Here is a 72,089-nt window from a genome sequence, read left to right as displayed (position 1 = left end):
CTAGCTAAAAAGATGAAAAGCACTATCAGTTGCTCTATTTCTCTTAAAAAAAAAAAAAAAAAAAGTTTTTATTTGTGGCATTTTAGCTCTGTTCTACTATAAATACAGTTAATTCCTGTCTCCTCTGAGATCCTTACAGTAAGGTTGGACAAATACACTCTAACACTTCTCTTCCACTGGTGTAGTTTCTGCTGATCCCATCACATCTTCATTACTATGCAAAGGACAGTATTTATTCAGGTGTGTAGGATTTTTGTTTTCAATCACATTTTCATTGCCTCTTGTTTCATCTCTTATTTAAAGAGAAAAATGATTCATGCCTACATATAAATACGGTATAACAGCATACAAAATTCACAGAGGACTCCATCTAATTTAAAGCAAGCTATTTGGAGGTCTTAACCGGTTTTTGAAACCACACAGAGGATAGACCTTGCTCCCCAGGTCCGTCTTAGCCCAACTTCCACAGCTGTGGGGTAGACACACGTGCCCTCAGTGCGCAAGGAGTTGTGCGTTAGCTACACCAAAGACACCTGCTGGACAAGACAGAATGGGTGATTTTCGACTGAACATTCAGCGTGACTTGAGGTTTGCTTTTCTTCTGACACTGCGGATCGCTCTGGAGTTCATTGGAACAGAAAATAACAAAAAAGATCCCCTAGGAAACTACATTTACTTCTGGAAAGGAGACAAATAGTGGCGAGAACAGAGGCAAGCATCAGTAAGTCCCAGCCACAGAAATCAGTATAAAATGGAACGTGTACAGCCTACTGGAAAAATCCTATTTCCCAGGCACTCACCTTTAACCGTCTTGCTGGGGGACAGCATTTTTTAAACAAACCAGCCCACACATACAGTAGAGATTACTGGTGCCTGGTCTACTCTTTAAGGGACCTCCTTGGCACCGCATAGAGAGGGATGATATTTAGCAGTGTCTGACCAGTCCCCAAATCTCAGTCCTTCTACAGGTTTCTCATGTACTCAAGCACTTTAAGGTGCTTGAAGGCCACTTCAAGCACCTTAAATCACTGTCACTTCGAACTATATACGCCTGTTCCTTTTCCCTTGTGGCTTATTACTTATAGCAGAGTTAACCCATTTCATCTTCACACTAACACCAGCAATCCCTGCAAATGCTGTCTGCAATTCCAACATCATCAGGGGTTAGAGATCACCAATTAAACAGCACAATATCGCTGTATAGGAGATGAGGGAAGAACAGAGATCAAAGAGCACAGCCATGCTGCGTTATTTGGGTGATATAGTGGACTAATCGAACTGCATTCATTTATGCCCAGGCTCTTCCTTTTCTTGGGTTCAATTTTAGATAAAATTTGGGTTAGAGAGATGTGGTTTCACTAACAGGTGAACCTTTAAAGGGACGCAGCTAGAGTGCATCAGCTCTTTGAGGAATGCACTGTATTGCCATGCTTATTTCCTTCTCGCCTGCCTTCCTCATCCCATCTTCACTCTTACCTGACCACCATCTGTAGATTCAGAGATCAGACTTCGATTCCTACATATGCCAGATTTCGGCATCTATAACTACAAGACAGACACTCCTACACTCTGCAGGTTGCTGCTTTTCCTGGTAATTACTGTTCCATCAGTGTCCCTAAGGGGGAAAAAAAATCTGCTGTTGCCCCATTACCAGCTGTCTTCTGATATTACTGTAACTCGTGTCTCCCTCAAGGTATTCTTGCTACTGTTGACCCTGTATTTTCTGATATAATTTGTGATCTTTTTCATATCAAAAACTTCACAGACATCTATTTGTACATACAGCTCACTCATCTCTAACCCAGGTCTCTAACTTGTGTTCAGGCTGCCAGAGTCTGAAGCGTGCTTCTAATCTCCAGGCTACTTTATATTCTGCATTTCTTCCACAAATCTTTGCTAAAATAATTTTTACTGCAACTTTAACCTTATTGTCACAGCTTAAATCTTGAATGCGATGAGCCTTATATGGCTCAGAGCATGCAACATCTTCCCTGGAGCACAGGGGAACTCAGATTCTCTTAATTCTGTTTCTTCCCTCAGCTCTATTCCCGATTCTCCACCCTTGGAGAAAAACGTTTGCTACCTTTGATCTGAGGTAAGAAATACAATCCATTTCTTTTTTCATTTAAAACTGCTGTTTCCTTACTTCCAGTTTTCTGTTATCCTTCTGAGAAGACTGCCCTGATGCTAGGGCTGCTGGAGTCTGAAGCCTGAAAACGGGCCTGCCTTGGTAGCCCTGCAAGACAGCAAACATCGGTCTGGGAGTGCCAGTCATGCAGGATATTTTATGTAGGTTCTTCCAATGGTGGAACACGTCAGACAGGTGTATTTAATAAAATGAATCTAATTGAAATCAACCCTCGGCTAAGGCCCAACAGTCTTTTAACAATCTCATCTCTATACTGAGATCTATGCACAGCCATCAAGTCCAAGCTAAACCTTCTCCCTGAATGAACTTCAGCAGTGTGCAGACCCTTGGCACAGAGGCAGGCTTTTATCATTATCAAAGCTAGAACATTGCATTAATTATTTCAAGAGATCATTTTTCTTTGGATTATCCCGATGAGCAAACTGTAATGATCCTTGCTTGTACTAATTATCTTTAAAGTTGTTTCCTATCACATGCTTCATCTGGATAGTAGCCATCTACTTTCCCAACAGCAAACAGTCTTTCAGACCATGTCTGCTGAGATAGAAGTGAAGAAAAGGGGAAGGGAATGAAATTAGGTTGTTTCACCAAGCATGTTGCACCAGGCTCTTCATCTCTTCACCTTGTCATTTCTTCCTTCATATTGCACTCTTATTTGTGGTGTATTGTATTATACATTTTATACATGCAGACAGGAAGGGGCCTCTACCTAGCGTAATCCAGCAGGAGGTCTGCTGACTGCCTGAAGGGCACTGTTTATTTTATTGTAGCTTCTACTGATGGTCTCTAAACGAAAAATGTCAATTAACCTTGCATTTAGGTCAGTAGATACTATAGCACATTAGATGTGTAATGAAATATATTATGTATCACTACAAAGAGTTGGGGGTATAGCTATAGAGAAGAGGAAGGGAAAGCAGTTGTTCGTTTTCAAGCTAATTTACCCTATTTTTCCACAAAGCAATTTATTCTTTGTGATTATCAAATTCCCAGTCTCTGAAAATGAAGCATTTCTATCAATCGTGCTGTTAACAAGGATGTGATTTGGTCACCTACGCTGCACAGAATTGTGTAACTTGGTCAAAATAAGATACGGGAACATTTTAAGCAGACTATTACACAACCATTTAAGACCAGGTTTTCAAATGGGTTTGAAGGGAGTAAAGAGGCAGATATCAAGTGACGTCCAGCAAAAAGCAGTGCTGTTTTTCTTGTCCCTTTGGGAAAGGGCCGTGCTAGGCTAATGGGCTAACATCCATGAAACCCCGCTGTTTGCAAGCACTTACTGAGCAGCTTTGCTGTACTATTCACAACAAACATAGGATTCCCCAAACTTATCAGGCACTTACGACAATGTTTATATTCACGTTTATACTTCTGTAAGGATTAGTGGCTGCCTCATGGTTCCTACAGTACAGAGAGAACATAGCTTCCAATTCTAAGCTATGCAGCCTTACTTCCTACAAATGCTTTACATACTACTACTGCAAAAGCTAGAAATATTTCCCAACTAAAAGCTTTACTTTCTAAGAGCTAATTAAACTGCTTCAGAACTGCAGAATGTGCAATGCCAGAAAACAGGGAAATGTTAACAGTGGTGGTAAGAGGATCACGCCGAATGCTGATGTAGTAAGATTCATACATAAGTCTACCCAATTTTTGAGCTGCAATATGCATTTGCTGCATATAAATTCTTCACTCAATGCAGGCAATATGCATTTAGCCCTGTTCTTTGAGAAGTCAGCTCCTTATCTGTATGCAGACTGCTTTTGTTCTGAGCCTTTCTTCATGTTCTCCCTCTCTTCTTAATTAACAGAAAACAGTTATGAATATTAAAGATGAAATTAACAACAGTGTAAATAATTTCTGGGTGTTTGTAGATTCCATATTTAGTTTTTAATTAACCCCCACTGGTTTCAAAAAGCTGTTTAAGAGAAAGATACACTTTCAGAATTTCCCTTGTGTTTAAATAAATAAAAAGAAGTAAGGTAAAACTGTAAAGTGGCGGTTTGGCACTGCAGACACCAGCATCATACAAGGATGTTGTTCTGACATTATTTCTCCTCCACTTAGCTCAGCTTAGGACCCAGTTTCACCAGAACAATTCACATATTGCCGCCTCCACTTCACAAGCTAACTGCAGGGCATCTGGCAAAAGGCTGCAGAACCATGATAACACAAGCCATCTTCTATTGAGTTAACTTTTAACTCGAACACTGGAACTAGTCAACTTCAAGGGTCAGTTAACTCCATGTTTTTACCACTGACCACAGCTAATACCAGATATTAGAGAGGAAGATGCTAAAAGCCCTGGCGCAGCTATCACAGACTCTACCAGTTCAGGGGTAGGCCCCTCTGTCACCTCAGTCCTATGGGAGGAATCGTGTAACTTCTCACAGCAACCCCATGCATCCTTGCTAGCCATTTAAACGCCTAGCTTTACACTTAATCTAATCGATCTCTCCTCCTTCAACTCCTGTCAGCAATCAAGGTCACAGAAGAGGATCTTCTGGACTGAAGGAAAGTTCCTCACCGGTTTTTAATGAGCTTATTTTTACAGTATTTTGGCGTTTGTGTAACCTAAAAGCACACGCCTTGAAGTGAGCCACTTCCATATACACAGGCAAGCATACGCATATCGTACCAATAAGAGCAATTTACATTTATTTCATACCTCCTGAAAAGATACAACAAAAGGAGACCCCCCCACACCATCGACCTGTGTGTAACAAGCCCTGTTGAGTCAGTGGGAGCTCTGCATGCGAGGCAACTCAAAGACAGGCGGCCCCAGAAATCTAATTTAAAGAAGCCTCAGGAAAGCTTTAAATTGCATTCCCAGTGCAAGCAACAGGGTAGATCATCGTCTCCCTTGTGCATAACACCCATTAGTGTTAATTTGAGTTATCCGTGTTCACTGGTAGGAGAACATGGCCTGGTGCTGCTAGAGGAATTCCTCGGTTTCTCACCTACACCACTTATCCCCTCCGCTTCCTTGCATGGCCATCGTGCACACATGTACTAGAGAAGTGGTCTGCACTCAACCCAAAGGCTGCACAACAGGCAGACATTTCTAACATACAGCAGCCAAAAAGGTACCTTCAGACCAACTGACAGGTACTGAGGGGTCTTGTTGTCTCTTCAACATCCAAGTGACAGTATGCTTGCGTAAAGACACATAGGAAAGGAGGTGTTACCTTTAAAATAGTATGTCTAGGAACAACTATTGAGGTGTTATTGGGAAAAATGCTCATTGAGAAAAAATACTGCTGTGTGGGTACAAGTACTTTGTCAAGATGAATCAATCTGCATTCTTTGACCCACAATTAGCAAATTTTATAAAAAGAAGGGGGAGACATTTGTTTTCTTCCCTCTCTCTTGCTTTTATTTTTTTTTTTTTTTTGAGATTTCATTTTATCTAAAGAGGAAAATTATGTAGCAATATTAGTATTAAAGCTGTATGCACCTTAATAAGAAAGTGGATTAACTGCACAACTGCCAACAGACAGATACAAATCAACAGAACCTATTGCTACGGAAGGGGGTGGAAGCTGCCATTCATATGGCTGGGATACGTACAGGTGCTCTGCTCTGTCTCCATGGCAGGAAAAGGGAAATGTATGAGAAAGCGGCCAGGAAATGGAGAGGAAGGGCCCTACACACAGTTTAGCATGCTGGAGTGGTTTTCCAGAGTGAGAGCCTAGGAGCACATTTAGGGAAGAATTACAAGTAAGAGCTCCAGAAGAGTGGAGCAATCAGGAAGGCGGTCACTGATTTGGCCCCATGGCCAAACTGCACCTCCAGCAGCACAAGTCTGCCCTGCCTTGCATCACGCCAGCCCCATGACCTGCTCCCACCCACTCAGGAGCCAAAGGAGCAAGGAGAATTCAGCAGCAGGCCCTCAGCATAAGTAACCTAATAATGGAAGGCGAGCCACCCTCCTACACAAGCTGGTTTTCATGCTAGCAAGGCCATTAGCAAACTTCAGTCCCTACACATTAGAAGTTAATCCTGCCTCAGGCAGCATCAACTTACACATTAGCTCTTTAATGTAACATCCATAGCACTGGAAATGAGTCAGCTGGTGCAAGTACCTTCCCACGTGATTCCACTCACTTCCCCAAATCCTGCACTCCCTATTCTCTTTTGCAGGGACCTTTTATATGTAGTTTTCCCTTGTGAGGTTGGACTTAATCAGGGCAATATTCCATACAAGTATTGCTTTATCCCACATACAGTAACTTTTTTTTTTTTTGGTGATACCTGTAATAACACTGAGTGGTGCATGGTGAGAGAACAATGTGTGACCAAACAGCAAAGACTTGAAATATTCCTAAGAAAAACCCTTCACGCAGTTTGCTATTAGCAGTCGGGTCATAACAAAGGTGCTGTGTATTTGTGGAAGCATGCACAGATCAAAGCATACTGAATTTTTGGACAAGTGATGATTTATTAAAAAATGCATACTAAATGCCTAATTTATAAACTTTTTATAACCCAGCAAGGGAGCAAAAGCTATAGTGTTTTACTTGCAGAGACTCCATGCAAAAACTGCAAAACAAGTATTTCAAGAACAAGCTGGATTGATTTCCAACCTGTGCAAAATCAAGCTAACTTCACTGCATCTAGTTTTATATATACACATTCATCTGTGTTTAAGAATAATAAATACCTTTTTTTCAGATAATCAGAATAAGATTACATATGTTTTACTATCCTAAATAAAATAAAATAAATAAGGATGCTGTCTTAAAATAGTTTAAAAACCAGCCCTTTAAGTTGTAAGTTTAGATAACACTTACAGAAATGTCACAAAAAGAAAAAGGCATTTCTAGAGATTAATGCAAGCATGTCACCAAGATAAGAACACCAAAATTGTTGTAAAAAGGCTTCTAAAACTGTTTCACAGGCAAGACACTAATAAAATCCTTGGAGAGACAAGGCAATCTTCAGTTCAACAACTCAGCTTCAGGTCGCCCCCCATCCTCCAGAGTATTTTCTGATGTTCCCTTAGGTGCCTGTGCTGAGAACATACCCTTACAGTAAGACAAGTTCAAACAACTTAAAAGAAAATGTATTTTATGTCATTTTGATAGGGTGAGGTTATCACCTTCTTGTTCAGCAACATCCCTGGCACATCAACTGCTAAAGAAGCAAGCGGGTGTTAACCTGAAACACAGCTATCTAAGGCAAGGTGATAAAACCTCGGTTGGTTAAAGCACCCTACCTTTCAGTAAATGCCTTCTGGCACAGCCCTCCAGCTGCCAGACATTTGTAGAACACTTTTTCCACACAACCTTATCCCCACCTAAACAGGGTAGCCCGGTCTAAGCCTCATTCCTTTAAATAACTTTGCTCCCCTTTCTTTAAAGCGCAAGAAACCAGACCTGGAGATAGCAGAAGATAACGTGGCCAGTAGATCACAGTGCCAGGGCAAGATCATTACCACCATTATGTGTTTGATTGCTGTATCAGCATGGGTTTAAATGACTTCATCAGCAAGACTGCCACCACTCCCCTTGGCAGGTCATTACACATTCTGATCGACCTAAAGGACATAATTTCCCCTGTGTCTCTAATTTCTTTTTTTATTTCTTAAGTCTCATTATGAGCAGATAGGTTGATAATTCAACAGAGAATAACAGAATTAAGCACCTAGTATAACTCTTAACTGTGATCTATGCACTGCTGAAAGGTACCAGCGTACTATGTAAGACAAGTACAGTCCATCCATCCTGCAAAGTGCTCGCACCCGCCATTATCACTGGGAAAAATCTACCCAGCTTTTAGTTAAAGAGTAACGGCACGTGTTGATGTCTTGCAATTTGATGGGATTTCCGTTCATTAGCAGTAATAAAAGAACCACTTTTTATTCATAAAATTATTCTAAGTGACAGAAAAAAGAAAAAAAAAAAAACTTCTCAAAAAAGCATATACACAGCTGCTTTTTCCTTGTGCAGTTGGGATCACCCATCTCAGCACATTAATATTGTATTAGAGGATGTAGATCGCTTTTTCATTCTTAATTGGTACTTAAAATTTTCTCTCTAGTGAAAATACTGATTGATTTGGTGTTTAAATGAACTTGTTCATCGCAACTGCAAATATCCTGAATACTAAGTAGTTTAAAATAACTTATCATAACAAAAAGATTGATTGACCGTACCTAGAAAAAAGTGCTATTAAAAATAAAATTTTAAATTCATAGCTATTTTGTAGTATCCCTGAATAAATAACATTAGGAAGGAAACCCGGAATACATTCACCCTAATTGTGCTGCATTTTTCTGTATCACCAGCTTTGAGGGGTCAAAAATTATGATACCAACAGAGAAAATGATCAGACTATTAATGACAGTATGTCACAATATGTTTTTGCTTTTTCATTCCTGAGTCATTTCAGATTACATATTTTCAGGATTTTCTCTGCAACCACAAGAACTAGTTGGTTTTCTTTTTAAATGGGAAAAAGTGCAACCAACTCTGACCTCATTGCATGACCTAGGCTAACAGACAAACAAGTTTGCATTTCTATTTTATTTTCACATTGCTCAGCTGACAGCACTTGCTCATCAGCCCTTACGAACGCAGGTGGGTGCTCCCAGCTTTCTAAGTGAGCACCCAAAACTAAGCATGGTCTACAGTTGCCAGTACCTTTGAAAGTGTAGGTTATATGTCAGCACTTCATTTTTATCTTCATTTTGCAGAAATTAATTTGTTCTTAATATGGTTCATTGCTTTGCGGTGTATGTTTTTTTGTTGTTGTTGTTTTTTGTTTTTTTGTTTGTTTTGTTTTCATTTCCTATTCTGCTCAACTCTGTTGTTGATTGTTTCCTCAGGAGCGGTCACAACTCAGGAGAAGAAGGTTTTGGCAAGTCAATTAACATTGCTGTAGAGCAGAGCCCAGGAGAGGAATGGACATATGGTATGTGATGATGTGCAATTTGCTATTTTTTAATTTCTTAGTAAATAGAGTGAGCTAGAGGACATTCTTGGTCACATTAAGATGAAAGACCAACTATAGAGCTTTACTAATCTGGCCTCACTTAAAATTCATAGATGTTTTACATGTCAAGTAACCTAACCTCTTGAAAATATACAGGAATGAGATTTAAAAACCAGGATTCTTTTGCTATACCAAATATTTGCTTTCATTATACATTCATTAGACTAGGAGAAGTGCTGGAGGGCAGAATTTGGGCTGTTTAATGTTTATTAAAAAACCTTTTGTTAGACATGAAGAAGTCCTAAAAGGTCATCAAATTCATAGCATTGCACCACTACAGTCTGACCCACGTTTATTTCCTCATATGCATCTAATCAATTTTTATAGCTGCTCTAGAGTAGTCAATTAACAGTTCTATTAATAGTAATGAATGCATAGCTCCAGTAGGAAGGAAATATCTGCCAGGATTTCCTTGTTGAACATTTTTCACCGAGAGAAAGAAGTGCATTCAAAAAGGAGTGCACTCACAAACACCAGCTTTAGGGGGCACTGGCACAGGTCTGCGTCTGGCTTTGTGAGCTTGCCTTTCTGAACATTCCTGGCCATGTGTAACAGAGGTCTCCCAAGGCTCCTTCTTGCCATGAGGGGACAAAATGAGGCACATAGCCAGTTAGCAATCCCCCCTATTACCTAGACAGAGAAAACGGGATAAACTGTAGGAGCAGCCAACCTCTGAACATTTCAGTTACCTTTAAAACCAGAATCCAGGAAACCTCCCATGTGCAGGTTTGGCTCAGAGCAGTCCAAGGACCTCCCTCCTTTTAACAAGATGCAACAAAAAGGTTTCTGCAGCTCCCTTAATGGGGACAGCCAGTGAATGCCAGGTACAGTAGAGAGCAAGCAGGGCTTACGCACTGTAGCTGTACTACTACAGGTACCTGTAGCGATGAAGTATGGAACCTTTCTTTTCCATATTTCCATGGACATAGACTCCCTCTAACATGTATTAAATTAATTCCATGCAGTGCCTGTTTAATCCATACAGGCAGTGTTGTGTCAATACATTCTTCCAATGAAGCCATTTTAACCAGCTAGCCGATCTCACCACTTACATATGCACTCTCTTCTTCATCATTCTAACAAAGATGAAGAAAGAAAAAGGAGAAAGGAAAAAAAAAAAAAAAAAAAAAACACTACCAGTTTTTGACCTTTCTGGGTTTACTATGCTCTCCTTCTTATGAAATTGCTCCCTCTCCGGAGCTGGCAAGGAAAGGCACCCACTGATCAGCAAGCTGCACCAGAACAGCAAGACAGGATATAACAATGGTTCTGGCAGCTGGAATGAGAAATGAATCTGTCTGTCTCTAGCTGGCCCATTCAAAACCAGGTTAACAGTACCTGAAATTCATCACTATCTAATGTCTTTGTGAGATGAGACTGATGTCAGTTTAATTTAATAGGCCAGGCTGAAAAATGTGACAGCTCAATAATTGATTCATGAGTGGATTAGACATTGCTGCCTCAGGGGTGGCAACATCCACCGAAGGGTGGGGACGATGGCTGGGGTAGTAACAGCATTATCTGTCTCACTCAGTCCAGCCCATGCCCACATCACTTCGGTCAGCAAGCACAGTGGGCAGACAGGCCTGTGGCTGAACACCTCTTGGAAATAAAAGCCAAGCCTTCATCCCTTCGTTAACTGGTAGGAGCGTAAGCTGGGGAAACTGGTGCTGTAGATATCTGTGCTGTATACCCTGCTGGGAATAAACCAAGGACTATGAAGTACAGAGCTGTCAACCAGGTGCTTTCTGCAAGCTCTGAAATTCACTAAATAAATAAAGGGAGAAAAGGGAGATGAGAGTCCTTTTAGCTCTTTCGAAGATGTTCTTACTGACTTTCCTCATTCCAGACTGGTGCAGTCTTCTTTCCATATCAGATACCAGTAACAGTTACCCTTGGGCTACTGTTTCTCCCTCCAACTCTTGAAGCCTTCAGTTCCCTTTTCTTTCATAGTATGTAGTGATGCACTTTTTTTTTTTTTCCCCAAAATGTTTCCTAGTTAATGCTAAGAAGCCTCCAGCAACTCCATAGTGTATTCTTCAACAGTCACACTTCAATTGTGACTGCCCTGTCCATGTATCTTTATAGATAATTAGCAAACTGGTTGCTTATGGGAAGAAAATAACTGTTGTTTCAATCACCATCTTTTATTTGCACGCTCTGAATTGGATAATATTTGTGCAATGCTTTTCACCCAAATTACGAACACAGACATAAGCTATGCTGCATGATTTCACAATATCAACATGAAATATACATTCACTTTTAGAACATTTGATTAAACCTCACTTCTACACTAAGTTTACCAGAATGCAATATACTTATTCAGATATGCTTTGCATCACTTATGGTGTTTCTTAATACATTTAACAGGGGCAGAAAACCACATTCCACTACTGGAAACTCCACACTGGACATAGAAAAGTAAACTGTGCTGCATGTTGCAGAGCTCTCAGCAATACAGGAGTTACCACGACAAACTTCCACCTTTGGAAAGCAGGTATTTCCGAGGGGAAAAGGGCAGAAGCTTCAGGACTTAGTATTAGTTATTTCTAAAAGGTAACTTCTAAGGCCACAGTTGGATCAAATGGGACAAGCATGGGAAGAGGGTGCCACCTTGAAATCCTTTCCACTAGAGCCATATTTCTTATACTACGAAGAATCTGAACCTAATACAAGTAGATAAGAGACAGAGAGAAGAAACCAAAGAAATTCATGATCTTATTCTGCTCTTTATTAAAGTAAGAGAACAAAGGCAATCGAAGTTGGAGACTCCTGAATCATACAGGTCCCATGTATTCAAGATAACCCAAGTGTAAAAATGATGCATAACCATTATAAAAAAAAACAAACAACTATTCTTTTAAATATGCCTGGGCATTATCTCAGCTGCTTTCTCCCTGGAAACAAAGCTTGGGTTAGACTCAAATATGGATTAAGCTTTAATATCCAGACAACATATAAACCACAGCCATTCATTGACCCCTTTGAATCTAATGAACCAGAGCATAGCACAGACAGACTACTAAACACAGATGCTAAATATAGAGGCCCAGAATCCATACTGGAAACAACATAGGAAGAGCACGTAGGAGTAGCTGCAAAAACTAGTTTTCTCCACGAGGCAGGAGTTAAACGGTGTTGTCCTTTTAATTTCCATCAAAGTACTACAGACAATTAGGACATACCTCCATGCCCACAAATGAAGAGCTGCTGCATCTAGATGTTTTTTTTGCTGCTGTAATTGAGCCGAAGCATTTTAGAGCCGTTGCTGGCCACTACAACTGTGATTTTATTGTCTTCAGCACTGATATTAACACCAGTGCCTTAGGCTCAGTCCAGCTCAGGTTGCAACAAGTGCTGTATAAACCTTTAGAAAATGTCTGTTCCTGCTCCCCAGAGCTCCCAGTATTAAGGCTAGCTAGGCAACACCATCAGTTTTTACAGCTTTTAGGCTCTGTTGACTATTGCTCCTTTTAAATTTGCTGGCTAATGTTTGGTCCCCTTAATTATTATTATTAATATTTATTTATTTTTTAAATGAAGAATCAAGACTTTTGGAGCATTTCTTTCCAGGAACATGTTCAGTTCTTTTTGCCAAACGCACTGCTGAAAGAAAACCAGCCTGTACCCTAAAAAGGGCAAAAGCAAACCCAGCAGCTCTGTGCCTGAAATGAATGCAGAAATTCACTAAGTGGTGATGCAACCAAGAGACTGACACTGTCCTCTCTTTGAACAGCTATGGACAGATCCTCACCCCACATAATCTGTCATAATTTCACTGGAGTCCTTGGTGTAAACTGTCAGCACAGCCAAGTCAGGATCTGCCTCAAGATTAAAATATAAAACTGAACACAAATCAGATAAAGGCATTTTTGTACCTGTAATGGTGAATAAAAGTATTCATGCTTGATGATACTCTGTCAGGAGGAGTAAGAGATTAGCCTGCAGTCTTAGGTGAAACCCACTCATCTTTTGAGCAAAGTAATGATCCAGTAATGGTTGGTGGCTACAGATCTCCATTTTTAATAGTGCCACATAGAAAGTGCAAAGTTTAAGGGTGCTTCTTCCTTCATGGGTACACATATACCACTTAGCGCTGCTCAGGACAAAGAGAATCAAACACTCGGGGAGACTCTTAACTGTGAGCCCCCTTTTTTCTCACAGCAACTGAGTACTCTGTTCACGTGTAGCACAATTTCTATTACATGCCCAGAGGTTTACTTGGGCAACAAGGACTTCATTTGGTGCAGCTGATGCCACGCATCACCACTTTCTCTCATATGAATTTATACATTGAAATTAATTCCAGTAAGATGTTTGCTGGCAATGACAAAACATTGTCAGACAAGAAGAAAACCAAAAAAAGAAAGTAAAAATGAAAAACTGACAACATTTTTTATATAATTATTTTTACAAAGCCAAAGTAAATTATGGTCAGTAAAATCATGCATCTATTCTGTAAAGGAAACATTTCCTACTGTCTTGGCCCCGTTTCAATGGCCCCATCTTGTGTCCCAGTTATTTTTAAAGCAGGCTTTGCATAGTAAATAAGGATGGAGGTGGGGAAGGGATGGAAAAAAAAAAAACAGGAGTCAGTCTCCTCTTAGGAAAATAAGACTTAATTAAAAAGTCTGCCATTGCTCTGCACTTAATTAGGGCTAACACAGCTGTTAATAAGTTTCTGATTGATAGTAAACCTGATGTCTGCACAGAAAACTACTTACTTGGTTCAAACATGCAGATACTTTCATACAGAAAAAAAGATTCTGTTTTGTAATTGTGCATAATGTTAATATTTGAAACATCCTTAAGGGTGATTGTACCTATTAAAATTTCATATGTGAAATGAGAAATAAATGAATTGGTGTTGCATTTTTAAAGGATCAGATTACTGTTGATTAAAGCTTTGTCTACACTTGAAATTTCCCAGTAGAACAGCTCTACTGGTGGTTGTAATAATAGCAGGACAAGCAGAGATAGGCTGCCAGCAACTACCACCATTTAAATTACAATGTCACACAGACCTGATGGGTAATGAGTTATACAAGACTGTGCTTATAATGTGGCTGTTACAGTTAATACCACCAACATAGTCACTGCTCCTGAGCATGCAACAGAAAAAAAAAAAATGAAGCCAATATAGATGCAGTCAGAAAGTTTGTGTTCATCAGTAAAACTGAGACACATTGGAGTATTTATCCACAACATGGAACCTGAATGCTACCACAAATTCTCACTCTACCAAAGACGTTAAATATCAAGCTGTAAGTGAAGGGGAAGACAAGGTGGAAGGACAGAGCAAGAGAGGGAAAGATGAGTAAAATGGTTTGGAAGTAGAGGACGAAAGCATTTGAGGATGGTAAACTTCACAGAAATGGGAGGGAAGAGAAATGGGCTTCTAGAGGAAAAGGAGAAATATGAAATTCCCATGCAATCTACTTTTCATTTTTCAATAGCACTCCTCCATGTAGCAAATACAGTGAAGAGACTAAAGTAAGCTCTGAGGGTTGAAAGAGAAACACAGAGAAAAGCCACATCAAAAGAAGAAACAAGAAAGAGATTTGTGGAAGAAGAAAAGAAATCTTCTGACAAATGAAAAAAAATCAACAGAGAAAATGTAGGTATTGAAAAGGAGTGAGAAAAGGCATAAAGAGAAAAGAGGATAAGGAAGAAAAAGGAAAAACGCATGGAGCTTATTGTAAGACCTCTGTTTTGTTTAACAAGAGGTTTAACGCCAGAAGTCACTGATATAATGAAAGTTTCTTCTCCAGTCTTTGGGAAGATGATCTTCCACTCTTCTGCAACTCCAACACAAGCTCGACCGCTCAGTCCCTCCCAGCCCCTCACCGAAGCCCAACCGAAGAAGTGCAACGCAAACAGCCTGATGACTGCCTTCTGGATACACACAGCCCATGGCCTGCTCCTCGCCCCCTTCTTTCCCTGAAACAACTCAGTGCTGGGCAGGGGGCAGGCTACCAGCTGCAGATCTGACGGACTGCTGCCTCTTTCATGTGAGCCCCATGACGCCCCTCTGTACATGATCAAAATACATTGGTACCTTGGGACAACACTGGACATGAATGGGATAACACAGGACATACATCTGTCTGTGGCAAAAAAAAAAGCGAGAGGAGTTGTGGAAATGGAAATGTACCTAGGCAAAAAAGAACAAGTGAAACAAATCCAGGAGTGCAGAGGAAAGGAGAATGAAGTCAGAACTGGTAAGATCAAAGTCAAATCTGTCGAGAAGCCAGCCACAAAAGGTGCACGCTAGCCAAAATATCTTAAGATTGACAGAGCTGGGAAATGATTCAATACCTCGGGATAGAAGAATGAACCCATGACAGGTAAATAGCTCACTCTTTAAAGGTAAATTATACTTACTGTGTTCTGTTAGTGCTGTAGAAATGACAAAACCCTTTGATGTGAAGTAGTACGTTTTCAAGCTTCCTTGGTTCAAAGGAGCAGTGGTGGTAGAAAATGTCAGCACATCTGCTGGGTTTCTGAAAATTTTATCTGTTTCAGAAAAAAGTGCATCTGAAAACAGAATATCAGCACCCTCAACACCGTGCCCCATCAAGGAAAGAAGTTCACCACTATGCAGCTACTGTGATCAGGTAGGACTGCCCCGAGGTTGCTAATGATGCAGCCACTGTTTTAATAGAGGGAGTCGAGGCGTGCCCTTGAAGTGACTCTTACTAAATGAAAAGAACGAGCAGTGTCAGTTAATAGCCAAGGAGACAGTTAGTTAGGCCACAATCTGACCTAACATTTTGGTGTCAAGAGAACCAGAAAGCAGTCTGGACTTTGTAAAAGATTTGAGCCACATCAAATAAAAACAGTGCGACTATTAGAACTCTTACGTGAAGTAGACTTCACTGCTGTTTGAGTGCATAACAAAAAGAGAAAAAAAGGACAAGTTCCTACTTAAAGTGAAATTCTTACTAAATTCTGTAAAAAAAAAAAAAAAAAAGGAAGAACAGAAATCTGTGACTTTCTTCCACTCGCTGCATTTTGCAGAACATGCCTTTTGTGTCCAACTACTCAACAGACTCAATCTCCTCTGAAAAACCAAAACTAAAACATGAATACTCCCCAAAAGGTGCCTCATTATACACACACACACACATTATTTAGTGAGTATGAGAGTGATATATGAACTTTTTAATATTTTAAGATGACAAAAAGTTTTTACTTACTTTACTGTAAATAAGGTCTCTCCAAGTATTCAGGTACCTACAAGGAAGCATGCTGGCCCTGTAACAGCATTGTTTGGCACCTAATAAATAAAATCGAGGCTGTTAACAACTGTAAGAGGAACTTCACAATTAATGTAGAGAACAGAAGAGATGATGTCTCCTCAGACTGATGTTCACAGCAGAATTACTTGAATGAGCCAAAACACAGAATTTAAGGAAATGTTTTTAACCAATAAAGAGCGTGTGTATTTTACTCACATAAGGTACCACAGTGCCAGTCTACTAGTGAGACCTGTTTTTAGAGAATGGTTTCGTCTGTGGAACAGTAAATCACTTCGCAATTTACACAAACATATAATAAACTTAAGCTTAATGGTAGCTCATCCCCTTGAAAATGAAGATTAATTAACTTGTAAAGGCCATTACTCTAACACCTGTTTTATTTAAAGAATTTAATCAAAACACCAGAAATTCAGCAGTGAGAACCATAGCAATTCTGTTGTACTTAAAAGTACATTTTGTATTTGTCAAGCTTAAAATAAGTTCTGCTTAAAAATAAGCAATTGACAGTAACCTAAAATAGCAGTTACAAATTCCATAGACTGAAGCACTTGTGTTATAATGCCTCAAGCAAATTTATAAGCAATTTCCTAGAATATTCTCACAGTGCAAAGCCCACAGTTATCTGGAATCCCTATTACAGATTCCAGCATCATTTTTCCCCCTAAACGTTTGTGACAAAAGTAAAGAAAGTAAAGGCAAGTAAAACACAGCAAAATGGATTTGTGAAAGCAAACTGCCTACCTGGCATGGTGCCTGCTAGTACAGAACAAATAAATTACATACATTTTTAGGCAATTCTATAATTTGTTCTCTGACAAAAATACTATCAGTGGATGTCCTCTTACAGGTTAGGAGTTCACACTGCTGTTAGATTTTTTCCAGTGTTAAAGGAAAGCTAAAGCTTTCTGATTAAAGGGTTCAGGAGAGTAAAGAGACAAACACTTCAGGATATATTTGTCCATCTTTATATAGTCTACTCGTTTTGGCACATGTAATAGTTGTTTACACTTAAGTTGTTCAGAGTTGATGGATGTCCTATGATTTCTTTTTGGTTCTAAGTGAGACAGCATACTCCAGGATGTTTTTATTTCCCAGTTCCCGGGCTGAACATGCTGAGGACTTGTTCAGTTCTCCCTTTTTTTCTTGGCACTCATGCTTTGAATTTGATACTGGAGATACAGACCTTCCTGCAGGAGGCTATAATTTAAAACAAACAAAAAACAAACAAACAAACAAACAAAAAACACAGTAAAGTAAAGACTACATCTTTATAAACACACTCAAAAGGTGGAAACAATGCAGATATGAACAAAGTGACACAACAATTAGAAAATACTGTTCTACTGTAACTCTACTGTACTATAATTCATAAAAAGTGTAAACATAAGAACATACAGTAACAGAAGAGCTGCATTATAATAGATAATTTTTAATTTCTCCTGTGGTACATAAAGACAAGTTTCTTGCCTTTAAATTTTAAATCCAGTATTTCAAAGAGCTTTCATGCTTTAATAACCATAGATGAGTATTTTCCTGATTCTAATCGTCACTAACTAGGCTTCTAAATCAATTGCAGTTACCAACTCAACCCAATATTCAAATACAATTTTAAACAGCATCTTCATTTCTCGCAAACAGGATGCTTTGTGATTTCTTTCTTTGGTCTGCTTCATGGTCAAAATTCAGGTAACCTATCAATAGTCTTCATTGGACAAGGTCTCATTTTCTGGTATAAGATTTCTCTCTTCAGAAAACAAAAAGATAGTGAAACAACTGAATATTCCTTGGTACAGTTCTTCAATTGATAAGAATCCATGATTTTAGTAATGATGTAATGATAATAACAATGGCTTATACCTAATGAAGAGTTAAAATTTTTCTTCAGTAAAAAAGAAGACAACCATTTCTTTACTTTCAAACATATTCTGTAATTGATCCTGCTAACACAGATAATACTTGGCACTAGGAGATGAAATTTTGTCACATTTTTAAAGCCTAAAGTCATGCTCCTAAATCTCTAGGTAGAAGCCCAAGTAGCTAAACCACACTCATCTCAAAGAGAAATACTGGGTCCTCAGTATTGTGTTTCCTACCTGAATGCAGAATAGTGTTTTACTAGGAAAATATGAAGCAACCAGTCCTTAATTACACATTTCTTTATCCCTTAAGTTAAACAGTCTCCCAGTAAAATGTTAGCAAGGGCAATTGAGAAGGTACTCACCACTCTGGTGTCTGGAGGGTCATATTCTTTCTGAGTGTTCCATTTGGTAAAGCAGGTGTGCCACTTTTTTCCTTGCTGGTCTGTGAAAGAAGACTGAAGGGGCTGAAGTAATGAACTGATATGCTTTGGGGGCTTTAAATGGCCCTAGAGACCTTGCATCAGTGAATTAATTCTGAACATTGCTCTATTTGGGGGAAAAGAACAGTACAGGTAAGTGTCAACATCTGTATGTTTATCACCAGCAAAAATCTTAGAGACTTAAGCTCCTGGAAATGTGCTAAGCACACTTTCACCCTTAGGTGGAATCAAGTTTCTCTTCCCTTGCAAAACACAGAGAAACAGACTTCAGAAAAGAAAAAACAGAGATTGTAAGGTAATTCATTTAGGAAAAATAATCCAAAGCAGGCCTACACGATGCTTAACTCAGAATTGGCAGCTGCAGTCAGAAAACAGGAGAGAGATCTTGGATGCTTCACAGAGGGCTCTCCAGCATCACCAGCTGGACAACAAGTGGTAGCCAGAAAGCCACAATATATTTGATATTGATGAAACAACAAGACAATACATACCCTTCTCCTAATACATAACACCTTGGTGTCTCCGTATCTTTAGCGCTGTATGCAGTTCTGGTCTCCACATCCCAAGAAGGACATAGTGGATTTAGAAAAGTTACAGAGAATGGCAATTAAAATAATCAATTGGGAAAGCATCCATATGTGAGAAGAGATAAAATAGTCTGGGGCTTCATTTTGGAGAGAAGTTGACTGAGAAGGGATATGACCAAAATTTTACTTAATGATGACTGTGAACTGTTCACCACATCCTTTACCTCTAGAAATAGTGTCCATCTCATGAATTGAGTAGGTCAGTTTAAAATGGGGAAAAAATTATTGCTTTACTCTCAAAAAGTACTTTTCTGGATCTGGCAGCCATGGGCAGCTGTAGAGGCAGATGGTATCAGCATATTCAAAAAGGAATCAGACGTTCATTGACTACAGGTCTGCAATGAATACTAAAAGGATTAGGTTTGGGTTTACCTTCAAACAACCCAAAGGACAATTCTGGATGCCAGTACACTTCCATAGGAAAAAACAGCCAGGCTCACATATTCTGCCTAAATACCATTTCCTGTTGTCACTGCTAGAGAAGAAGTACTGAGGTAGGTGAACTGACCCTGTAAGGCTTTTCTTAAGTTCTTGTTTTTTGTCTATTTTGCTATGGCTTCCTGTTTACTTGATTTAGAAGGAAATGGGCCTCTTGAGGAGAGCATGTCTTACGCATGTCTGCTAGGAACTGTGAACAACTGACAGCTTAGTAGCTGGAGCAATTATGTCCATACAGAACTGCTACACTTTGGGTATGGAAAGACTTTTTTTTTCCCCCAGTATCCTATTTTAAAATCTTTGTGAAAAGTCCTGACTTTTATCTTGCATGGGAAAGGAAGAGGAAAAGGGAAATAGAAGCCAGTTCCCACAAGTGACTGCCTTAAAACACAGGCACCATCACAAGTAGTTTGTACGTACATAGGCCATACAGTGGAATCCAAAATGCAGCATTTGGCCTCTATCTGTGGAAGGAGCAGTAGGGTTTCCTGAGCAATAGTGATGAGTGAAGCAAAAGATATGAAATGGTAAGAAATGGAAAAAAAAAAAAGTCCTTCCTGAGAAAGGAACTGCCTGCAGGCATCATGCTCAGTAAGATGAAGAAACGGACATCTCCTGCAGCTCATACTCCATGTCCAGGCTAGCATAAAAAAGAGCAGTAGCTTTAGCACCACCACCTCTACCTCCTCAGAGCCCATCTCTGAGAAAAAGCAATTTTCAATGTTTTATGTAAATCCTACCATATTACACCCCAGAAACGCTGCCTGACCTAGCTCTTCAGAAAGGCCTAGGCCAAAGAAGGTAACCCTACTGAGACCAGACATTTCTGGTCATGCTCAGCAGGCAAAAGCTTGATGCCTATGAAGCTTGAAAGTAAGGATGGTAGCTTCAGTATCTCCAGTTTAGGGTGACATGAAACAGAATTTCTAGAACTTTGATTTTGGCATATAAAGTGTATTTAAATCTTTTTTTTTTTTTTTTTTTTAAATATAGACCCCTCACTTTCAATTCACACAAGCATATTCAGCTGTAATAAATATGCATTAATACTCCATATCAAAGCTCATTCTTCACCAAGTAGATTCTTTGAAAGCAGAATCCACCCAATGTAACAATCATGCCTTTAGACTGCAGCACAGCAAGCTACCTTGTGACTGATAAATCTGAGAGCCTTAGAGGTCACAGCTAACGTAGAGTTCTTAGTATTTGCATTATGGTTTTTCCTTGCTTCAGCTAAGGATCAAGAGATGCATTATGAAAGAAAACTCAGTATCTTAGGCAATGATCTGAAGAAATCAAATGACTATTCTAAATGTTAAACTTCTGACTTCAGTATTAATTGGGGGATTATGTTTGTTGTTTATGAAAAATTCCTTCCCTTCTTCTTCTTCCTGTAGTTAGCATCCCACGCTGGCTACTTACACTACTTAGAGAAAATATGTACAAAAATTTGTCTGCCTTACAAAAGATTCCTCCTCCTTGCCCCTAAATAATGCTGTCTTAAGATCCTACTTTTTTTCTGCCACATTCCTGCACAACTACACATGCTCTACCTGAAGAGAACAAACAGGAGATGTTACGTGTTACGGAACTAGTATCTGGTCAAAATGGGTTCTCATTGGGCCAGTACTTACATGACAGCTGTGCAGCAGACAGTTCACGTTATATCCTAGTATTTATTTCTATCTTGCACTACATTGGAATGTTTCACCAGACATCACTTTCTCCTTGCATTAGGTAATACTCAACACTTCCTTATTTACTCTCAATTCTACTTAATATTTACTTTGTTGTATGTTTTTAAAATAAGGAATGCTGTCTCACCTGCTTCACTGGTGAGGAGAATTTTTTGCCCCGATTCCCTCTTTCAACTTCTGCACCAAGTTCTATGTCACTGTTTGGCACTGGTAGAGCTTTCTTGTGCTTTACTGGTTTCATCCTGTTGACATGCAATAGTAGGAATATTTGATTCGTCTTCTATACTGCATCCCTCACCAATGTCCAGATTGTTGCTTCATTCCTTTATCAACTCCAAGACATTACATCGTCTCTGGACAAAATGTGTTTCACCCTAGACATAACAGCATATTTTATTGAAGTTTGACTTCTACTCATCCACAAATTACTCCTAAAAACTTAACACCAGTGTAATGGCCCTATTTGTTCTAAGTCCTGCACTTCAATATGCAAATGCAAATAAATAAATAAGATAATAAACGTTTTTAAAATGCTGAACATCTCTTTTACAAGCACTACTAATATCTCCTTACTCCAGACTGGTGGGAAGTAGAACTTTTCCCCACAACTTCAACTATGGATCCCAGAGATTTGCAGAGGAGTTTTAGCCCCTAAAATCTTCCAAAGCCTTTTAACAAGGACAATGACAACAAAACCCCAAAGCTAGAACACAGCTCAGGATTTCCCACCACTTCTGTTTCTCCCTATTTGTATATCTCCATATCTTTTTTTATTTTTTTTTAATAGAACAGAATAGAGTAGTTCAATTGGAAGAGAATTATGGAGTGTCCTATCACTATCACATATTAAAAAAAAAAAAAAAAAACAGCTCTGGTGCCCTCCTCTGGATGCTTTCAAGGACCTTAATACCCTTTTTATATTGTGGAGCCTTACCATAGAAGGACATCAAATTACTAAATTATGTTTCAGAGAAAATGAAGGCATCCAGACAACACTCCTATTTTACTTAGCCTAATCTGAAATGGGTAGTGAAATGATCTGCAGGTCTGGAAGAAACTATTTTGGTTGCGCTGCTCAGGTTTCTGTTCTCTCAGCTCACACTAGATGTTCCACAATAATTTTAGACTCCTTGAGCCTTTCAGTAAAGCTGGCAATTACTTATCTGAAAGTTAGAGAGAAAGGCAAGTGCATAGTATATGCAAAGTTTCTATGCAACTCAGAGAATTCGAGTTGACCCTTTAATTATTTTTAAGAGAGAATAAATTGTATTAAAATACCAATCTCCTGAAGATCTTAGAGCACTTCACTAACAGTAGGGATATATTTTCTAATATTAATGATATATAGATACCAGACTGTTTGTTATCTGCACTGTACAGACTGGTAAATTGCAGCACAGAAAACAAAGACTTTTTCTGAGGTCACACAGTTGATCCAAAAGAGGAAGGAGGTCACAGACAAGAAATTTGCTCACAGCTCTTTCCCCCATCTTATTAGACTAGTAATTCTTACTTCAAACTCCTGTTTGTCGTCTTTTACATGATGACTGGTGTTTATAAAGTATGTTCTTTGTTTGAAATAGATGGCTATGAACATCTACGTACCAAATGACCAAGGAAGAAATGCTCATATCCATTAGAAAGGTTTCAGTTTTTAAAAAACACCTCGTCTTTTGCAGATGCAAATTTACATCTGCAATTATGATCTGTGGGCATAACTGAGGACACATTTTTAACTACCTCTTTTGCAAAGACAATTACATAGCTATGTAGGTGCAGTGAATTGCACCCACAAAATCAGAGTCTGAGTTTATGCCTTTTTGAAAGATCTAGGCCTTACAGAACACAAGATAATTGTACACCACATAGAGGAGAAGAGGGAGTTTATTTCCTGGCAGTTTTTAAGAAAATGGAACCATTTAAGTTAATTATCTGTGTTGCCTCATTTGAGCACTTATTGGGTTTAATTCTCCAGCACCTGGTGCCAACTGTGGATAAAAGGAGTGACAGCCTATATTGTTTCAGTTTCTTTTGTTTCCATTTTAGCTTTTTTCTGCTCAATTCTTAGGAAGCAAACTTTAGCAGAATGCAAGACAAAAATGCAGAGATGTCCAACTATTTATGGAATGGAACATAGAATAATGCATTTTCTCCATGAACACATCTAATACGCTTAGGAATACACAAAGTTTTGGCCTTATGAGCACCTTTATTCTGTTCTTCTCAGTAGTACTTATACCAATTTGAAAACACTAAGGAGAAGGCCAGGCTGAAGCGATCAAGTTAAAGAACAGTTCAGAGAATTAGTTTGGAGTATTTTAGATGCTATATTAGAGGGCAAAACCTGAGAGCAGACAACAGAATTGTCAAGTTCTTGATTCATTTTCAGACATTAAGAATCCAAGAAGCATAACAGTGAAACAATTAAACCATTGTAAAGGTAAACAGAAGAGCCTTCAAATAAGGTGCAGCACACAGTAAATGGAAAAACAAGATGCTTAAAAATACTAGAAAAGCTTCTGATGTGAATCATGGGGAAAGTGGGCAGAGGCAAAGCAAAACCTTGATGCATACAGAAAAAAGGTCTTAGAGTTGAAAAACAAAAATACAACTACAGACAAGGCAAAACAGATCAACTATCTTGCCTGCCTCCCATTTTTTCTACATAGGAAAAAAAAATAGACACAATACTTTTAATTTAGCTCAGAGAAATCTTGAGCACACATCAATTGTAAAATGAGATTCTGATGCACAGAAATGGAAAATCTAAGCACAAGGTAACTAAGATGAAATACATTGACAAGGACAGCCATAAACCAACAAGTAAGTACAGATTATATAAACAAAAGGGGAATTGTATTAGAAGAATATCATGGAGTGAATCAGGCAACTGCTATTTATATAATTGAGATATGACAGCAGAACATATTATTTTGCTGGTAACAAAAATATTGAAGTGATCTCAAATTCCCTACTTTGTGCAGTTAAGGTGCACGTGCAAGATTAAATCCACTTGTGTTCTAAATATTTTAGTCCTTATCATTCTTTTCAAATATCTGCTCTACTAAAGTGCCGAAACCACTGCAGTAAAACGAACCTCTCATATGTCATCCAACCTGTACGTCATCACTTCAGTCAAGGGGAGGAAAAGCAATGCTGTGCTCTAACCCCACTCAAGCCTTTGCTTCTAGGCAAGTTTATACTGTGTATCAAGCCCAGAGCCCCAGCATCGTCCACAAGTTGTCTCACCACTAGGCTGCCACACAAAAGGGTCACATCTCTGTCAGTCTCTGAAAGGAAGCCACGATTTTCAATGCATTCTGTCAGGAAACTCATCCATTCTGTCTGCAGGCATAGGAGTCTAAACGCTGGCCTTCTAAATCCTAATTTGCCTTGGCTGCAGCTCAGCTCCAAACTGCCCAGCACTGCTATGGCAGAGAGGTCAAAGTGCACAAAAATACCCAACTCCACAGAGCTGAGAAAATTTAAAATGGGAAAGCGAGAGGCCTTCTTGTTGCTGAAAGGGCTCTAAGCAGATTTCTTTTCAGAATCATTAGGCATCCTTAGGCATTTCAGTCCTTCATTGGATGACATTTTTCAGGTCATCCTGTAACTTTGGAAACATGCTTAAATAACTTGCACAACGGGAATGCACACATATGCTTGCTACTGAACTGGGACTCTAAGTCAGGCACCAAAGGATCTGAGCTTTACACATCTCATTTGTTTGTAAAAGTCAATCTATCCCCAAAAGAAACGAGAAATCTCATGCACAGCATGAGTAGATTTTATATTTAGGATCTTGTTTTTACCCTTCATTCAAGCAGACTCATGTATCTTTCACTAAAAATCAGAGCAATAAGACAGAATTCTAAGCCAGAGCTAACCTTCAACATGCTCAAAAGCTCTTCCTTGAGAAAAAAAAAAATCAGCAAAGAGGGAAAAAGAAAAAAAAAAAATCATTACCTGAACAGAAACACCATTTCCTGTTAAATCAGCCCTAAGAAAATACTAAAGTCTTCTACTGGGAAGCAAAGAAAAGGAGTTAGAGTATTCTTATAGTTAAAATAGATCATGGTCCATGCAATACACAGTATTATTCAGCACATATATATATATATACCTATATATATGAGTATATATTATATATACATATAGTATATAATATATAATATATATTAGGCAGAAAAAAAATGGAATAATTCTAAAAATCTAGCTTAATGAAATAATTGGAAAGTCCAGTTTCAAACCAAAATATGTGCATCCATAATAGTATTTATTGAAAAATAAGATTTAATTTTGGTTTTGATTTACTTTGTATTTCATGAATATTACACTTAATATATAAGTAATATACTCCTGCAGACTGCAGAAACAACACCTGGTAGAAACATGATCCTTGCCTTTCTCAAAAGCTTAATAATAGTCTGCTATTGGGACAGCATTTTTGCTTTTACTTTTTAGCAGGTTTAAAAAGTTAAATATGTCTGGTAAAGTTTTAACTGCTACAAAGCTCAGAATAATCAAAACTAGTAACAGAATTTCATTAATTAGCATTACTGGTAAATAATTAATCATCAACCCTTTGCATAGCCCCCGGCCAAAACTATATATGGTCTCAAACTGACAACATGTAAACCTCTAGAGGTAACCACTGACTTGAATTGAGCTTGAGGCTGTTTGTTTGGCTGTAAGTACACGGTAATTTTCAAATGGAAAATTTTATTGTTTAAGTATTGTTCTCGAATATAAAATTGCCGCACCTATGTTTGACAGCTTTAGTCATACAGAATGACTCGTGACTTCATAAATTTTTGGTACAGATGGTAGGGATTTACTGGTGGGAGACTCTGGTGACAAATGCATTTACTCCGGTGCAGAAGCTCATGTGTCACTTGGCACCAAGGGGTTAATTTTTTTACACGCAGAATTCTCTACATGATAATGCACTTTCATGTTCCCCATCTGGCTATTGTAAAATCACAAAGGCTGTGAAGGCACGAGCATGAAGTAGAAACTGGTGTCCTGATTTTCAATGGTAGCGAGAATCTGCAGCTCCCACTGAAGGAAGATGGAAGCCACAGGTGCTCAGGAGTTCTGAAAACCAGGCCATAGTAAGACATCTTAACGAGCACTCATTAAAGAATTCTGCATAGTGTCAACGACCACTTTAAGTCCCTTCTTCTTCTTTGTATACCACCATAAACATCTAAATTTTTTATTAGAAATAGAAAAATATTTAATTACCACTTAGAACACTGCAATATGTAATACATATGAAAACCATAAGCAGTATAGGAAAAGGCAGATAAGACAAGTGGGGGCTTCAATGACACAAGCAGATGGAAGATACAAAACAGCAACGGAGACTCTCCCTCACAGTCTGCCTACTGAAGCTGTGGAATTCCTAGCCACAAGTAAATTTTTAGGAGTTTAAAAATATTTGGACAAATCAATGGGGAAAAAAAAAAAAATCAACTGAGCTTTATTACCACACTCTCCTTTGATTCAGAAAACCCTGAGCTCCAAGGGACTGAAGACTGGTATAATCTTCCAATACTGAAAGATTTTCCTGTACCCTCTTCTCTGTGCATCTATCCTCAGTCATTGATGGCGATGTGAGATGGGCTAGAAAGACCTTTGATTTTACCCTGTTCAACCATTCTGATGTTTTTAGCTCCTTACACAACACAGACCATTTATGTAAATGAGACAAAAACATTAATAAAAATTAATTGGAAATGTCAGAACTGAACAGAGACAGTGTTAAGTTTCAGAAAGTCAGCAAAACTGCACCAGGACACTATGCAGCCACGGGCACTGCACATGCACAGTACCAAGCAAGTTCACGGAGCAAGTTCAACCAAGTACCATCTGCAAACAGATCAGCTGCACAGTGTGTGTATAGAGCAGGTTCAAAACATCTCGAGTTGGAACTACTTCTCACAGGCAAATAGATGGCTCAGCAGCCCTAGACATAAAATGGCACTGGAAGTCAGCTAACACTAATGTATAGATATTTAAGAGGGCTAAATCCTTCCTTGCAGTTTTATTGTAACAGAAGAGACTGGCTAGTCGCATACATGAAAAGATCAAAGCAGAAAGGAGATTGCTGTCTTCAAGGTAATCAGTGTTATGTACACATTCCCTCCATTTTAATTTAAACCACAAAACAGTGCAACCGTTCCATCAGACAGCTGTCAATTCAATATTCTCCCAGCAGCGTGTTCTGCAGCCCAGCCAGCTAGCTGGGAGCTCACAGACTCCCCCTCCAGCCCTCCAGTTCATTTACCTTCAGAAGGGCCATGTTTCCCTGTAGCTCAATCTTACGCCTTTAAATTAAAACCAAAACACAACAAACAAAAAACTCCATGTTTATTATAGTAACAGAAGTGTTGTGAGAATTAATTAAACCTAACCTAAATCCATATGTCCATATCATGTTGAAATATATGGAAAGCCAGGTGAAGTTAGTTTGAGTAAGGAACATCATGTAAAAGACTTTTTCTAGCTAGTGGGCTTATCAGAAGCACAAGGAATACAAATAAAACATGGTGATGGATTTGTGGGCTTTGGATATGGCCTCTACAAGTGTTCTGTTGCTTGGTGTTGTATTATTTTGTCCCCAAAAAGACTAGTGAGCCTCAACTGAGTTTATAACTATCACAGGAACTGAACAAACAGCCACAAGAAAAAAACATACCTCTTTCAATTTAAGCATTTAAATCCCAATCAGCTATCTTTTCAGAAAGAAAAAAAAAAAAAAAAAGATTTGGATCAACCACTAGTTGCTGACTCAGTATAAAAATTACTGTATACATTTTCTTTGCTTATATTCTTATTTTATTCCATTTTACTCTTATTTTACATAGTATAGCCATACTTATTTTATATAGTCATTCTTATTTTATATAGTTTAGTCATACAGTATGTTGCTTATGCCCCTGAAGTCAAGTTTACTCTTCTTCAAAAAGTGGTAACATCTTCAAAACCTTACCGTCTAAGAAGTATGTTCACTTCTTAGTCTAAGATCAGGGTTGGGGTGGAAACAGGGGCAACAGGGAGGGTCTTTTCTTCACCGGATGGCAGTAAATTGAAGTAAGTGTAATTCAGACAAAAATACAGAAGTACATAATAACCTTTTAGTACTAAAAAAAAATAGTAGGCTAAAACAAAATTTTTAATTAGTTGCTTTATGTTATGATATCAAGCTGTCTCCTTTAGCTTCATAGTGTGAATGTTTATTTGGCTTATTCTAAACCAAGGTGTCAGTAGAAATAGGATAATAAAAAAGTGCATGTATCTACATGCACTACAGAAAAATTTAACTTAAAAATTTAAATTTTAAAATTTAAAATTTAACTACAGAAAAAATTAACATATACCCTTAAGTGTACATAGGTTCCTTAAAACATATCTTGACTGCATTCTTGCCCTGTATTTTTTTCTTGCTATTTTGAGTAACATACTTAAATAAATAAATATATAAATAAATAAATATATTTTATTTAAGTAACATATATTAAATATATTTATTTACGTAACATACTTAAATAAATGGGGCATCAGAATGTTTGTATATTCAGGTTACTCCTGTATCATCTCCTTCCTTTATGCCAGTTATAATTTTAACAATTGATACGATAACAATTAAAAAGGTAATATGTATGAAACTAAAACAAATGCATTCCTAAAAAAGCTTATATTAATAACAAATTTGGTGTTTAAACTTGCTTTGTATTTGGTTTCTGAGACTGTTACTGTTACCAACAGAAGTATTAACCAGAAATATCAACTACAAATGTTTATTGGAAAATATACTTTGAAAGTAAATATTGATCTGCTCTACTAATCACATCACAAATGAAAAACTGTATCATGTAATCTCTTTTCAATCAAAACTAATAAAGACATAAAATCTAATAGACATTTAATATCACATTCGTGCACACCTGATACACAAGAAATACACAGCAAATACTTTCAATAGATTAATACACCTATTTGTAGCTATTTAAATCAAAGTAGCAGCTAACTTCACCAAATAAATTATTTGCATTGAATTATGTTTTTAGATCTACTCTCAAAACATAGAGGTAGCTTTGTCACATCCTACTGAAGGATGCCTGTCTATTTATACCAAAGAAAACTATCCTGGAGTTTATTTTCTAAGGCTTTAATTTTAAGGTAAGGCTTAAGTTTAAAAGCACAGTGCATTTTCCCCAAAACTTATAATCTCAAAATATCTCTTAAAAAAATTGTTGTTTTCTTTTATCCTCCAATTCTCCTTCCCAATCTCCTTCAGGACTTAAATCCACATGAAACTCAATTTAAAGAAAACTGGAAGAATGCATTCACTTCAGGACATGGTACTGTAAGTATTGGTTGGTGACAATTCCCATTACCTTGTTATTCACAGATAGAACTACATTCTCCCCAAAATAAAGCAGTGACAAACAACAGATAACTCAGCTAAAGAAATCAAGTTAAGCAGGTGAAATGTATCACATGGAACCTTGAAAATATGTGAAGAATTCTTCCATGCCTTTAAAAAGGAGCAAAGAGTAACACATCTTTGTAATAGGTTTCTTACTGCTGCAGTGCAGGAAGTAATTTATTAGGCACCCTGGACTTCTTTAGTTGCACAAAGGTTTTTGAGAACTCTTGCAGGGGCCAGAGTCTCTGAGCACACTCAGAAGAGTAAGCAAGAAATCCAATAGCACAGATTGTGCAGGAAAAAGAAGCCCCTGTCCGTTTCCTATTAGGGAGCAGCATGTGGCCCATAGTCTCAAAGTATGACAGGCAGCAGGACTCTAGCTCGTCCACTCTATCAATGTGCTAATATACTTCTGTATTTTAATGGATTTTCTTTTTTGTCCGTTACTATTGTATATGTTTCTGTTAGTATATGTTAAAATAGAAATGAAATGGAAAGTATAAAGTAGACCTCAATTTAAATTACATATAAAAATCCATCACACTGACATTGCCCCATTATGCAGAGGCAACCCTGTGCATTAACATTCATGAAAACAGAGTTCATGAGTCACCTCGGGGCTTATGCTCCCCATATAGGTAGAGACTGAGCCCGCTGTGGCAATAATACCCTTGGTACCAAGATGGAGCATGCCATCTGCGCTGCAAAAAGGGTTCTGGCAGCTAGCAAATTACCAGGGAGGCATTAGCTGTAGCCCAGAAGGGTCAAAGTTGTGATGGTAGCAATAATGGCTGTAAAAGCATCTTTAAGCCCATCAGAGGAGCACCAGAAGCACAAGCTACTGTTTAGGGTAGAAAAAAAGTAAATTGCAAAAACAGAATTAAAATCGGAATATGATCTTATGGCTTTTGTATTACTATTTTCAAATTAAGCAATAAAAAGGAGTGTGAATTATTCCATTAATTCATATGCAGTATTTTCATTCTCATGTAGACAACACAACAAGGGGAGAATTAATGTTACTTTGTTCTGACAATACTGTGATTATGAAATGCTAATTTTTAAAAATATTTATATTGCTAATTAAGAAAGAAGGTCTGAAGTTCTGAGCTCAAGCTGCAATCAGCACAGTTCACTGCTCTGAATTTTACAAGTTTTGAGCTGTGAATTGTGCTGATTGCAGGCACTGCTCTGGATTCTTATTAGCCAGTCAAACCATCCAATTTGTTGCCCAATTTATAATATATTATATTGTATTATGGTGATGCAAACATTAATACCATGAAGTACAACAATAAAACTCGTTCTGTATCAGCATAAAAAGTACACACCGATTTTAGAAATAAAAAAATAACAAAGGCAATAGAACCGTGAACACTTTGTCATGCTGACACAAGAAGAAAACTGAGCTAATTGTATAGAAAAGAAACCGAGGAAGCAAAATAAAGTGGGGAAAAAAAAATCACATAAAATCCAGAAAAGAGAAGGCTATGAAACCGTATGCCTATGTCTGCATACTCCTGTACAGTCTGAAGTTAGAAAAGAATTTGGCCATATACAACAAAAGTAAGAGAATCACAGGACAGAAAATAATAACAACAAATGAAATTGCAAGAGTTAATGTTCTAAAACATTTGCATTAAAGCATCATCTGGAGGCAACTGACAGAAAAAAAAAAAAAAAGAAAAAAAAAAGACTGAAAGTGGGAATAAAATCATGCAAACACACTACGAAAGAAAAAAGTCCTGGCTCACAGTATGAGATTTTAGTTGCATAATTCTCAATTTTAACCGCATCATAGGAACAGTTGCTTATGTACTTTGATACAATTTATCGTTAATTACTGGGCTACCTTTTGTGGTTAGCTAGTACGGGCAGGGTAAGATTTTTCAGAAAGGAATTATTATTCTGTAACTACGACAAACATTACAAATTTTTAAAGACTTCAATAAAAAATTGTGTGTACCCCTACAAATGTAAAATTTCATTTCTTCCTCTAATAACAGCAGACTGACTAACATTCAGAGGACCCAAATAGCCTGTACAAGGAGACCCGGCAGCCCTTGAGCATCTTGGTTACAGAGTTATCACAGGCAGATGTGGAGAAGAAAAGCCCTTCCCCTGATTGCATGGTTTGTGCAATCCACTTGAGGATTTGACCAATAATCTGTAAATCAATAACATATTTCTCACATACACCTCCAGCCAGCATATGAAAAAGACAAGCGTAGACTCTCAGCTAGTTCTAGTTACACTGTCATATTCTGTAATATTATGTTATTTCAGGATTATAAATTGTTTCATAAATAAAAGACTCAAATTTTAACACTGAGCTGTAGGTTTTACTTTCTTTTGCATAGAAATTTGTAATGTTTACATACAAGCAATTAGAGAATTTGGTCTTTTACTAGGCTTTGGCACAAAGGTTTACTTTTTATTTCAAAGCAAAATTGTAAGTGCTTGTATTATAAATGGCTCTGTACATTTTATATTACTTTTACAATCTATTTACAGCATGTACATAATGACACCTGTGCTCTAAACGTCACACTGTTGACTTTAGTCCTGGGTACTGATAACTTCAAGGGCTGCCAACCAAGCAGAAAAAATAATATTAATAATACAAAAAAAAACTTTTAAATGCTTAAACACAAAGAATGAAGAATGTGCTGATGTGGTATAATTTATTCCCATATGTAAAGAGGAACCAACAGCAGATGTTTAAATGAATAATGTACAGACCTTAACAATTCATGCTGATGTGTCCTCACTTTTATCATTTAGCTGTTAAGGAGGTGGTGACATTGTGACATTAGCTGTATGATTAAACTTAGCATTGTTTTTCCCCGCAGTAAGTTATTAAAGGGGCATTCTTAAAATGCTGACTTAAGTACTGCAAGATACCATACAAACTTTTTCTTCTCCCAGAAGTAAGAGTAGAACAAAAGAACACAGGGTTTTTGCAAGACAGAACAGCCTCTGTTTGCACGTTGGCTAGAATACATCATACAATAAACAAAATCAATGCCAAAATACTCTAAAAATATTCAAATGGATCTATATCCTAGATTAAACATTCACTAATTATAGTCTATTCACTAATCACTTAATTTTGTTTCAGCTACTCAAAAAGATGCTGCTTTGGGGCCATATTTTTATCTGTTACGTCATGGGAGATGTGGTCATGAGTTCAAAGCAAGAACGATGGTCTTCAATTCCAGAATCACTGGAGATGATATATTTAGCCCTATGAAGGAAGAGAAAATAAAACCTTCATGCAACAGAAGAGCAGATGGCAGAGACTATTTTATTTGGTGCTATCCCACCACACCAAAAAGCTAGGTTAATTGTCATTTCAGTTTTTCATGATTTAGGTAGATACCAAGCTTTAGGTATCTACTTCTTATATTAAAGAATTAAAAATAGGTTAACTGAATGATTTGATAATACCACAGCTGGTAAAACAAGACTTTAAAAGAAATTTTTACCATTAATACTTCCAAACTGGCCAAAACCTACTTACATTTGGGTCATCTCATTTGCAATTAAGTGTTTTGAAAATATTTTAAACCAACAGTACTTCATATTATTAACATCACAGGAAAATTTACAAGTGTTTAAGTTTATATCCATATATATAGATAACATATCCAAAATAAAATGACCAAACTGGGGAACTGCTATGACTTACTATTAATAAACCAGTCTGGTTAAACCATGTATTTCCACAAGTCTCAATCACAAGGATGGAGCATACAAGAAATACAAACAAGAACAACAGGGAAATAAAGACAGCAGGGCAAAATCAGAAAGTAAAAATGAGGAGCAACTGGCAAGGAATATAGCTAAAAACCGAAACAATCTCTTAACTATATGAGTAGTAGGAAGACAATGAATAAAGGGGCTGCTATTCTATTCAACCCAGAATGCTACTGATAGATGATGCTCAGAAGGCAAATGTATTTAATGTCTTTTAACATCAATCTTGACCAAAATGTCAACTGCAAGCAGGGGATAGCACAATCAATATCAGTGACAAAGGGGCAAGACCTCAGTCTTTTACAGAGAAGCAAAAGGTTACCAAGTACTTTGGTTGGGAATTTTAAAATCAGCTGTAACCGATAAAATTCATTCCAGAGTACTATAAAAACTGACAAGACTTTTCAAAGCTATTAGTGTTTCAAGAACTTTGCAGAAGGCGGGTGAAGCGCTTGAAAACTGAAAAAGGTAATCGTGGTATCTGTCTGTAACAAGGTGGAAATGCTGGCATCAAAGAATTACAGATGCATCCCATTAGTTTTAATTCCCAGGAAAATACTGGAAGTAATAAGCATCTAGAAGAAAACAAAGAGATAAGTAAGCCATTATGCACTTGTCAGCAACAAATCTCCTTATAGCATAAGTTGACAGGCTTCAGGGTTAGAGGAGGATCACTGAGTATCATCATCTCTCTTGCTTTTAGTAGGGCTTTTGATACCGTTTCATGCAACTTTTTTTCATTGTTTCATACTGCTTGCATGAAAATATCACAGCAATAATGCATACATGCTTGTAAAAGTGTTTCTCAGTAGCTATTATTTGTTCATTGTCAAAGTGGAAGGCTGCATCAAAGGCATGTTTTGTAGGTGTCTGTCCTAGACAAGATACCTTTGTAACTGATGACCTGGAAGATCCAAGAGAACAAGCTTATTAAATCTGAAGACAACATCAAGCCATGAATGACTGTAAGTATATTGAAAGACAAGCTCAGAATGCAAATACATGGAGAGCAGTTGGTTAGGCAACAGTTCCAGGACTGTAGTGAATCACAAGCTGAGGAGGAGTTAACAGTTCTGGGCTAACCTGAGAAGGGCTCTGTGAGGCAGGTTTAGTGTAGAACAGCCACTCTGGTAGAAGCCCTCTTTGCATACACCTGTCCTTACTGAGGGAGACGAAGGCCAACACTCCTCCCTCTCTTCTGTCTTAGAAGTTTATTGAAACATGCTGGATGAAAAATAGGCCAGCTGTCTGATTCCCAGCACTTTCCTCTTATTCTTTTATGTGGGTCCTTAAATAAATTGCAAAAAGACAGTCATCACCTGTGTTTCGTACACAAGCAAAAGGCCTGCATTACATACAAAACAGTCCTTCCACTCAGCCCAGCACTGGCGAGGCTTCAAACAGATGTGCTCAATTTTGGACACCCCTTTTTAACATAATAGCTACCAAATGGAGGATGGCAGGTAAATCACAAAGATCAGAAATGCAGGAAAGGACTATGGAAATTCAAGGTTTTCAGTCTAAAGAACATCAGATGGAGGGAGAAGTGTAATAGCAGATTGCTGAAAGAAAGAAGGTGGCTACCTGTTCTTCATATCCATGATGGATAGGGTGAGAAATAATAGTCTAAAAATACAAAGTGCTGTTCCACACTTTTCCTCGGCCCCACTCACAGGCTCCCACCACCTCCCTTAGGTCAGCTCTAGCAATTATGTGGCTGCAGGTGAGTCAACTGAAAACTTATAATGAAAAAAGTGATTAGATCGTGGCCTGTAGGTGTAAGTTTAAGCTGACTGTCAAACTGAAGGTTCAGGGCAGACAGGAGGAAAAATTTCTAGGAGGATAATGAAGCATCAGAATTGACCGCCTGGGAAGATTAGGGAGTCTCTATTACTGGAGGTCTTAAAGTACACTTTACACAAATATTCATCAGAAATGTCTCAAGTATAGCTGCTTCTTTCTTTGGACAGAGAAATAAATCAAGTGACTCAAGGTCCCTTCCAGTGTTGAGACTCTATGTTTCTGTCATGATTAGTAAATCGGAAAGTAATTTCATCCCATGCAACCCACTCACTTAAAGAAGTATTTAACACTGCTAGTATTTCATCAATCAAAATGTCTGGAGGACTAATTATCTTCTGCCAAAGAAGATTTCTTTCTTGCTTCAGTCTGTTCTAAGCAAGCTGTGAAATGCATTGCTGGTATATACGATGGAGGAAAAAAAATCTCATAGAATTAAAAAAAATATATCAGATAATGGAGTGAAATGTATTATAGCGTGCAGTATAGATCAGAGAGGGGTAAAAGCTTTATATTATTGAATACAAAGCATTCATGTTTTAAGTAGAAAAAAACCCCACACCTGAAAACATGCCTTTTGGATGGGTTACATACGTCCCAACTACCTTCTTTAATGTCTTTTTCAACACTTGTTTGAACATCAGATAATAATCAGTGTCATATACTAGAAGAGACAGCATTTATATGGAAACTGTCTAAGAAAAAAACTCTTTTGTAATTTAATCTAATTGTTTAGATGGACGTTCCTGAAAGTTTCTGCAGCACGTCAGAAGTTACAAATCAACTTTATGTAAGCAGGGATGGCTCAGGTAGCACTGTTGGCTTCAAAACCAGGCAGCAATAGAGGAGAAGTTGAACTTATAACAAAGGAATGTGTTACCTGCACCAAACTTAACTTTGCAATAATGTAAGGTAGACTACGGCAGTTTGAAGACAACAACATGTAGAATGAAAATGCAAAGTGACAGTTGCTTGCATAGAGGTCATGATAAAGCTCATGAGACAATAAGTTAGTTGTGCATGTCACCTAAGAGATTGCAATGAATACCTGATAGGTTAAAGGAGCAGAGAAGAAAAGGGCAAAGAAAAACAGAAGAAAAACAAAACAAAACAAAACAAAACAAAACAAAACAAAACAGAAAAGAAGCACCTTACATCATCATCAATGAACAGTACAGCATCACCAAGGAGTATCATTGGGACCCAAACCAATACAAGAACCTGGACTCCTCTATGGTAACATGCAAGATCTGCTCTAAATAATGCTTAACTGCTGCTTTCCTTTTTTTGTAGTAGACAGAGTTAATTTCATGCAGCCTGTAGGTATGGATTACAAAGTCACTCCTTGCATGACACAGCATATCACTGCTTGCACTCTGAAGTGGCATGATCAGCTGGAACAGTTTGTCCTCATTGTAGGGACCTGCTCATTTATTTCCTTTATGAACCAGATAGTGAGTGGAGCAAGTATCACCTCCATTGGCTGACCCAAGTGGCGAGTGGCAGCAGTCCTCAGCTGTTTTGCAACAGTTGTACCACTTTTTCCTGCATGGAGTTCTTCTATCTTCCCTTTGCAGAAGGAAACATGAAATGAATTAGCTACCTTCTGTTAAAAATGTCTCTTCAGATCTCTGATTACCTCTGGCTACCAGTGGTATCTCTGCAAAACTCACGTGCACTTGTTTTGAGATTCTTTGGTCAATAATGTCTGCTGCCAAATTTATCTGGGCTTGAAGTATCCATGAACCTTCCAAGAGGGGATTAAAGAATAGGACAACCTTAAATACTATTAAAGTTCTTTATCAACTAAGACTTTCAGAGGTTTTGAACGTCCGTAACAGCAAGAGAAGGAAGAAACATACCCCAGAGTTAATTTAAAATAAACTATTGCTTGTTCTCTTCAGAGCCCCATTTGTCTACATTCCAGTTCACTGAACTGATGGAGGAAGACAAAGAATGCTGCTGTTCTGCTCAGCTACCAGACCCAAATTATAGAATCACAAGATCAAACAACAGTCCTGGTTGGAAGGGCCTGAAAGATCCTCAGGACCAATCTTTCATGGAAAAGGGGAGTCTAGATGAGATCATTTAGCAACCTGTCCAACTGCATCCTGAAAAGCTCCAGTGACTGGGATTCTGTCACATCTCTGGGGAGGTTGTTCCAGTGATCAGTTGTCCTCACTATAGAAAAATTCTCTCTTTATATCAAGATAAAACCTCTTGATGGTGCAACTTGCATCTATTATCCCTTGTCTTCTCCATGTGCCTCCCTGTGAAGAGTGTGCCTCCATCCTCTGTGCCCACCCTTACAGTACTGGAATGCTGTAAAGATGTCCCACCTAACCTTCTCCAGATGTTACGAAGGAGTTAATTATGCTAGATCATAGAATGGCTTGGGTTGGTAGGGAACCTAAAGATCATCATGTTTACAACACCAACCACTTTGATTTGGTCAGCCACCTTACTTCGATACCTATCAATACTTGGTGCAACCTATTGCCTCTGGATCCTCAGAAGGTCTGATCTCTCTCAGACCACAGAGAGAGACAGACAGCACAAGCAATCTGTCAGGAACCCAGCAGTTGCACCATCCTGCAAACACAACGTTAACCTATGGAATTTACTGCTCAATAGAAGATACAGCTTCATAAAATGGACACGTCAGAAACAAATACTAACGTTCACATTTATATAATGCAAACTACATACATAATGTAAATTCTTATAGTGGTGGACAATTTATCCCACCAAAGCGGCATAAGATTTGATGAACTCTGCTAAAAGGTTGTCATTCTTTATAGCTGAACCTTTCCCTGACACTGACACTTTGTGTCTCTAACACAATTGTATGGGATTAGAAATAGAGGCAATTTTAGCTCATATGACAATTCCTCTGAGAAAAGGAGGAGGAGCTTAGAAATACGATGACTTTTTATGGTCTGCAAGGAACAGAGCACGACTTAGCTCTTTTAGCTCTTAAGAAGAATGAAGCACTGAACTTAGCTATGTATATAGGAGTGCCACAGGCAGACTGAAACATGCTGTCAATACCACCAGCCTTTTGTACAGCTAAACCAAAGTCAGTCATCTAATAGAAAAAAAAAATACAGTATTAAAACTAAAAATAAAGATAGGCTTTTTTTTTTTTTTTTTTGGTCGATGATATAAGTTGCTGTTTGTAGTGAAAATGCTGAAGTCAGAGAAAAATAAATACAAATGAAACTTTCATATAAGGATCTTCAGTCTCTTCTTCCCCTATTCTTCCAAGTTTGCACCAACCATCACTAATATTTATCCTGTAATTACTTTGCAGGACAATCTGCTCCACCAGCAAAGCTTTTTTTGTTGTTGTTGTTTTGGTGTAACACTTTTTTCTTGACATTCAAGCTCACGTTGACTAGGAATCCTCCAAGGACACAAGACAAATCTGCTGACCACTTTACCTTCTCTGTGAACAAAAATCAGGTCAGAAATCCAAACTACAGCAAACTGATGGTGGGGACATACATTGCTGTGGGCAAGGAGGGACAGAGACAGAACTTAGAAGATAAATAAAACCAAGTTGCTGATAAATCAGAGTGCTGCTTGTTAAGAACCTAAGTGAAAACCTGGACTGTCACATCGACATGAACAATTATAAAACTTAGGACTACAGCATGCTCTTGGTGGATCCACTCCACCTCACAACTGTCAGGACACACAGCAGCAGGAAAAACAAATGGCTGGAAACATGCCTCTATCATCTCTACCAGAATGAGATGATGCCTGGTGTGGCTGCAAACCCAGCTAAGCAGCATACCTTCCTCCTCTGCCTTCAGGGGCAGCTTTTCAGAGCCAGTCACTCAGTAAGTCAGCAGCTTTGGCCCAATGAAATCAACATTATTATATTGTACAAATATATTTGTCCTTGTACATTAGACTTCCACTGGTTTCCACTGTCACTCAAGCTGGTCCTCAAGGAAAAGAGGATGAAAAATGATAATTTCACTTCCTGGAGGCAATTTTCTTTTTGTTGATCTGCTGGTCTGAATCAGAAAAAGTATAATACCAACTCCAACATTCACCCAAAAAGCAGTGGCTAGAAAATCTGAACTAGAAACTTTTGCTTTGGTTTGAGATTACCCCAAAAAAATTATGCTGTATGAAGCAGCTAGTGTGTGCAAATTAACTGAAGGGAAGGGCAGGGGAGAGACAGAATGAAAACTCATGTTTGGAAACTATAGCCTTTTCTTCTTGTCCAGTTACAATACCAGAATTAATTGGGACAGACATTTGTGTGTCCACCCTCTCCCAACTCTCAAAAAAATCTTTCAAGGAAATTAGAAGCAAGATGTTTATACAGTGAGCAAAATTTTAATTACAAAGGGTTTTTTTTGCTGCTCCTTTTCATTTTACCATGTCTTTTACTAATGTCTATGAGTGAGAAATGCTTTCTCAAGTTTAAATTACAAAGGAATAATTCTATTGCATTCTGTCTCCACGTCCCTTTAAGCACCATGTACTTTTACATGAAAGTGAAATGAAACAGAGCCAAATTATGCTTGCCTCTAAAAGTTAACCACAAGGAGACAAAACTAAAAGTCTCTCTGTTTCAAATAACTGTCATGACATAAGTATTGCAATATTGAAACCCTGGGGCCAAGTAAAGATTATTTAAAATATTTTAGTCATGCTGTACACCATGATGAACTAAGTGAGGTTTGGTCAAAAATGTAGTGTTTCTGCTTTCCAGGATATTAAAATTCAGCCACTGAACCCTTTTTTGCTAGCAGGAAAAAAAAAAAAAAAAAAAAAAAGTGGGGTGGGGATGTTGTAATAGCTCCTATTCTTTCGTACCCTTTTTTTTTTTTCAATAAAAAAAGATGCAAGTACATGGTATATTGTGCTTAGGTAGTAAATATTTATTAATACGCAAAAATTCCTGTAATATATTTGTATTTCAATCAAGGGCACAATCTAAATAGGGTTTTTTTCCTAACTTACTAGCAGGCACATTAAATGACAATATTCGTAATTTAAGAATTAATTACATCTAACAGTGCCTACTGATTCCCTGTAACCAACAGCTTTGTACTCTTCTGATTTAAACTGGGATGAATAAAGTATGATTACTTACAGTAGTGGGGTTTTGTTTTTTGTTTTGTTTTCTGTTTTTTTGTTTTGTTTTGTTTTGTTTTTTCTTCTGTTTTGTTTTTTAATTGAGCTAGAAATACACATTATTTTACAAAAAGAAAAAAAAAAAAAACAAAAAACAATACCTTTTTCAGCTGTGGCACTTTGCTTCCAAAATGTTTTTTTTTTCCCCCCAAGAACACCATTTAGCAGCTCATTTCAAGAGCTTTTAATAGGTATCAAAGTCAAGTCTCCCAGTAATAACTGGATATTAAAACCAATCCTCTAAGCAGAACACCTACAATTGTCATCTTACCTTCATGTTTAATTTCATTTCATTTGCTTCATTGATGTCACTGCTTTTAACTAAAATGTTTTCCATTTTTAAATCTCTGTGAACAAGATCTGCCAAGAAAGAATAAGAAATAAACTGTTACCAGTTGTAGAGAATATAGCCTGACAGAAATGTTTTAAACTTTTTTGATTTAGTAATTTCTTTAAGCAATTCCACTGCACTTTCCTTGGAACTACTGGAAGCCTAACCAAAATCTCTCCCACCACATGACTCCAGGGACTCATGTGAGCATTTCAAGTTCTCAAATCTCATTTCTACGCACAATCCTGTAAAGAAGGAGAAAGTTAATATTGTTTCAATTTTGAAATCAGTAAATTACTCAGTATAATTTAACAAACAAGCGGTATAATTATCAAATTTACACATATTTTTTACCTTCAGTTCATTTGCATATTCAAAAACAATAGATTTTTTTTTCCTTTTCAATGACTACAGAGGAGAATAGACTGAGCTCCATTTCACAATCCTAAATACCTCTATGGGAAAAAATTAAAAAAAGGTAAATAAAGAATTCCTATAAGTAGTTAGCTATCACAGAGCGGTCAATAATTTCTGTACTAAAAAAAAAAAAAAAAAAAAAGTATTCGCAATCCTACCCTACCCGCCTGCCTATTCTAAATTTCTGGCTGGATAAGTTGCCTCTGTTGTGGACTATTCAAAATTTTAACATTTCCTTGTGGTGGATGAAAATGCTGATGCTTACTGAATCCCATACACAACACATACTGTTAAGAAGTATCAGAACCATTCCAATTCTGCTTTTCTCTTCCTGTAGTTAACTACTAAACTAAATATAATGCAAAGCAGTTGCAAGTTAAGAAATAATAATCCATGTTATTATTCACAGTCGGTACAGAAAGAAATAAAAGAATATGATAGCAGTTAATGCAGTTATAGGAAAAATAAAGCTCTAAAAAAGCATTCACATAGCCTATGTTACTTTTTCTTTACTGGACTATCTTTATGCTATGAAAAAAAAATAATAAGAATAGCAATCAGTAGCTCTTGTTAAATGTATGAAGACTTGATATCAGTGAACATATGGGTGAGACAGAGGAACTTACTTTTTTTGTGGAGACACACTAGTGCTGAAGCAAGACTGACGTGCCTTGTCTCATTTTCTGTAAAATGTCCTTTACTACTAAGGGTTTTTTTTTGTTTGTTTGTTTAAGTTCTCTGTACTCACACAGCTCCATTACAAGATACATCTGCTGATGTTAATAAAGAGGCAACATAATGGTTTTGTTATTTCTGAGTTTAGTGTTTCTTTTAATGTAACGACAATATACATAACAGCAGTGCCCCAGTTGCACTGATGACACAAAAGCCCAACACAGCATTTTATGAACACAAACAAAAGACAATTGACCTGCCCCAAATATTGCCAGTGTTTAGAGTACTACAATTCTTGAGCCTTCAAAACACATACATTCACAAACATATTAAAATACTAAAATTACAAAATCTGGACTATGTATAGATTTAGCTTAAAGCCTCTTTCATTCAATGCATCATCAATGGTTTTTATAAAAAGCCTAAAAGAGTACCAACATTTGAAAAAATAAAAAATGCAACTTTTCAGCAATTAGGAATGAAAACTATAATACATTACACAAGCAAGACATCTAACCAATTCAGTGCCCAAAATAAAATCATATGCTTACAGCTAATAGCAAATATCAGGTTCCACGTGTTAATTCAGTACTTATAATATATTCTGTCATTATACTGTCCTGATATCGTCTCTGTTTTGCTCAGCAGTAACACTTTTGCAACAATAAGCTAAGTAAAAAACATTATAGCAATAATTTCACCTCAAAAATAAAATTTCCTTCATTCTTTAGCTTTATAACAATTTCTGAAACAGAAACATATAAAAAATGAAAAGCCTGCTTATGGGTTATTGTTTCCCCTTGTTACAAATGCTATGGACATACAAGAGGCCCACTCCTTTATACAGCACTACAGGAAACGAGGAAAGAAACAACCCTAACTCTCACAGTAACTGTATTTAATTATTGTTGCAATAGTTCTGAAAGCACAGGGGTAAAAAATGAGAATTCAAAGAAGATAGAAAGAAAAACCTAGGCTATAATAACTGTCTAAGCATATGAGGCAAAAAACATAGACTTACTTGACTTGAGATGGTGATAGCTTTCACTTATAAAAGCAGTACAAACCTGACTGATTTGTAAGGTTTGTCAAAGCTGCTCCCCTGTCCGGCCCTGCCATGAAAGGCAGCGCCCCTTGTTTCAAGAAATTCAGGCTTAAACCTCTGGAGACTACAAGGAGAGATGGCATTTTAGAGACTGTTAAATGAGGTAGAAGAATGATCCAAATTTCAAGAAAATGGAAGAGACTGGCTTCAGAGTGTACAGCTTGTGTTTTTGTGGAAAACAAGGAGCAAATTTTCAGTAGGCATTCTGCAAAATTTCCGCTGCTCCAGCACCTCTGATGCAGCACCTCAGAGAAAAGCTCTGATGTCATTTGTACGTGGCTAAGTCCCTAGGTTCCTCCCTACCCATATCTCACTTAACAGATCTAGGACTTTTCTTTTTAATGGCAGATGGCTTTGTAGCAAACAATAATACAAAATCTTCACATGCAGGCAAGAACCACTTTAGTATATTCTCTTGTCTGATATAGTGTTTGTACAATGAGAAAGAGCTTCTAATCTCACTCGATATCCTACAATCTGCAATTTATATGAAATGTGATTAGCACCCCATTTCTACATTTAATATTCTGACACAACACTAGTACTCTTTTTCCTACCACTTCAGAAAATTTTAGCCGTCATATGATACAAACATTACAATCTTTGATTCTCTGAAACTTAGCATGATGACGATCAGATAACTAAATCAAAGAAGAGATAAATTAATGATATGGAGAAATATTTTCATTGTCTTGATGATCTTCTTATATATAAGAGGTTATCATTCTGCATTTTTTAACCTTTTGTTTCTGTACAAAAATTTTGCATTCAAAAATGCTGAAATAAAGTCTTCTGTTGACCTATCAATAAAATGAAGGACGTCTTCTTTTTTAACATTATCAATAAGGCTACACAAGAAAAAGGAGAAAGGTTTTCTTTTCCAGAAAACCTTTGTGAATGCTTGTGTCTAGCCACAAGAAAGTGCTATAGACAGGTTTTTAAATATTAGTTCAAAAAAAATAAAATAAAATAAAAATACAGAAAAGGAGGAATCTACAGCTGCTTTAAATCAAATTACTGTCAGTAGGGAAAAAAATAATTTATATATGTGTGTGTGTGTATAAAAAAATATATATATTTATATACACATATATCCTACCTTGGCTTTTGCTTAAGACTTCTTACTCTTGACACTTTAATCACCTTCTAAGGGTCATATGGCTTTCCTCAGACCCTCTTGAGTTTCAGTACTACGGGCAAGACATCAGGCAAACCCCACCACAACACCTGTCTGCACCTAAGAGTAATTTGCAATGCTTTATTAAACACTTAACTAGGAACTATAACAACAGATTTAATTAACCAATCAAATAGTGAACAGACAGCATGACACGAACAGACAGCCTTATGGATAGATGAAACAGAGTGGCTGAGAGAGGAATCCAGCATACAGCAAGAATAGTGAGTACTCCAGAATATATAGTATGGTTGTTAGGTACCTTTGGGTTATAAATATCCAAAATTTCAAATGCGCCAGCGGTGAATTCTCTGCTTTAACTACTTTAACTGAGTAACTATGACAAATGTATACTTTATACAATTAAAAGCTGTACAGAAATAGCAGACAAATGTTTCCTTTCTTTTTAATAAACAGGGACTGTATAATATGCATGCAACACAAGGGAAATAGCAAAGGAGAAAATGTTACGTGACAGCTTTAGGCACCAAGAAGCACTTCCCTATCACACTTGCAGTTTGCCTTTTTTTTTCTATTGTGAATTGACAATGTGATCAAAAAGCAATGTGAAGTTATTTTTCCTTTCCAGTCCAAAAGTATTTTTAAGTGCTTTTGATCAAAGTCCCGATGGTAAGGGATGCAAAGGGAATGTAAGCTCCCATTGATATATTTAGATGTTACTGGTCAAGGCAGATACGCTAATAGGCACGTTGTCTGTTGTGAATAAAGAATGGTCACACACTAGGTATTTCCACTTTCAACTTTCTGGTGCTGAAAGGTAGGAGCTACTTGGCCCATGTATATCTCTATTCATAATCTAACATCCTGAATCTGCTTTTATTTCAATTCTATGATTTTTAGCATCTACAATACCCAAACTTGGAAAAAAAAAGAAAAAAGAAAAAACACAATTGTGGCCTTCAAGCCTTACTGACTGCTCATTTCCACTTTTGGCATATCTGCTGCTAAACTGAGTCAGAAATTAAATCTTCTCTCAGGCATAATACTTCCTTTGGGATCTGACAAGTTACATCACCCTCCTGCTACAATTTTCCTTATCTGCTAAATTAAGATAATGCCACTTATAATGCTTAATGTTGTAAAAATATTAATACATGCAAAATCATTTGTACAGGAAGACAAGCACTGCAAGAGCTATGAATTAATACTGTGGCCTCCTCCTGCGATTTTAGTTATGGAAGAGTGACACCTAGAACATACAAAGGCAGGGCCAGAACCTCAGTGCAGCTGGCAATGTGTGCATGCAAAAGCAAGATGACTGTCTCTGCGTACACACAGTTTACTCTAGACTGAGCTAACAAAGCAGTGAAAATATTTTCATGTTACATAGGTTTTCTCAAAATCCGACCATGCACCATTCTTTAGAAAGGCTACAACCAATCATAGCCTCTTGCAAAAAATTAAAAGCCTCCATATTCACATAAAAACAGTTGATCTTAATAGCTAATACCTATCTATTCATAAGGAATATGTTTTTACCATCAGTTTAAATGAAGAGAATGTATTTACCTGGAAGTGAAAGGTTAATTTCAAGAAAGCATGATAAAACCCTGAAACCCAGGAGAAAAAAAAAAAAAAAAGAAAAAAAAAAAAAGTAGTTCCCAAAAATGTGGAAAATTCCTACAAAACAAAAGGAAAATGTCTTAGAAAGCAGAGGAGGAATTCCTAGAAAATATACAAGAAAACATACAGAAAGCAGAGAAAAAATTCATACAAGGCAGAGGGGAATTCCTAGAAAGCACAAATAAATTTTTCTAAAACACGCAAAGTAAATTCGTACAAAGGACAGAGAGAAGACATACAAACTGGAGAACTTCGGTCTGGAAGGGAGAGTTCTCCAAAAGCACAAGGAAAATCCCAAAAACACAGGAGAAAAATTGCCAGAAAGGGGACAAGGGGAATTCCTGGAAAGTACAGGAAAATTCCTGGAAATGAGAAAGAATTTCTAGAAAGCACACTGGCACTTCCTGGAACATCTGGAGGAAAGTTACTGTGAAACGTCAGGACAATTCCTACAAAGTAAATGGGAAATAATCCTAGAAAGCAAATGAGAAATATACATGGAAAGCAGAAGATAAGGTTTTCTAGAAATTACAATGTAAATACCTACAAAGCTGAAGGGTGAATTCCTAGAAAGCAGGGCAGGAATTTAAGGATCTTAAGCTCTCTTCCAGAATGTAAACACCTAGAAGTACCACGACATAGCATTGACTGTGAAAATACTTCTAGTATTTAGTTGATTTAGCCCTAAATATGCCAGTGTTTTGGGGCTTTAGAAATGCTTATAGACAATTCTTTTCCTGCATACATACCTTAGAAAAATCCAGGTCAAAGGTTCATTAAACTGCATTAACATGTTACACTAAACAGTTTGGTTGTTTGTATAAAAGTACAGCCCATACTTGATTTTTTTCATGCTCCTCCTTTCTTATTTAATATTTCTGTATTATCCCTTAATTATACAGAGGATGAATAAAAGTTACAGTGGACCAAATTATTAACAGAGGTAACAGAAACTAGTTACTACATACTTCCTAGTTACAAGTAATGGTTAATTGTTATTAACAAAGATATCCCTGAAGTTCATCAAGTTGTAGCTGTTATTCAAGGTTTTAAAATACTGAAATGGAAGATTTTAAGAAGCACAGGTAACAATCAGGCACAGGATTCCCATTAATTTTCATTACTCAGTAAAACAAAGGGAGGAAAAAACACATCAGGCTCAGCACCAAATTAACTCGTCTTATCCCATTAAAACAAACAAACAAAAACAATCTATAAAAGGGTCTACTGTGGAGATTTGAGCTTCTAAGTCTGGAAAGCAAGCTTTCAATGTTAAGAAAAAGCCTTCACTATCACACATTCACATCTGTGTCACTGACATCTGTGCTATAAAATCTGCTGTGAACAAGCTACGTTTCTGTTCTGTACAAGCCTAATATCTTCTTGCTTTCTATGGAGACAGAATTCCCAGTGACAACATCAGAGATGGGAAAAAAACCTGCAGGATTTAATCCTACATTTCAGAAGTTTGTTAGGGCTGCTTACCAGGAAGTATTCTAGAACACGTCCAATCACTCCATCCATCCAGATACACCACAATGTATTACCAGTTTCATATTGACTGTAAGGTCAGCACAAAAGCTCATGAATAAAGAGAGATTCTAGTGACAAGCTGCAGCAGCTCAAACTGACTGTAAGACAATGACAAGTCAACTACCACGTGCACTTAGCGCAACGACCTTGAGTCTTCAGTGTGAGCACGCAAAGAGGTACATGACAATGTTAACAACTGGTCAGAGACCAGTGCCATCTGAATAAGCAAGCTGTCATGAAGAGATCAAAAAAGTCATCCATACCTTTCTTTCTTTGGTGACTTCTGAAGATCCTGTAGGGGAACTGTAAGTGCAATGAAATAAATTCTGATTTCATTTATGCACTGATGGCAAATCCAGTGAAGTCAGTGATGTTACTTTGTGTTTACACCCAGGTCAGTGGGATCAGAATCAAACTCAATGTGATTAAAATCAACAGAGCACATCGTCTGCTGATATCACTGCCCCAAAAAACACAATAAGCTTCAGGCATGCTATTTGCCAGATTACACGATTTCACTATCAGGTTGACAAGTTTGAAGAGCAACTGTGAACTGTGGAGGATTTAATTTTCACAGGCAAAGGTTCCTTTCTTTCAATTAAAAGAACAAGACTGTATCATTTTTTCTGAGTTAAAAACTAAGTTTGGTTCTTTTCTTGTAAAATGCTAGTCAGAAACTAGCATTGTGCCTTGTATTTACCGTGAGGATTGTTTTTATCTGTGGCTGGAATGTGAAGAACATGGAGCTGTGATTTTGCTTAAAACTGACAAACAACGCTATCATGCCACACCACCAAAAGTTGTAGCTCTGTCTGTACTGTCACTACAGTTGAGGTAACACTGTAAAGTGTAGCGTAGTAATAGGACAAGGAGTAATGGCTTTAAACTAAAATAGGGGAGATTTAGATCAGACATTAGGAAGAAGTTCTTCACTCAGAGGGTGGTGAGGCACTGGCACAGGCTGCCCAGAGAAGCTGTGGATGCCCCATCCCTGGAGGTGTTCAAGGCCAGGCTGGATGGGGCTTTGGGAAGCCTGGGCTGGTGGGAGGTGTCCCTGCCCAAGGCAGGGGATTGGCACTGGGTGGGCTTTAAGGTCCTTTCCAATCCAAACCATTCTATGATAACGTGATTCTGCAAACTGCAGAAGAAGTGGCTGTGATTTTACATAGTTCCCAGTGACAATACGCTGTGAAAACACATTTGTCCTTCTAAATTCAGAGGGAAGCTTGTCTCAGTAAAGACTAATTGGACTGCAATAATCCCGACTTCAAAAACTTCTGGACATAAACTGATGTGTTAAGGTATGAACATGGTACTTTCAGATATCCCAAAAAGACCTTTCAGGTCTCTATCACCCACACAGAGATAACGACCAATTCACTCACATATGAACCAAACATTAGAGGCTGTTTTAATATTCATTTTGTTAGCTGACTACAACAAAATTACTAGTTCAAACTGTCAGGATGCAAAGCCATTTCTGCCTTTGCCCTTCACTTCCTTTGAACTCAACCATTACTACAGCTTTGTTTTCCTTAATACAACCAACGCCTGAATTTGGTTTGTATTTTTAATCTTTTCATACTTTGACTGCAATTTTCTATCTGACATCTTCTTAAACCCCTTCTCTTTGCATTTCAGAGTACCAGGATGCTTGCATAATTATTCTGAGTTAGTAGATACCAAACTTTGCAGCCTTCTAGCTGAAAATAATATCTGTGAATATACACTTTATTACTCACAGCTACTGGTTTGTAAAATTCAGCAAAGCAGAGGTCAAGTTAGTAGCTTTTAACAAAATGGAGTCCAGAAGCATAAACAAAAAAGGGACTTAATTTTTCACAGAGACTTAATTTTTCATAGCTCTTATTCAAGATACCTAGCTGCCATTCTGCACTCACATTGTTCTCCTCCACGTTCTGCAGGAATACAAGGTGATTATTCACACTCGCCAAGTGCCAAGGCAGCCTGCGATGCTTGAAAATCAGAATTGAAAGTCTTGTCAGCTAAAGGAATTTATTCTGACTCGACCAAAACTGCATCAGCCAGTAAGACCAAATTAAGTAGCCACTATCAATACATTTGAAAAACTCAGAGAAGTATATCAGATATACGGATAAGCCCAAGGGACTGGGAAACAACTAATGAAATACATGGGGAAATCTCAATGTTTGGCAGCTAAGAACAAGAATATAACAGAACAAGAATATAACAGTTCAGACAAGCAAAATTTAATTAATCGTTGCCTGCTGAGTTGTGTTTAAAATTCCTTCCTGTACTCAGTAACTAGAATACCCAACCTGAAGCTGTGACTGAAAAATGCCTCAGTATTAATACACACATCTCAAGCAATTCTGCTTGACATTGTAACACTCATATAATCTGCTAGGCAGTTATCAGCACACAAGCATGCAAAAAGGACATGCCATTAAATAATATTTTGTTTCTACCGGCAAAGTAATGGAAGTCTTTAAATAAGGCAATCTATGTTAAGTTGTTACAGTATACAGTAACAATCAGTGTTGCAGACAGTTACAGAAAACCTAGCAATTGACACTTCTGGTATATATGAATAAAACATGATTTTTAGACAAAAAACTCCCAGGGTATCCATCAGATACACACTTACAAATTGTACAAATATGCATCTAAATATATATAATTGCACATCCAGTGTAAGCGCTGTTACATTTCAATTACATGTTGTTCTCACTTTTTTTTTATTATTTTTTTAAGATTCTTAAAAAAGATGTGCTTTACATCTGTCGTACTGCATAACTATTTGACTGTTCAAGGATTACATCAGAGGGAGGGAAATCAGAAGCTTCCACAAACCATTGCTGCAGTTTATTAGGTCAAGTTCTAACATCCAGTGGAGCTGGGCACAACACTACCTGTTGATAACGTTAGATTCCTTTTAACATTTATTAGCAAGAAAACAAAAGTTTCTCACCTATCTTCTCCTATAATTATTTTTAAAACAATTCTTCAGCTTTTTCTACAAGCAAGTCAACACAGCTCTGTAACTTGAAATCTCCTCAGATGGGATCACAACCTCACGGTTCTTGTCTAGGTAGACTTTCATTTGACGTACACTGCAATGTAAGAGACAAATCCCTAAGTTCAAAGCACTGGAAACTACTTTGCCTAAAATAAACAAATGCAAAGAAAGACTTTCATTCAAGAAATATGGCTGACTGTATGCACACACACAACCTTACTAGAACATACACCAAACAATTTTTATCACCTATTTCAACTTATTATTTGATGCATATCCTTATGTTGATATACATTAAAAATATCGAAATTACTTATATTTTTGTTCAAATATTTCACAGCTTAAGCCTAACATATTACAAGATTCTTTGGGAGACTTAAATACTATTAAAATACTATCTTCAATTTAAAGTGCAAAGTACCTGGAAAATTAAGGTCACATCGTGTTAGAAAACCTAATGGAGTATGGATTTCTGCTTGAAGTACTTCAACCAGAAACCTCAGTAATCTTAAATCTGTCTCTCCTAGACATAATAAGTTTTAAAGGTTTGAATGAGTTTCAGAGTATGTTTTGTATACCCTGTAATTTGTGAATAGCGGGCAAAGAAGTATTAAGATCAGAACACTAAGCTGTCAATAGAGAAGACAAATCTTTCATAACAAAGGCACTCTCATAGGACTTCAGAAACAGCTCAGTAAAATCTTTTTGAACCAGTAAATAAGACAGTATTTACTTGCACTACATTTCTGTTTAAATACACATAAACACCCCAGTAATAATAAGTTAAGGGGTTATACATCAAAGAGCATGGCATGCTTAAAAGATGTGCAGAACCATACCCAAAAAAACTGCATCTGAATGGTTATTACAAGAGTATTTACCTATGCCCTTGGCTGATCCTAGAGCGATTATTTCCCAATGGTACACAAACCAGTGAAAGTATAACAGAACAGACTAAAACATGTTCAGACTAGGACTTTTTTTTAACATGCTGCAGTAGAGTTGTTTAAACATCTGACCTTTTATGGTCACCATCAGCCAAGAAACCCATGACACTACTGTTCAGCCCTAAGGGGAGACCAGAGCCAAGCAGGTCAGGCAGCCTCATCCCCGCTCGGCATTTCAGGGCACGCAGGGAAGAGCTGGCATTATACCGACCCCACAGCCTGCCCGGCAGCCCACGGTGGCAACGGGTGGGAATTCTGCTACCTCTCCATCTCTGAAATAAAGGAGCTCTATTCCCACCACTTGCCTAACAGCAAAACCAGTCCTCTATAAAATAACCTGAGAGGCTGGCCATGGGGAAAGCAATTGCAAGCTATGAATTGCTCAACTGCAGAGCAGAACTCCCATCTGCATTACTCCAGATGTCCATACTAAAGGAAGCAAACAAAAATTAGCCTTCGCCTAATTTGACGTAAAGTTAGCCATGGAAAAGAAACCTGCTTAGATATTTATACAGGTTTTGTTATCAGTTCTCCTGGAACCTACATGTACAGACCAATCAGCAAGAAAGACTCCATAGCCAAAGGCACATGATTTTGCTCATAGATACTGCAAAGCAGCAGAAAGACCCAAGTACTACATTTGTTTTACATGAAGCTGAGACAGATGAAAGCAGCTTCTAATAATGGCACTTTTGTATGTGCATAGTTTTTTTTTCCTGATTTTTTGACCTTTGCTTTACAGGCTCTTCAAGCTTAGCAACCTGGTTTCCAATAGACAGCGGTGTACACGATATATTTTAAATGGAATACAATCTTAGGCACAAAATCTCTAAGAAAAAAAAAAAATCTATGAAGAATCTAAAAAAATAAAATATGTTAAACTCAGTTTTGAAAGAATGCTACCAGTAAGACCTCCTTTGAATACTCTAAGATGAAGACCAGAATCAAAACACTACTGTCTCTTTCCAGGAAACATCTAGCCTACTCCATGGAGTAACAGGATTGCAGTCACAAGACCCCTCTTAATCACGTGCTGTGTTCATGCAGAACTTTTTTCCTTTGTGCACTGAGATTATAAACACATCAAGCTAGGGCCCTATTATCTATTTGGCACAAGTCTATTACTCTATGGTCCAGTGGAAATGTAGAGTACTTTATTTATTTCACTCTCCATTGACTAAGTCAAAAAGAATTGTATATCATATTACTGGATATCTTTCTCTCTGAAATTTGGGCAGCAGAAAACCACAAGAAAAACAGCTATGACAATAAAAACACATTTACTACTTAGATTACTAAGGCCACAGAGCCAGGGGCCAAGCTGAGGGATAAGCACTCTCTCCTGCATACCATGATGTCCCCATTCTTTGGCGGACAGGGATGATTAAAAACCCTGGCACCATTGTCTGTAGACCCCTGGTTTTCCTCTGACTACTGTAAGAAATCCATGATGTGCAGCTAGGACAGGTAAATACACGTAACACACTAATCTGGATATGTAATGAGAAGAATTCCAGCACAGAAAACCAAATGCATCATCATTCTGTCTTCATGCAAAGAATAGCTACAAAACCATGAATTTTGGTTGCCCATTCAGCTTAGGACATCTGAATTAAAATTGTGCTTCAGCACTTTAAGAACAATACATTGAACCTGATGCCAAAATTATGTGGTGATTAGTACCGTGAATGAAAATACATTTTAAGATTTTTAGCCGTCATTTAACATTTAAGACCAAATGGCCTAACTGCAGTTGCTTAGATACTTCATGAAAATCTGCAGAACATAAACCCCCCAAATAATTGTAAATGTGTAAGAAGACATAAGCTAAAATTCTAGCAACAAGTTACAAATGCACATTATCTATCTGGCAAACTAGTTCTTTTGAACTGTGCCTACTGCATCATTTATTTCACCCACAAGGTGGCATTTTTATTCTACATTTTCTTTAATAGCCTAGATGGGACTGGCCTATCTCTTATAAAAAATACTCAGATGAAAACTGGAGGCCACTGTACAAAGGCATGTCAGAATTCATATTCTTAGATCATCAATATTTCCCCCGTAAAATCAAGCATTTACTGATTTTACCTTTTAGATACAAATCAATTTACAAGTCATGGTATCTAGTTCCACATTCTTCCAACTCCACTTATCTACTAAATATAAAAGACAAATTGCTTTAGACATGATTGCAGAAAATCACTTGGTATTCTATGTGCTAATGCTCAGTATTCTCAGTACCAACATTTTAACAAAATGAAATCTCTGAACATGTATATGGCTACCTTAACCTGCAAAGCCAGCCTTGTACCTGTCTCACGCTTATCAAAACCATTGTCATCCAATACTTATGCCCTAAAGATTTGAATTTTAAAAGTTATATAAATTTTATCACTTTTTTTCTTTACCCCAATAATTATAGATCTTACTGTGTCTGTAAATAATGCACAGAATGCAGGCAGCACTAATTAAAAATTAATCGTAAATTACACAAGGATTTCTTAGATGACAATAAGACACATTCTAAAGCAAAGTCACAAATGAAGTCATTATAATAAAGAGGAAAAAGATGAGCAACCAAACATGCCTTTCTCTCACGATCTAATGTCAGCTCTGCTGTCTTGTTTCAATTTTACTTTATAAACGCATGCCTTAATTCTATACCTTGTTACCTTGCCTGGGAAGATACCAATTTTTCTTTTACATTAAATAAAAAGAAATTTAAAAGGAACACCCACTGCTGTGTGCACACAAACACATGCTAACTACTTTATGCAAAAAAAGTTCAAAATATCAACCGTAATTCCCAAGATTGGCTCTCTGGAGGGGGGAAAAGTCTACAGAAAACCACTCTGAGGATCTTCCAGAGTATAATATATCACACTCTTGCATTTTACTTAGATCTTTCTTGAAAATGAAAACTCAGTGGTACTAAATTAAATGTCATTCATTTTTATACTGTCATCGACATGCAATTCGAACAGTCATAAAACTAGAAACCTATCAGGATTTAAGAATACAAACAGAGGAATATGAATTATATGCACTGTTGTAAAATTGTATTTACTGAATAGAAATGTCAAGAGTAAAAATTAATTCTTACAGTTACTTTACTTTGCCCAGCCAACACACCTTTCTATATTTGTTTTTAAAGACTGCCTACCAACCTTTAAATTTAATGCACTAGTTCCAAACTTCTTCAACCTGAAGACCCCTAAAAGTTTTCTGATAATGACAGAAAACATTTCAGAAATTTCACAGACTCCTATATAATGAATATGAAATTGTTTTCTCAGTTAAAACAAAGAATAATTGAGAGAAAGGAAGGAAGGGAAAATGCATTCTCTTACATAAATAAATTTCTTAGCCACTGACCTGTGGCACTCAAACAGCCTCCAATAAACTACAAGCCCCTGGTTTATTAAGGTTTGTTCTACATTAATTTCCTACCTTTGGCAGCAGAAAAGCAGCAAACAACAACAAACTGAAATCCATTTGGTTGGTCTTTCTGTACAGAAGGATTAAAGAAACACCAGCAGCCCTGTGACCTCAGTCTAAGTCTGATGAATATTTATCCAGAAAAAATTAACACCTGCCAAACTTATAAGCTGGACTAGCACGAGAACAGAGAAGAAAGAAGGTGGTTTGGTTTTTGTTTGGTTTTATTATTATGTATGCAATTGCCCTACTGTGTCCAGCCATTTCTTTCAAAAGAAGGACCTCTATCGATTTTTATTTTATGTTATTTTTACTATGCACATGAGTTACATCCCCAAAGTATTCTGAAGATGCACTTGAAAACTTTTTACTACTATGAAGGAAGCTGAGACTTGCAATGTGAAATCTAGCTCTTGTAGACTTTGGAAAGATGAGTAATGATCACTGAAAGGTGAAAGAAAACACTTTTTGCCACTGAGATAAACAAAAATATATATAATAAGGAACCAGTCAGGACAATTAGGTGGTTTCAAAAATAAACTATGGGAACATCCTTAATACATGTTAAACATATGTTAAATAGGAGGTATTTCTAGCAAAATATTATTGACATTAAACATGAGGAAAGATAATAGTTCCATCACCTCTTCGCTGGAGCTTATACCTAGGACTATCTGATCAAACATAAAGTTCAGTTTCATGCAGTGGCATGCAACCATACAAAGGATGCTTACTTTGAAAAATGTCCACAAGACAATCTGATCCACGTGCTAAAATATACCCTATAAGTCAGACAGTGTTTCCCAAATCCCATAACAAATAGAGCTTCTGATGCAGAAATTAACTAAATTAAGCAACACTATCAACTATAATGGACCACAGGAAAAGGAAAGCATATTCAGCACTCCTGCAACAACAAATTATTATTAAATAAAATTTCCCTTCCTACTATTCTCTGTCAAGGCTTCTACTTCCTTCATTTTTCATATTTAAAACTATATATAACCAAATTACAGTAATCACAGCTATATGCTGTTTCAATACCCTTTATGTATACCCTTTTGGTATTTCATTGAGAGCTTCTGGGAGCAGGTGTCTCTTCTTGTTGGTGATGGGGATCCTATTGCTCTTGGAGCTCCTCGATATTCTTCAGAGTATTAATGCATAAGAGCAGCAGTTTAGCTATTGCTGATCATATGCTGCTTCTCCAGATGAAAACATTTCAACATTTAGAGAAATTAAGTAAATGAGTACAAAACTTACAGTTTTTCTCCCCAAATGTACAAAATATAAAACTATCAGGAATGACTTTCCCACACCAAAGAAAGGCATACTAAATTGATTTCCTTTGTTATGAAATTCAAAGCACAGAAGTTTCCATTTCTTTTCTGTTGAAGTACTCCAATAAGTACTTCTTTCTGGCAATTCCTTCTCACATAAATACAAGGAATGAAAACCACAAGATTTTTACACGCCTCCTAGACTAAACCTAACACACACAAAAAAGTAGTTTCCAGTGTCTACAGCTTATGCAAAACATATCCTGACCATTTTCAAGGTAACAATTATCATGTGCCATAAAAATTCAGAATAATAAAAACATGGTGCATCTATTTCCCCTCCTCTCAATACTGTTAAACAACATATAAATCACATATCCTGCTGTGACTTATATTCAAGAACCATAAAACCCACTACTTTTCAATTCACCTGAGTCCCTATCTACTATCACCATATCTAAAGGAATCACATTCCTACCAGCTATTTTAATAAATATTTTTTACACAGAAATACGAGACTTTTTTCCTAATTATGTTTTTTTTCCTCAGTAGATCCAAAATGATGATAAAATAAAATTAATAACAGACTATAAAAACTTTTTCCATGTTCAGCCTACTCTTTCCACATGTACACAACATAGATAGAAACTACTTCTGTAAGAAAAAGTAAGGTAGTAAACATTTCATAATATTAAGCTATTTTCATAAAACAATAATATATAAGAAACTGTTTTCTGAAGGACAACAGAATTTTCTGTTCAAAATAGATTGACTATTTTGACTAACAACATACAACAGTCCATACATGTTAAATGCTTAAGAAGCTTAAATAACAAAAATACCTTTGTTCCATCATAAACTGTGTATTTATGATATTCACCAATTAAATATGTTCAAACTGGGGGGTAATGGGGAGAGCACAATGATTTCAATAATCTACTAATTTCACTAATACTACCCCCATACGATGAGCAAACACTCTCAGATTTGAGGTTGAAGAACATGATTAATCCAGTTTTTAGGAAAAGGTTTTAAGCCAGTTTATTCCCTCCTTGTTTACACAATTGCAGTGCGTTTTTGACAAACAGAAAAGGATGGGGTTGTGCAGCCCAGTTATGAGATACAGATATACTGCTCCTTTACTGCCAGGGCTACTGATAGTTTAGTAGTGCTTTTGTTTCACTTAGACCATCTTTTCTTTTCAAGTGTTTCTCTAGACATACTCAAGAACCATTCAAAGTATTTACCAAAATAGGTATTATTTAGAGGATGTGTTTGCTCTGGAAGAGTATCAATGAACACATTCCTTCAAAAACTGTCATAAATGCATAGTTATAGATTCTATGCCACATGATGTTCTAGTAAAGCACGCACAGAAAACAGAAATACTTCTCAAGTGACCAAGATGAAATGAAGACCCTTTCTTTCAATCCTCATTTAGTTAAAATTTTAGTTGATAAAATAAGGTATACAGCTGTGGACATTAAGTGTCACACTATGCTACTACAATTTTATAAGAGTATTAATTTATGAAATAAATAATTTAGATATTTTCCTTTTCACTTCAGTATTAACTATCACTGTTGAAGGACTGGCTGGCACTAGTCAGATGTATTATTATTATTATTATTTTTAAAGTTTAATAGTTAAAAGTATTGGAATATGGCAACCTAATGGACATAAAATTAAGAATTGCATTCAATATAAAAGCTGAAGCATTGAAGATAATGTTGTATATATAGAGAAAAGCATAAAATTAACAAATGGTATAATAAAGAATATTCAAGTGTCTTCAAGAAGAAAAAGCTTTATCTAATGAGAGTTTGGATTGTATGTCTTTGGATAATGACTTATCATTCAACATGTACAAGCAAATAATGGACCACCAGCCAATTTTCTGAAGTCATCAAGTATATATTACACATTCATACAGGTGAATGCCAACTGCCATTTTTCCATTTGTGCTTATAGCTTGTCAGAAAATATGAAACAAATACTAAAAACATCAGGAATTCTCAGTAGTCACGGTCATCATTTTCCTTTTTCAAGTAACAAGTTATTGAAGACAATGGACCTGCTCTCTCTTCATCAATCTTTTTTGTTATATGAACTGAAATTGTTTTCCAGTGCAAGCAAAAAATAAGCCTATTACCATGACTGGTATCGCGATCATTCATGTCAAGGCCAAATTTGAGGCACACTCCCACAGAAATCTAAGAAGATCCCTTCCAAACTAGTGATATGGATGAACGCCTTTCAAATCCAACATGACAGAAATCATAGAGAATTTAAGAATAACAAGTATCTCTTGGGTTTGGGAGATTATGCTTTCTCAGGCATCCCAAGAAAGGTAATTTATACGTTGTGATCTTTCAGCAAAAACAGGACACAATTTCTACTTTTACTTCGAGTAGAGAATTATTTACCTGAATAAGCATTAAGATGTGAAATTACAGAATATCAAAGACAAAATTACCACTATTTTGTGGGCTTTTGCTGCATCTTGCATCTACGTTTGATGCCAATAAAACCTCAGTTTAGAGTGGCATGTTAGCAAAGTAACATTTCCATTGCTAAGAAACACAAAACTGTCAGAGGAGATTTTGCACAACACAAAAATATGCCTGTCCAGCACTCAAGGTTGTTCCACGGTGTACTTGGCACAGCAGGCTGGAATTACTCTAATACAAGATTCAACATCAGGAATCTCACAAACCTGTCATTTCAGCAAACTTCTCATTTGTCTGTTGACCCTCTCCCCCCCTCCCCCCCCCCCCCAAAAAAAAAATAAAAATATTGGCATTTATTTTTAAGAAGAAATGTTAGCAGTATTTGGATAACCAACACTCTAACGTGCGGCCAAAAATAGTTATAGAAATAAGCACCACAAAAAAAAAAAAAAAAAGTATAACCAATTATTTTGAAGTGATTGGTATTTTCTGGTTTTATACATGACTGGGTAATCTAGTGCAAGAAGTAAAAAACACGTACAGGAATCACAAAAGAGGCCTGTCATTTAAAAGATATCTGCATAAGGAATGGTGCTGGTAAAAACTTTACACTCCATCTCACTCACTCCTTAACTATCTTATTCTACAAAGTCTATCAGCAAAGCTGCCATGAGCAGATGCTAGTGCTGTAATTAATTCTCAGGACCCTTTTGTTTTACTATAGGGAAAGAACATGAAATACTTGGGTGAACTAAATTGAGCATCAAGTACATTCAGTTTGCTGATGGCAAATTGATTTTTTCACAGCAGGCTATCAGTACAATTTCAGACAAGCATTTCATTAAGATACAGCATACATAACTCCTTATAACTTTGAACTACCTTCAACACAACATTAGGATCAAAGAGCAATCAAGTCTTCAAGGCTATTCTTAAAACAAAAAATGGGCACTTGACACCATGTTCTCCAGACAGAGTGAAATAAAAATCAAACTCAAAAAGCTTGCTTGTACAGCATTTCATTTTACTAACAACATAACTGGCACGAACTGACTGTTGCATGGTAATTTCTATATGAATTTCCCAGCATTTTCACTAAAACATTTCAAATGCCTGAAGCCGGTTCCAGATGAAAACCTGCACAATCCCCATTACTTTGTTGTTTTGTTGTTGTTGTTGTTTTCCTGAATGGCTTGTCACAGCAGTGCTCCTCTGACAGTGAGGGACAGAGGACAGCTGCCTTACCAGCATAACAGACCATGCAGAAACTTTCTCCCTTGCCTCTGACAGACAAGCAGGTCATTCCTCTGTACCTTTTAGGAAGTTCCTCACAAGGACATAAGCACTACCTGAGAAATCCCAAAAAAAGACAACTTTGATCAATGCCACTCAAGCAGTCTAAACCCTGCTGATTTTCTCCAGCATACCGCTGAAAGGTCCTCTACAACCTGTAGCACTGCCTGATTCAAAACAGGAGGCTGGAAAGACTCTGGGCAGGATAAATGTGCAGTGGGATTGACCTGGAGAATGCAGACAGCAGTACTGCCCAAAACTGATACTAAAACTATAACATTTCAATACAGTCAAACATGCTAATTATCCTTTTAGGTTCTAATTTGGGTTCAGAAGTGTCTGAAGTTGCTACAGTTTAACAAAACTTTGAAGTAACAACTCATACTGAACGCTTGTTCAAGAAAAAGAATAATCATTCAAGTCAGTACCTCCTCTAGGTTCAGCTCCATTAACCCCACTTCGAAGAAAACCAGTGGGGAAAAATGCCAGACGGTTTACTGGTTTTCTTCTAACTTTTCAGATCGTTACTGGTCCTCACCTTAATGAGAATTTTTAGTTGAAAGCTCAGCTGTTAAATGCTTTCCAACTTGCAGCTAGAAATGACACAGAACTCTCTAAGGCAGCAAGAGGAGCTCCATCCTGTCAAGATACCACTAGCCCTCCCCTCGTCACACTGTCCCTATCCCATGGAGCCTGATCTGGTGTGTCCAACAACACCCCTCTGTTCCCATCGAGCACCCTGCTGCACTCTCACCCTGCCTTTACTTTATCTCGTTCTGCACTCAGCTACAGCCTCACAGGTTCCAGTCTTTCCAGTTATTTTTTTTTCAGCTTCTTCCTTAGCTATCTCTAAACAAATTTTCCTACTGCTTCATTCCTTTCACTCTCTTTTATCCTCTTAATATTCTTCCCTTAATTCTAGCAGGAGAAGGCTGAATCTCTGGGCAAGTATCCAGAATTCAATCCCAGTAGGAAAGATAAGTTGGTCATTACTGTTCCAATCTAAACTTGAACTTGCAAAGCCAACCATCCAGAATTAGGATAGCCTACAGTTTTGCTCCAAAATGAGAGATGGGTACTAGTTAGGTGTAAAATGTATGTAAGAACACAGTCACCAACCTCTATTGGCAAAGTTGAAATCTGTGGAGAAGTAAAGATGCAAAGAAGTCTTGCAAGTAAAACATAAGTATTTAATTTAAGTGGCCTGAGTTAGGATGGTTTGTTGCATTAAAACTGAACTGTAATTGAAGGAGTTCTTGATTTCTTCACAGCTGACTTTAAAAAGAAAAGTTCTGTCAGCTGAAAAGAACTTTAGATGGTTTGTTTTGTTCATTTTAGCTCAAGCCAATTATTCTGTATACATATTTTTTTTAAAGGCAAATTCAATACATAAAATACATATCAATATGGAGAAATACATTATTTTTTCCATGCAAAATGGTACAATGAAATACTTAACTGCATTTGAAAACTCAAAGAATAAATGTAACTAATAAATCACAAACAGAGCTTCCCTAGTTCTGCAGCACCTGCTTAAGATGATGAAACAAAACACTTTATTTAATTGGCTGTTCCTTGTTGCTTCTATACTGTGTTGCTTTCCCTGTGAGATTTGAAATGATAAGTAACTGGAAATTAGGAAGAGAATTAGTCCATTATTCTGTAGCAATGACACAATGATTAATTATATTAGTTTACTGCCCCTTCTGCTTTAAAACCCTGCAGTCATAAAATGAGTTTTGTTCAATATTCCAGAAGGGATATGAGAATTAAATTTATACAATTTAACAAATTCCTGCAGGAAAGCCGTACTCATCTAAGATAGTAGATGGATGAATCTTCTAATTTACAATAATATGCAGATGGCATACCCCGTACTGAGCAATGCACCGATAAGGAAGCTTCCCAAATGAATCAGAAAAAGACTGTGAAGAGACTTGGGTAGAAATAGATCAGGCATGTCTGAGCTTGTGAGTCCTCCTGGAAAGCAGTTAAAAGCTTTTTACTCTAATTCTATCTACATCTAATAATTATACTTCATTTTACCTAGTTCTTTTCAAACCACCAAATGTGTTGAACACCCTCTGCAACTTCTACACCTGACCCAACATGAAATAAATTAATGGCTTCTAGGGGCTAGGGGTGGCAGATGGATGTTTAGAATCACTGCCACACCAACACAAATCCCCATATCCTCCACGTCTCTGGTAATAATGTTGGAAAACAGCCAAATACAACCTTACCTGCTCACTGTATGTCTTTTGTGTGACATCATTACAGAAATGAATGTGTTCTTCAGTAGGGTTGTTGTTGTTGTTATTGTTGTTTTTTACAAAATTGTGTTGCTATGAATAGTATCAGAGCTCTGAAAAATTACATCCAATCGCTAACCCCTCTGCCAATGCCAAAATAAACTAGTTGTAAGGCATTACTTCTGTGTTTGTATGAATAATATAAAAGACAACTTCTATGTAAAGAATAGGTCATAGGATCAGGGTCTAAACAATTTTGAAGTAGATATGATCAAAGAATTTGAATGTTTGTATTGAGATATAACAAGGACATGACCATGCTATTGGGAAAGAGGAAAAAAAAGTAGCAGTGAAGCTGAAGGACGTATTTATGGCTTGATTTAGTAAACTGGCATTTAGTATCACCAACAAACTCTATTTCAGTAGAATAACTCTTAAATGATTTTTTCCCTAATCTCTGGATAAACTGGAATACTGTGGGCAAACAGAGGAAGTTAACAATTATCGCAACCTAAGAATAGTTTTAATATCAAAATTAAACCATGTAATTTATGGCAAATTCAGTTTGTAATAAAAACAGACATACTGTTAAATATGGAAAAAAATACTAGTCTCTGGCTGCTATGTCAGAAAAATCTAGACTGTGAAAATTTACTCATTTTAAAATAAATGAACTTTGTAATATTCAACTCATTTAAAATAAATTCTGCTACACGTACAGATTGGATTTGACATGTAAATAAACTCAGCGTTGTGAAAAAATGAACAAACTCCTGCACAACAAGGGGAGCTACAAGCTGTGTGTGCTTGCTCTGTGAGCCCAAGGGGCCAAAGCCCCTCTGAGGAGGCTGCCTCGCCACACAGGCATGGAGGGAAAGCACAGCATGGCCCCATGCAGCCTCTCCCAGCATGCCAGCAGCAGAACCAAGGCTCCTCTGTTTCTCCCTCAGAGGGAAAGGCTTGTATGCTTTTCCCTCTTCTTCAGCCTAACATCTCTCCCTCCGACTGGACCACAGCAGCCGTGGATTGTGGTTCCAGCAGCATCAGGGAAGTCTGTGCACGCCTGTGCTTCCCCACTAGCAGGTGGAAGCCACAGAGCTATGAATTTTCACACGTGCACTCGGCAGCCTGCATGGTTTTGCTGATGCATGCACTGGTGAGCATCTGCATGCGCAATGCAAGGAAATCTTCCCTAGGCACAAAGGACTAAAACGCTTTCTCCCTTAAGTTATTTAAGGAAAGATTCGGCTAGGAAAAACTTCAGTGCCCTCAGCGAGGCAACAGGGCTGCCCCAGCCTTCACTCGGCTGCCTGCCCATGCGCAGGGAACAAAATGGCAGAGCAGCACAAAATGGCGGGGCCTGTAGTGACTGCATGGCAGAAGCGATGCAGTGGCTGCCCCACTGAATGCCCACGGGACCCATGTCCTCCTCACCTCACTAACGAGCTGTCCCAGCCCCCCACGACCACCCCACACCTCAGAGCCAGCCATCCCAGGCCAGTAATCTCATCTGCATCTCGGATGGGCTTGCTGTGAAGAGGCACTCACCTGCTGCGGGCAGCTCGTGTTCCAGGTAACTGTCACTGTGATCTCCAGTTGGTCTTTGGTAGCTATGTGCTCCGTCTGACTGGTGGATCCAGGCTCAGGATTTTAAAGTCATAAATTCTTGTCTGTTCATGAAATTCTGTGGAGTTGAATTCTAAGAGTTACTGCCTGGCCTGCCTGTAGCAAATAGCTTAATTGCTGGCATAATATGAATTCTGACTCAGATAGGCTTATCTTAGGAAAAATAGAATGTTCTCAAATATTGGTATTTCTAATATATATAAAGAACTATTCTTAAATGATAACATGTTGTTAAGAACATCACACGTAATCTCATTTCAACCAATTACACTTGTTTCTGCAAAGTTACTAACTGTTGAAGAGCCAATAAAGCCAGTGGGTGCACAACACCTATGCCTGCAGGTAGTTCTCAGCTCAGGAGGCAGCACCTGTGGGAATTAGAGTATTAAAAGCTACATCCAAGCAGTAACACAATTTATTTCCTTTTCTGAGTTTCCCAATAATATACTCCTCGGGAAGAAATAAATAAATAAATTAATTAATTAATTAATTAACTTTAGTGGATACATACATGTATGTCTGAAGTACCTGATTGAAATGCCTTTGATTTTCCAGTAAAAAACAAAGGCAAAAGATTTTGTTTTTTAAAAGCACTTTTACTTTGTTTGTTATACATTATGAAATACATATATGAGGTTACTACAATCTACCTAAAGTACAATGATGAGGAGTCCTAGCTCATGCTGAGTGGTAGCAGCTTTCCTCAGCAGTCTCTCCTGTTGTAGTACATGATGAGGATCCATGTTGACCCAGCAAGTTAGAATGTGCCCCTGCTTGCATTTCACAACGCAAGCAAACAAACAAGGTATAATAAGGTTTCTGGAGAAATAAAACAATTTCCTGCATTGCTAAGCAGTGTGTAACACAAGGGTTTCAGTGAGGGTCTCTCAGCACAGGCAGTACGCTGTTTGAAAGCTTGAATGTCACAGCCTAACACTGGAAAAAATAAAGGGACAGGGCAAGTAGAATGCTAAATAGCTAGGGCAGAAAGGGACTTAAGCAGATGTATAATATTAAAAGGTAGCTGAATTATAAATCAAATATAATGGAATCAAGGAGGACTTCTCAGATGCCTTTTTCTCCTTGGTACTTTTTTAAGAGTCTGACGCTTCCCACGGAAATAAGTATCAAGTCCTCCTGACTTCAGTAAAAAGTCAGAGGAGAAAATTAAAAGCCAAGCTTGAGAACGTTCTCCACAACTGTTGCTATCACTGTATTAAATAGGCCTCTGAAATCAATATTATTCAAATAGATAGGCTGCTTTGAAAGTTTGATATTAGACCTCAAATATCCCCCCATTTAGTAAATGAGGTCTTAAGGACTAACGTAATATATGAATCAGTTACTCCACAGAAAGTAATAAACATTCCTTATTATGCGTGTATAATCATTATTTTTATCCTGAATAAAAATTACTCAGTTCCTAGACATAAAGACATGGGTATGTGTTTGTCAGACAGCCCTGCAATAATCTGAAAACAAGTGAAGTTGGCTCCTCTAATAACTTAGGAAGAAAGCCTTTCGGTACAATTTCAGGACATTCCCACCAAAATTGGAGCACTTGTGCTATCCTTTCTTCAGGGTGCTGAAGTTTTCCTTTCATGTAGTGAGCCTCAACATGGAATACCCAGTTACAACCTTGCTCTAAAACTTGGGCACAGTACCTCCAGTTCTCTTTCTATTTAAATTGCTAGCTATGACAAAGGGTACAAATACTTATAGACCTTTCTCAAGGGCTTATTTAATCAAAAACAAGGCCTTCCAGACAAAACAAAACAAACAAACAAATAGTTTAAATACATTCATTTTTTTAAGATAATATATTTAAATTCCTCAATATCTGACAAGCCTAAGAGCTTGGGAAGACCCCAGTTACTTAAACCATCATATTCATTCTTTCAGGCATCCTATCCAGCTGATTTCAGTTTCAGTCTTAGAAAAAACACATCACAACAAGTGGAGCCTAAAGTGAGAGAGACTTAGGTATGTCTGTGACAGTCTACTTCCAGTAGAAGAGGTCATACGTAAAATCAGCTACAGAAGAAAAATTGCCTGTTTGACACCTGTGGATTGTGAATCAAGAGCAACTCTGACTCTTCTAAGATACCTGCATTGTAGATTTACGTTCTGATCCACAGTTGCCAAATAATCGCATTATTTCTGGCATGCTGCACCACCCCCAGGAAAGCAAGTCAAGAACAACTCAAACAGCCACCCAGCAGTCACCTGGAGTAAAGGCAGGAGGTTTTTTTTTAATGTGGGTGATAAAAAAATGTAATCTAATCTTATGCAGGGCTGTTTTCTTTTTTCTTTTCTTTTCAGCCCCATTGTCCCCAGCCAGCTGCCTGAGTGGCTAACTGCCTTTTTGGGTCAATTAGAGCAGAATTGCTCTTCTGAAGTAATTGCACACTTATAATGTGTGGACTCTTTTTATAACCAGGAGTAATCCCTCTATTCAGATCTGAGAGGTTTTAATACAACCTTTTCCAGCTCTTCTGGTGGTTGCTCCCAGCCTGCCTGTGCTGTAATTTGCCTTCATTGTGTCTGGGTTGAGCTGGCCTGGCTTGATCACAGTCTCATACGGGTCCATCATTTATTGTTTGTTTGTTTTTTTTTTCATTTGGTAGCCTGTACAGAAGAGACACACCAAATTGTCAGCGTTCCTTCCATTGAAAGGTTCAAGTTGAAATTGTCTACGTACCGTGCCAGGAAACTCAAGACCAACACAAGTTGGTCTGACCAACTGATGCCTGTCAAATACAGGCATCAGTTAAAATGAGATTAAGCATTCAATATTCCCGTAATATGACAACAAGGATAAAAGATAAAATAAATCAAAGCCTCACACAGAAAACAACACTTTTTCATGCTGCATTTCATCTTTTTAGTTTGAAATGTTAAATACAAGGGAGAGCCACATAAGAAGTGAGGAATCACTGTGAAAGCTGCTGTGCTCCTCTTAGTGAGTACAACACAATCTTGACCTTCATGCCATAACAGTAAGCCAAAGTTCTCAAAAGAAGGCGTTGTTTCAAATGCCAGCTGTTTTTTCAAGGGTGAGAAATGCCTATTAAGGACTAGGTTGCAACCCCTGAGGTCAAATTATGTTTGACATGAGACATATAAATGTCTTTATCTGAAGGGAATTTTTGAAAGCTCTTACTCCTCTGTGCTACTTAACTGGATTCTGTTCAAAGCACAGCTAAGCATGTACTAAAGGAAAGTCCATGGGAATGCTTTAGATATAGCTTCAGATATCATTTCTATTTATCTAAATATTTATCTCGCAGTGTGTGAATATATCTGCTTGTCTCCTTAGGGCCTGCAGAATGTTATTTTTGTCTCAGACAGGTATGGCATTACATATGCAGTAGATAAAGTAACACCAGTCTCCCCTATCATTAGCAGCACCAGAGGAAACAATTACAAGAGATTTAAAATGATGCAGTTTATCTTACAGTAGCATGTTTCTAATAAGAGCCCATTTACGGATATGCAGGAATTTTACATCTTTCGCAGCAGAGAGCCTAACAGGCTTACAAAGCACTGGTACCTTTAACTAATTGCCATAACAGTGACAACGTGACATTTAGAGCTGCAGTGTCACTGACAACGGGTGAAATTCAGGAAGCATCATTTGGACAGAGGCACACAGCAACGCTCATCTAATTTTTTTTAGACAACCTGATTTCTCAGATCTTATAACGTGCTCCACTTATATTAATTTCTCCATGCACGCTAATTCAGGAGGAAAAATAAAAATGGCATAGCAGAGGGCAAACATTAGCAGCACATGAAAAAGGCAAAATTTTGGCCTGCACCTTCTATATCAATTTTACCGTCTCTTTAGTGATCGGGATCCTTTAGCTCCATCTACTGGTGCCATGTAACCTGCAGCAGCCTGCCAAGTGACAGCTGGTGGACATCACTCACTTGAACACACAGGGCAACAGCCAGTGGCAACTGCAGGTGGAATTGTGAGTTTAATATGATGCTTTCTAGGAAACTGCACAAATCCGAAAGATCCCAGATGAAGTGACCATACTGCCTAGTACTGATGGTCAACACACAGCTGGAGTGTATGCTCAGCAATTTTCATCACTGTGCAATGAGAAAGGTGCATGTAGGTACATGACACAAAAGATACGTATATGAAAGACAAAAGCAGGTATCTGTAGGAGAGACAGAGCATGTTACCTTCATTTTTCTGTTGAAAGTCTCAGGTACCTTCAAATGTGTTCAAAAAAATCACTCAGACTTCACAGTAACTTCCAAGTGATACTATACATGAGGACACTTCAAAAGACACTAGGAGCTTAGGTTTAAGTAACTTGGTTGTGCCCAGATTGTCAAATTATTACAAGCTGCCCTTTTCAAAAGCGTGCAATATAATCTATCCTAACACTAACATGCCTAAAATGGTTATCAATATGTGGTAAAACAAACAAACAAAAACAAGTAGACAATTTCCCTTAGTCCAGTTTCCTTTTTCACAGTGTCTCACGTCAGTTCCTTTTTGGGCTATAGACACACGTCAGAGTCATTGCATCGGTCCTGCCACATTGGAAAATGGCCTTTCAAAGTCCTTCACTGAAGCCCCACATTTCGCAGATTTACCCCAGTTGTGAATCTAGATAAATGATCACATAACAGCCATAATAGTAAGGCTTATTTGTGTATCTTCTCAATGCAGTTTACAGTTATTTAGAAAGCTGGTTTTATATCCAATAGCTTTGATGCAATTCTGTGCATTTTTAAGAAATATTGTGTGTTTATTTATTGTTAATGTCTATTTATATAGCCACAGCTTCATTAAAACTGTGTCTGTTCTTTCTGTTTTCGGTGCATAAGTGTTAGAATTTTGGAAAACTCTACTATGTTTTGACACTGTCAATATACAAATAAAGCTCATTTAACAAACACTTTCAGCTTTGTTCTCACATATATTTGAATTTAAGCACTATCTTTTTCTAGAAGAAAATAAAGGTGAAAATTCATTTTCCTCTTTCCCCAAAGTACCAAATTGAGAGAGAGCTATCAAAAGATATATAAGCACTAACTGTTTTCTACAGGATACTTAAGGGAAACAGATGGGTGTAATTATGGTTTTATGTAGTTCTTACCTAGAATACTCAGCTGCCACATTACAGTTTGATTCTCTGCTATAAATACGTATATTAATCTTTGTAAAGGTCTGTACAGCTTTTAAGCTAGAGGGGACCATACAGTTTGGTAGCTACTTCACAGGGAAAGAAACCACATCAAAAACACAAGGCATAACGATACTGGAACTTCTGGGACCGAAAGGAAAAGCGCCTGTTGCTTAAGACAGCTATAATCACGTAGCAAATCAGCAGAGGGAGCCAACTGCCTTGTTTTGGAAGCACCAGCTCTGATATCTGATAGTCAACCTAGCAGCCTACGTACCAGATCTGTACATCACTTTACCACAGGGGGGTGAATCTTCCCTTACCGGAGAGGAATAGGTAGCCTCACCGTGTCTCTTGGTCCAAAGGGATTAATGAAAAAAACGTAGTTTGTTGCATCATACGAGTCTACTGATCCATCCAGCCTGTGCTGCCACCTCTGGAAGTGACCGCTAGCTAAATGCTTTTGAGGAACCTGAGAAAACACTCATTTGGTTGCAAACAGATAACCAATGAATATTTAAAAAAAAAAAAAAGAAACAAACAAACATACCCAACGACAACCTTCATGAAAACCTTCATCTCCCCCCAACAGTTTACATCTGTGTAAGCCTCTTAATCTTTGCATATGAGATGTGGAAGCAGATCTTATGAAAACAGAAGAGACACTCAACTTCTCTGACAAAAACAAATACAATGAAATAAACAAATAAGAATAATGCAACACCACTCCCACAGTATCCCCTTCTGTGTTTACTCACCTTTACACCCTCACACTCAAATTTTCCTTTTGTTCTCACATGGTGACAGAATGCAAACCAGCTAATTACCATGATGTATTTTTAAATCTGAACTGCAGTTTTGACACTGTAAAGTAATAAAACACAACAGTCTGTGTGGTCTTGGGTCTCTGGTTTCAGAATCATTCTGCTTCATGGGAATTAAAAGAAAAAATATCCAAGGTTAAAAGATGCAGTCCTCCTGCCCCCAGCTCAGAGAGTCCTTCCCTCCTGAGATATGTTCCTCTCTGTTTCTCATCTTTCATAACAGTGAGTTTGAAGACTAAACTATTGCTGAGTGACTGACCTCAGTTAAATCAATCAGTCTTCAATGCATTTACACAGGTACTCTGGAGGGAACAATTTGATCAGCCAATCATTTAATTACAGACTACTGAATTAATAATGGTGGAGAATGTAACTCAAAATAAGAAGGGTGTTACAGGACTGACAGCTGTGAAGAGGTGATGTGATCAATGTAAATTTATTTGTAAAGTGAACGTACATTATATGGAAGCAACAGAATGCAATAAATGCAGAATCAGACTAATTCTTCAGATATCTTCCCGCTCTCTAGCCAGAGGAGTAGAAGGTTTTGTTCTGTTGATATAAACATACTCATATTTACAGTAACTTCTGATTAGGACCAGTGAAAGGACAAAAATTATATTCTCGTTCTATTAAATACCCCCTGCTGTATTAGTCATCCAGGGAGTGGATGAAGGGTGTGCTGGAGGGAGCTCAGGTGCTGAATGTATCCCAGGGATTACTGGCCCCACTGCGCAGAGCTCAGGCTGGCATGATGCAACACACCCCAGCAGTAGCAGACTGGGAAGAGCTTTAAACATGATGCAAGAGCTACAAACAAGTGGTGAGGCTGTCACCTTGAAAGATCATTGCTGTTACTTCCTTCTCCAGCAGACTCATGCCAACAAGTAACACTGGCACTGCAGAGGTTTTTGTGGTATTTCTAAGATCAGAAAAGAAGATGAAGACTTTCATTTTTCTTGAATGGTACGGAATATTACTTCTGGTAAGCCTTTATGAGGTTCATTCTCTGGAGAAAATCCATCCCGTTTGTAGTAACTCTGAGATAACCTCACCCGGCCAGAGATGACAGTTATAGTACCCATATCACCCAGGCCAATGTGACTGTGTGCTGTTAGACAGCGGTAGGTTTGCAGCAGTGGATTGAGCACTGCCCCATTCTTTTCACTGGGTGAAACCTCCATGTAGGTAAGAAAAGGGTTGCATGATTCTCAGTACCCCTCCAGGCCTGGAGATGCTAAGAGCTGAATACCCTCCTCCATAAGGAATGGTTTTTGCCTTGGGTCTTAAGCCTGAAATGTTCCACAGTTCTTTCATGTAACACTGCTAGATGGTCTGAGATGAGACCATCTGCAATGAGGTCTGAGAGCTATATTCAATTTGCATCTTTACCACTCACTTATTCTGTTAGCCTATCATGCTGTTTTTCACTGCTACAAATGGGACATATTTATAAGTACATCACAAACATGGATGGAAGGGAGGCAGTTTATAAATGTTTCTAAAGCCTTCAGAGACCACAAGGGAGAAGAAACAGAGGAGTTCCCAGTGTTTACTTAAAGCACTGAATTTTTAAATGTTATTTATCATAAACTGAATCCCACCTGAATGTGTTAATATACTGCAGGTGCCTGAGGTATTTACAATTATGTATAAGATGCAGCACAGAGTTTGAGTAGGAAGTTAGGGTGAATTTTGAATTGATTTTCATTTTATCTAAGCTCTATATTGTTTCTTTCTTATATGCAGTAGAATAAAATATCCTCTAAGTTTTTTGTTTAACTCCTGTGATTTACAGAACACTTCTGCATCGTCTGCTGGTTCTATAGCTATTGTTTCATCATATTAATATTTTCATCATTAGAGATTAAGGGTGTTTTCCATTTGCTGTTCAGCTGCAGGAGAGAACTGCTTAGCTTGGCCCAGTGATCTGTAAATTCAGAAGTGTTACACCACAGAATACACAACATGTGCATAAACTGCTTGGCTTGAAGTGTTTTAATGCTGCTGAAAGAAATATTAAAACAGTAAGAAATAGCAAAAGTGTGATTATTTATAGAATTAACTTACAAAATGCAGTACAATCCAGAAATTGCTACATAAAATATCCCATTACCCCACTTCCCTACTTTCCCAATACAACACTTTACCCTGTTCTACTTCCAATGCCTAAAGACAGCGCTTGTTTTGGTGCTTTTTCATGATTGCTCTACGCTGACATTTGCTGGGCCCAAAATAAAGGTTAAGCTCCTTGAGTGTCTACAAAAGTAATTCAGCACTTGAAACACTTAGAATGCTGTGTTTGTTTATTCAGCCAGGAGAGGAGTTCAGGCCAGTGACTTCAGGTCAGGCACTGACTGACCACAAAATGTGGCAACCAGCTAAATCTGTAACATCTATCCACAGGAGAAAA

The 72,089-nt window shown here is 37.5% G+C and overlaps 1 protein-coding gene across 1 annotated transcript; it reads right to left on the bottom strand.

The window, feature by feature from the left end:
* Positions 1-38,365: 38,365 nt before the first annotated feature.
* On the bottom strand, positions 38,366-67,588 carry STK33 (serine/threonine kinase 33; the record flags this gene model as incomplete). The annotated part of the gene is made up of 4 exons (XM_084287241.1): positions 38,366-38,521; positions 40,862-40,950; positions 41,965-42,041; positions 67,542-67,588. 4 exons carry the CDS (start codon positions 67,586-67,588, stop codon positions 38,366-38,368), a joined length of 369 nt encoding a protein of 122 aa, XP_084143367.1.
* Between the last annotated feature and the right edge of the window lie 4,501 nt (positions 67,589-72,089).

The sequence above is a fragment of the Netta rufina genome (genome assembly GCF_964035555.1).
Source record: "Netta rufina genome assembly, chromosome: 5".
Lineage (NCBI taxonomy): Eukaryota > Metazoa > Chordata > Aves > Anseriformes > Anatidae > Netta > Netta rufina.
This window is presented reverse-complemented; position numbering and strand designations above follow the sequence as displayed.